This window comes from Myodes glareolus, chromosome 4, assembly GCF_982192425.1.
Source record: "Myodes glareolus chromosome 4, mMyoGla1.1, whole genome shotgun sequence".
Lineage (NCBI taxonomy): Eukaryota > Metazoa > Chordata > Mammalia > Rodentia > Cricetidae > Myodes > Myodes glareolus.
Window position 1 is genome coordinate 83,837,948 of NC_142029.1, and position 70,706 is coordinate 83,908,653.

General features: G+C 47.3%; 3 protein-coding genes and 1 long non-coding RNA gene across 4 annotated transcripts; 2 read left to right on the top strand and 2 right to left on the bottom strand.

The window, feature by feature from the left end:
* The first annotated feature begins 4,898 nt into the window (after window positions 1-4,898).
* On the top strand, window positions 4,899-21,476 carry Chrna5 (cholinergic receptor nicotinic alpha 5 subunit). Its single transcript, XM_048417388.3, has 5 exons — window positions 4,899-5,063; window positions 7,317-7,361; window positions 8,434-8,543; window positions 10,137-10,965; window positions 12,681-21,476. The coding sequence occupies exons 2-5, from the start codon at window positions 7,335-7,337 to the stop codon at window positions 12,840-12,842; spliced, it is 1,128 nt and encodes a 375-aa protein (XP_048273345.1). The 5' UTR covers window positions 4,899-5,063; window positions 7,317-7,334; the 3' UTR covers window positions 12,843-21,476.
* On the bottom strand, window positions 19,260-33,157 carry Chrna3 (cholinergic receptor nicotinic alpha 3 subunit). The gene is made up of 6 exons (XM_048417387.3): window positions 33,027-33,157; window positions 30,975-31,114; window positions 30,826-30,870; window positions 29,646-29,755; window positions 23,227-24,238; window positions 19,260-20,691 (listed from the first exon to the last, which is right to left on the bottom strand). Exons 1-6 carry the CDS (start codon window positions 33,082-33,084, stop codon window positions 20,563-20,565), a joined length of 1,494 nt encoding a protein of 497 aa, XP_048273344.3. The 5' UTR covers window positions 33,085-33,157; the 3' UTR covers window positions 19,260-20,562.
* Window positions 30,950-34,135, top strand: LOC146894495 (uncharacterized). Its single transcript, XR_015001648.2, has 2 exons — window positions 30,950-31,073; window positions 32,385-34,135. It is a non-coding gene; the product is annotated as an uncharacterized LOC146894495 (long non-coding RNA).
* A 1,057-nt stretch (window positions 34,136-35,192) lies between these two features.
* Chrnb4 (cholinergic receptor nicotinic beta 4 subunit) lies at window positions 35,193-56,015 on the bottom strand. Its single transcript, XM_048417437.3, is given in 7 exon segments — window positions 35,193-36,095; window positions 40,759-41,749; window positions 42,568-42,632; window positions 42,634-42,678; window positions 42,783-42,827; window positions 50,485-50,633; window positions 55,594-56,015. Coding segments are annotated over 7 exon segments (1,491 nt in total). The 5' UTR covers window positions 55,649-56,015; the 3' UTR covers window positions 35,193-35,954.
* Between the last annotated feature and the right edge of the window lie 14,691 nt (window positions 56,016-70,706).

Consider the following 70,706-nt stretch of genomic DNA (forward strand, 5'->3'; position numbering starts at 1 on the left):
GTCACAGTTCCTGGGCCTGCTTGGGCTACAGAGTGAGTCTTAAGGCTCAGGCGGAATAATTCACTGAGAGCCTGTCTCAGGAAGCAAGAGGAGGGCTTGGGGCGTGGCTCAGTGGTGGACAGACACTTGCCTAGCAGGTAGAAGGTCTTAGATCAAATCTCTGTACCTGAGGAGTGCCAGCTTGAGGGGAAGGGAAGGTCCAGTATGATGGATTCAGAGTTCTTTCTGTCCATGATTAACTCTTTGGCCAATGAGGTGCCCCTATTCTGTACAGATTAGAAGTTGTAGCATGCAGAGGGCAAAGCCTTGGAGGAATGCCAAGCCTTCCGTGAAGGCTCTCAGCTCTGCAGCTCTGTGTTCTTTCCTCTTCACCATAACAAAATTAAGGAGCTTTAGATAGCCCAGGTTGACCTTGGACTTGCTGTGTAGCCTGTGCAGGACTGGAAGTCTTGATATTCCTACCTTAGCTACCAGTGCATACAGGTGCCACCATCCCTGGTTTTATGCAAAAATTTAAACGTCATTATTCCAATTCTTCCAACTTGACACAGTTGATATTCATGATTAAAACTGACTGTATAAAACCAAAATCTAAATCTTTCAAGGTGTTAGTGATACATGGATGTCCACATCTTGGCTGTCCAGCTCAGTTTTTCTTTTGTTGTTCTTTTAAAGACTCCAGGAGAATTGTCCCATGAAATGTTTATGTTCTTCTCCTAGTCTGCTTAACTCCTTGGTTCCCTGTTCTTTTCCTGGATATGTGATTTCTGAGCAATTAGTACCCTGATAATATTCTTGTTAGCTTTAATGAGTAGAGGTTCATTTAATGGTAGGAAGTAGAGCTGGCTAGAGCAAGAATGCTAGCCTAGGTCGCAGAGGAAGACACTGGCTCAAAATGTAAAACAAAGCAAAAAACCCCCTAAACAACCACCCTCACCCAGGAGACTTGGAGAAAGCTCTGTCATCGTACATTGAGAGTGCCTTGTGCCACAGACACATTTTTTCCTCTGTATATTTGCAAGGTTCTGTTGCCTTGGGCTGCCAGGAAACTATCTTTGTTGGACATCGGTAGGCTTCAGATAGTCTCTGCGGGGGTGGCTTGCTTTAATTGCAGTGTTTTTGTGTGATTGCCTCTGCAGGCCTAGAACTTTCCACTACCGTAGCAATTATTCGTTAGGATAGTATGAGTGGGCTGGTGCAGGCACCTGTACACACACACACAGCCTTCTCAGTAGCCCCTTAGGGTAGGTGCTGCTGTCCTGGACCTGTTTTCCTGGGTGTAGAAACCGAGATGCAAACAGGCTAGGTGATTTGCCTTGAATCACTTCATAAATACTAGGAACCAGAATGGGATCTAGCCTGGACATTTTAAAATTCCAAGTTTTGCTTTTGAGATGGGGTCTGGATGGCCCTTGGACTCAAGTGATCCTCCTGTCTCAGCCTCTTGAGCAGTGGTTCTCAGCCTGTTGGTCTTGACTCCTTTGGGGATCAAATGACCCTTTCACAGGGGTTGCAAATCAGATATTTACATTCATGGGAGTAGCAAAATTACAGTTACAAAGTAGCAACGAAAAAAGTTTTATGAAGAACTGTATTAAAGGGTCACAGCATTGGGAATGTTGAGAATCTCTGCCCTTGAGTACCTGGGACTGTAAGTGCATGCCACAATGCCATTCTCAAATCTTGAACTCTTATCAGCTGGGTTACGTTGCTCTTTATGTTCAAATCTGAGTAGGTAGGGCAGCGTCTCTGATTTTAAGATGAGTCTAGTGAACTTCGGAGGAAATGACAACAGCTCTCATGCCGGTTGTTCCCTAACCAAAGATAACATTAAAATCATTAGAGAAAAAAAGAGGGTTAACATATGGCAGTAAGTGAATACCGGCTCACGCATTCAGCCATGTATTCACTCAGTGAATAGGCTGAACCCTGAAGTGTTACCCAGGGCTAGAGAGAGCAGTGAGCAAAGCGGCGAAGAAGACAGACTTTAATCATATCCACGCAAGATCCACATAGCTACGATAAAGACGAAGGACATGGTGCTAATGCAGTGTGAACTGGAGTAGGAAAGAAGCTTTCAGGAAAACATGTCGCCTGAGGATTGAAGAGTGACTTGGCCAGGGCAGGGAAGGGAGGGCATGTGCCTCGTTGATGGGAACCTGTGTAGCAGGAGCTGATCCTTCAGTACAGTTGGAACCAAGGAGAGCAATGCCAGCAGGGGCCAGGGACAGACCCCTGGAAAACTGAAGAAGTCCATTAGGCCAATGTTTAGCATCGGTCAGTCCATGTCTTGAAAAGATTGCCTGGGTCTCTGCAGAGAACCAAGCCGTGGTGAGCAGGGGAGGAGCTGCAGAGATGGCTCTGTCACAGCTCAGTTGGCTCATGGTTCTCTTCTCTACCTGGACAGAAGCCTCCAGCAGGCAGAGGAACTCCTCAAATGCTGGCGTCTAGCAGCTTTCGCTCCTGGCAGTGTTTGGCAGCAGTAGTCAAGCGGCATCCGCTACTGCTCCATCCTTCAGGCTTCAGAACTCTTGGCCCTTGGCAATGGCTGTGGTGACAGCTCTCAGCTAGGGGCTGACAGACGCTGGCTCTGAAGACCCGAGAGTTCTCTGGACCTCTTCTGCCAAGCAGAGCCTGCAGGTTCTCCTCTCCGACCCCTTACAGCCTGTATTCTTCATTTCAGCTTTCTGTTCTCTTGCTATCTCTGTTTCTGCCTCTCTTTTTTTCTTCCCTGGCTGTTCTTGATCTGTTTGGCTACCCCAGCTTGGCTGCCCCAGTTCGGCCTCTGCTGGGTGCCTGCTTCCAGTGATGCTGTCTGGGATGCTTGTGGAAGCTACGCAGGAAGACAACTTTCAGGAGTCTGTCTTCTTCCACTGTGCAGGACCCAAAGATGGAGCTCAGGTCATTATGCTTGGTGGCATGTGCCTTTACCTCCCAGAAACCCCTCGGCTAAAGTAATGGTGGGAGTTCTCCCCTTCTGGCCAAAGTGGAAATAGTTGCAGGGTGGGCTAGAGTTCACTGAGGCTTATGGAAACAAAAAATCTGACACAAATTGTTTCAAATAGCCTTGAGGTTGCACTCAGCGATCAGCTGCGTCATCCAGCTGCGTTCTGGAGGTATCTGTAGAGTGTTCAGAGCAGTCTGGTTAGCTGTCAGTCCCATTAGCTCTTTCGTTCAAGACATCCAGAGGATCAAGGCAGAATTCAGGAGCTGCTAATTAGGGCCTCAGCTATCCCCATGCCCCAGTGTGTGCTTATTTAATCAGACAATGATAGCAGAGAGGATGCTTACAATATACATTTGAAGACCTTGTCCTTAACTAATAGTGGTAACTGACTTTAACAGCAGTTAATGCCGCTCAGTGCCCCAGGACTTGGGGAGGTCCCTCATTTGGGACAATTAGAGTACAGTTTGATTATTTTTAGATTTACTTACTATATTTTATGTGTATGAGTATTTTGTTTGCATGTATGTATGTGTCCCGTATGCGTGCCTGGTGTCCTGGGTGGTCAGAAGAGGTGTAGGAGCCTCTGGAATTGGAGTTATGGATGGGATTGAGCCACCATGTGAGTTCTGAGAACTGAACTCAGGTCTTCTCCAAGAGTAACAAGTGTTTTTAACAGCTGAGCCATCTCTCCTGACCCTGGAGATCACTTTTAGCGATAGACTTTTTCTAGTCCTGGGGAGGGATTCAGCTAGCTTGTGGTAGGCGGGTGACAACAGAGAAAGCAGGGAATACATGCATTTAGGGGCATGAAGTTGTAGGGGCAAGGCCAACAGCGTGCTTGTGGATTCTGTGTAGCTGTAAGGGAGAAAGTGGTGTCAAGTGTGAGTCGTGGTTTTTAGACGACAGAACCAGACAGGCGACGGAGTCACTCACTGCGATGGGAAAAACTGACAGGGGGAAGATTGTGATTATGGTTCTTGGGAATGATCTCATGGAATTCTCTCTATAAATAGATTGAGCAGAAGCTCCAACACTGCAGCGCCTCCGTAAGACTTAGGGCCTAAAGTAGTTTTGTACAAATATATAGCAATACAAATCTAAATAATTCATTCAGTATTTTATATATAAAATTATGCCAACTAAAGTACATGTCTTTATATTTCCAGTTAATAGATGTATATCTATTTTCTTTTTCTAGGATTTTGATATTGACCCCGTAGCCCTGACAATCGAAAGGCCTTTACTCTTTGTTTTGTCAGTGTGAGGGATTGACCCCGGGACTGATTCCAAGTCTTGCAGTCCACCACAGAAAAACACTCCAAGCCCTTGGTACCTAAATGTTATTAAGTTGCTCTGTATTAAGTACTGAGTGTTTATTTAAAAAATTCAGCATATTTCTATAGTGAGTAATATGATTAACTAAGAATTATATCTGACCCAGAGTATCTCTAATAGTGTTTGTGTTAATATTTTGTTTTGAAAGCCACATCAGGGGACTGGAGAGATTTCTCATTTGTTAAGAGCACATGCTGTTCCTGCAAAAGACCTGAGTTCCAATCCTAGCACCTTCATCAAGCAGCTCACAGCTGCCTATAACTCCAACTCTAGGAGAAATTGGACACCTCTGAACTTTTGGAGCACTTGCGTTCATGGGGGTGCACACATCCTCCCCCCAATTTAAAATAAAAATAAATCTTAAAAATTATCTGGATGAATACAGTGGTAGATGCCTATAATTTCAGTACTTGGGTGATTAGAGGCAGGAGGATCGGGAGTTGAAGGCTATACTTGGTTACATAGGGAATCCAAAGGGAGCCCAGGCTACTTGATATCCTGTTACAAACAAACCTAAAACAATAATACCTTAAATTTTAATTGGATCATTAACAGTGTTGATTTCTTAAAGTATAGGTATTTGGGGGGAGAGCAGCCATCTTACTAATTTCTTCAAACTTGTTATGCAGGATTGCCTGAGCTGTCCTCTGCTGCAAAACACGAAGACCGTTTGTTTAAGGATTTATTTGAAGACTACGAAAGGTGGGTTCGTCCTGTGGAACACCTGAGTGACAAAATAAAGATCAAGTTTGGCCTTGCAATATCTCAGTTGGTGGACGTGGTAAGTCTGCCTGCTCTTACGTAGTCCATTTCACACCGATTTTAGGTAAAGTCAGTTTTTTCCTAGATGCATGTCAGACACCAGAGGTTACCAAGGCGGCCAGACGTAGTCCTTTGCCTGAAGGAGCTGACTAGGGAGCAATGACTAGTGCGCCACAGGTGTAGCGATGCCCTGTTTACACGTTGTTGTGTAGTAAATCGTCTTACCTCATTTGCGAATGCTAGGTCTGTCCTTAATCAAATTCAAAGATATTAAAACATTTTATCGAGTTGAGGCAGGACCAAGCTCCTCCCCACGGCATCAAGGTAGAGCGAGGCATCCCATCACAGGGAATAGGTTCCAAAATGCCAGCTCATGTGCCAGGGATAGATCATGGTTCCACTGCTAGAGGGTCCTCAAATAAACAGACCAAGCTACACAACTGTCACCCACATGCAGAGGGCCCAGTTCCACCCCATGTAGATTCTCCAGCTGTTGGTCCAGTGTCTGTGAGCTCCTACAAGCCCAGGTCTGCTGTCTCTGTGAGTTTTCAACTGGACTCTCAGAGCTTGACCTAGTGCTTGGCTGTGGACTTCTGCATCAGCTTCCGTAAGTTACCGGATGAAGGTTCTATGATGACAATTAGGGTAGTCATCAATCTGATTACAGGAGAAAGTCATTTCAAGCACCCTCTCCACTATTGCTAGGAGTCTTAGTTGGGGTCATCCTCGTGGATTCTGGGAGTTTGCCTAGCACCAGGTTTCTCCCTAACCCCACAATGGCCCTCTCTATCAAGATATTTCTTTCGTTGATCTTCCTCTCTGTCCCTTCCCCAACTCAACCATCCCAAGTCCTCTCTGTTCCACTCTCCCACTCCCAGTTTGCCCAGGAGATCTCATCTATTTCCCCTTCCCAGGGCGATCCATGCATCCCTCTTAGGGTCCTTCTGGTTACCTAGTTTCTCTAGGGCTGTGGATTGTAGCCTAGCTATCCTTTGCTTTACATCTAATATCCACTTATGAGTGAATACGTACCAAGTTTGTGTTTCTGGGTCTGAGTTACCTCACTCAGGATGATTTTTTTTCTAGTTCCATCCAGTTGCCTGAAAATTTCATAATGTCATTTTTTGTAACCACTGAGCAATACTCCATTGTGTAAATATACCACATTTTCTTTATCCATTATTTGGTTGAGGGGCCTCTAGGTTGTTTCCAGGTTCTGGCTATTATGAATAATGCTGCTATGAACATAGTTGAGCAAGTCTTCTTGTGGTAAATAGCGTCTTTGGGGTATATGCCAAGGAGTAGTATTGTGGGGTCTTGAGGTGGGTTGATTCCTGATTTTCTGAAAAACCGCCATACTGATTTCCAAGTTTGTGGTTGTACAAATTTGCACTCCTACTAGCAGTGGAGGAGTGTTCCCCTTACTCCACATCCTCTCCAACATAATCTGTCATCAATGTTCTTAATTTTAGTCATTCTGACAGGTGTAAGATGGTACCTCAGAGCCATTTTGATTTGCATTTCCCCGATGACTGAGGATGCTGAGCAATTCCTTAAATGTCTTTTGGCCATTTGAGTTTCTAATGCTGAGAATTCTCTGTTTAGATCTGTTGCCTATTTTTTTAAATTGAATTATTTGGTATTTCGATGTCTAGTTTCTTGAGTTCTTTATATATCCTGCCTCCATCAGATGTGGGGTTGATGAAGATCTTGTCCCATTCTGTAGGCTGCCATTTTGTCTTACTGACTGTGTCCTTTGCCTTACAGAAGCTCTTCAGTTTCAGGAGGTCCCATTTATTAATTGTTGTCGCAGTGTCTTGCTACTGGGGTTATATTTAAAAAGTAGCCTCCTGTGCCAATGTGTTCAAGGCATATGCCATGCTTTGTTGACTCCAATGGGAGGTCATACCCTTTCTGAGGAGTGGATGGGGGGTTGAAAGTACATTGGGGGGAAGGTTCAGGAAGGAGGAATATGGAGCAGAAAGCCACTCCTTTTGAGATGGGGTCAGCCGTGGAAGACTGCAAGCCGCTACATAAAGTAGGTAGGGTCTTCAGAAAAACTGAGAAAGCCAAAGTGTCTGGAAAAGCATACTTGGGGTTTTGGCTGATATTCAAAGAAGAAATGAAAGGGAAAGAAAGGTACCCTTTTCTGAGTTAGAACTCAGGCTTAGCAGTGATAGTCAGCAGCTGCCACAGTGTACACACTCTTAAGGAATTACTGCTGTGGAACAGAAAGAACCAACCTTTTTTCTTCTTTTTCTTTTTTAAATAGGATGAGAAAAACCAGCTAATGACAACAAACGTCTGGTTGAAACAGGTGTGTATGCCAGTCAAGCAGGTGCCCAGCTAACAGCTTGTCCACTCTTTATTATAGGTCCTATGTGGCCAACAAGGCAAAGTTCATAGAAAGTCTCGGGGCGGGGGGGATGAAGCAAGCCTTATGGGCATCTAGGGGAGAAGAGTGTTCTGGGTAGAGGACCAGCAAGTAAAAGGTCCAGAGGCTGAACTGTATCTAGTAATTGTGGCTAAAGGTGTGTGAGCCATGGGGAGCCCTGTAGAGATGGGGGAAGTCAAAGGAAAAATGAGAAGCCAGTAGAATAGTAGCTTATAGGACCCTGCAAGGATTTGGATTTTTACCTTTTATTTTTTAGTTATTTTTTAAAACGTTTATTTTTATGTATGAGCATTTAGTCTGCATGCATCTAATGTACATGAAATGCCCAAGGAGGCCAGAAGAGGGCATTGCATCACCAGGAACTGGCATTGTAGAGGGGTGTCCGCTGCCATGCGGATGCTGGGAACCGGACCCGATCTACAGAAACTTCAAGTGCTCTTAACCACTGAGCCATCTGCCTAGCCCCGGGATTTGGCTTTTAATTTGAGTGCAACAGGAATGGACAGGAATGCAACTAGTCATTATTATAGTTATTAGCATGCCAACTACACATTATTGGGATTCCCTGTGATAGTTTCATCCATGCATACACCATGTATGTCCCTCCATCCTTATGTAATGACCCTCCTCTTCAAGCACCCCTCCCATTCCCTAGTGGCCCCTCTGTAATGAATTATTTTAATTCTGGACCACCATACGTATGTCTCCAGCTGCTGTTGGATATTTTCCATTGTTTATTCTTTCTCTGTCTCTGATTATTTATGCCTGACAAGTCGAGAACCGTGAATGCATCAGTCCAGGTTCTCGCCTGTGCCTCATCAGGACCACAGCTGGGGTCAGTGCACAGTGGGGCAGGGTGGTAGTATTGAGAAGGTTTTCTGAATTAGGGGCAGAAACGATTCATGTCTAAAGGTTCTTGGTATGACAGAAAGCATAGCTTTAGCTTATTTTAAAAATGATTGATTGAAATGGAGTCGACTTTCTCATTTTAAAGGAATGGATGGATGTAAAATTAAGATGGAATCCTGATGACTATGGCGGAATAAAAATTATACGTGTCCCTTCAGACTCTCTGTGGATCCCGGACATCGTTTTGTTTGACAAGTAAGTTATGTTCTAAATATTTCTTTACATTTCCGAAGGAAAACTTCTGCTACTACCAGGCACTAGTAACCTTTTCCCTCGCATCTGCAAATTGTTTAGCTATGAAATCAAATGACTTGAATTTGTGCTTATTTGTTTCATGGGTGCTATGCATCCTTTGTCTTTTTAGTGTGTTATTTTTGTCATAAAAGTGTTACCTGATTTCTGAGATAAGAAAAAAGGACTTGGCAAACACAGAAAGGAATAAGGATGGGTGGGGAGAGAGGTCATGCTTCTGATTAGCTCACATATACAGGAAACTTTTACGTGCCTGGCAGTGTGTTCACAGCAATTTTAAATGCTGGGTGTGCCAACTGTCTTACATGGACCTATGGTAGTTACACTTTGCTAGGGTCACAAAGCTCTCATGTGGCAGAGTGATGTTTCACCCCAAGACACTGTGATGTCTCCATTTGCTTCCTTATTCAAGTCAGACTTCCATGTTTGGGGGCATTTGATTTTAGTTGTGGTTACAGTTTATGTTCAGCACTGTCTTCTAATATTTTCTAGAGATGCCATCATAATAGCACAATATTGCCATTTTCCCATGGGGAGGAGCTCAGGGTTAATTTTTAACCCGTGCATGGGCAGCCTCTCTAGGAGTGCTTTGAGGATAATTGTCAGTACCAACTGTATTTTCCCCACCCAGGGCCATCTCAGAGTAAGTAGGAGAGCTTGCATTTATACTAAAGCACCTCGCCTATTTGCACAAGGCTTTTTAGAGCAAATGCTATGCAAAAAATGATCTTTTGGAACCTTTTACCTCACGTTCCTCGATATGGGAGGATGAAGAAAGCGTGAAAGGTAGCTCGGGGCGGCTCCCTGTACATCACCTCCCTCTGAGCAGCTGAAAGCACTCTGTCCTGTTTGCACAACGGCCTTGGCATGAGGACAGAAAATGCTGTGCAAAACCAATCTTTTGGAACCTTTTATCTCCGTGTTCCTCAATATGGAAGGATGAAGAAAGCTTGTAATGTAGCACAGGACAGCTCCCTGAGCGTTGGATGCTCTCTGTAATTAAAACATTTTTGTACTAAACATAGATCAATATTGTGAAAAAAAAATCCATGAACCTGAAGCTACACAGCAGGACTGCTGTGAAGAACTTGGGTGCTGGGGCTTCTACCTGCAGCTGTGCCTCTTTAGTACAGGAGGGTCCAGGCAGGCCTTGCCTTGGGCAAGTTCTCTGGTGGAAGAGGAAGTCTGGAGATAAAGAGTCAGGCACTGCCTCTGTGCATGCCCAGTATGGAAACAGCCTGATTCTATTTGTATGTCAAGTGAGGTCTTTTCAACTATAAAAATCTCAGAATTTTAATAAACGTGGATTTGCCCATCTCACAATACAAAGGAGAGAGTAGATTCAGTTCCAGCAGAATTATACATGTCAGGAAGATGTCCAGAAAGCAAGGCCCCATGGGTGGAGCAAGCAATTGGGCACATAGGAATTTCAAACGTATTTCATGCTGTTACCAACAGGTTTCCTTTTATATTGGGCATTTAAAATGTGTGCTTGGGCTGTTTAATTTAGGCACCATTACTGTGTGTTTCTTTTAGTGCAGATGGACGTTTTGAAGGGGCCAGCACCAAAACGATTGTCAAGTACAATGGCACTGTCACCTGGACACAACCAGCAAACTACAAAAGTTCCTGTACTATAGATGTCACGTTTTTCCCCTTCGACCTCCAGAATTGTTCCATGAAATTCGGCTCTTGGACGTATGATGGATCCCAGGTTGATATAATCCTAGAGGACCAAAACGTAGACCGAACCGACTTTTTTGACAATGGAGAATGGGAAATCATGAGTGCCGTGGGGCTCAAAGGGAACAGGACTGACAGCTGCTGCTGGTACCCTTACGTCACCTACTCCTTTGTGATTAAGCGGCTGCCTCTCTTCTATACCTTATTTCTCATTATCCCCTGCATCGGGCTCTCGTTTCTGACCGTGGTCGTCTTCTATCTCCCGTCAAACGAAGGTGAAAAGATCAGCCTGTGCACGTCAGTGCTCGTCGCTCTGACCGTCTTCCTCCTGGTTATCGAAGAGATCATACCCTCGTCGTCCAAAGTCATACCTCTGATTGGGGAGTACTTGGTGTTCACCATGATTTTCGTGACGCTCTCCATCATGGTGACTGTCTTTGCCATCAACATCCACCACCGCTCTTCCTCAACGCACAACGCTATGGCACCTTGGGTCCGTAAGATATTTCTTCACAAGCTCCCCAAACTGCTCTGCATGAGAAGTCACGTCGACAGGTACTTCACTCAGAGGGAAGAAGCCGAGGATGGCCGTGGACCTAAGTCTAGGAACACCTTGGAAGCTGCGCTTGGTTGCATCCGCTACATCACGAGGCATGTCAGGAAGGAGAACGACGTCCGAGAGGTCTGTGGCGGGTATTGAATCTGTTGCCCTGCAAAGCCCTGCAAAATGGGGCATCTGCCCAAATCTCACTTTTCCATTTCACCAGAGCATCTTGAATGAAGAAAGCTTAACAGTGTGCATGTGACAGGATGGTAATTTTTCGCCATAACTTTTGGCTCTGGAATGGGATGATTTACTGATTTAGATTTCTCTTCATTAACTTTGTTTCTGAATTTTGGCATTATAATTTATCAAAAGTTAATTTTCTTTTGAAGAATGAGCCTACTGTAGGCTTTATAAGTATGGTCAAGATACTTTTCTAGAAAAGCATCTTACTGTGACTCATTTACAAGATTAGTAAAGTTTTTCATTAGGAAAATTGAAAGGAGTGAGGTGCATTCCTATAATCCCACCATTCAGGGGCTGTGACAGGAGGATTGAGAAAGTCTTGGGCCACTTAGCAAGTTCAAGGTCAGTCTAGACTACATAGGGAGTAGTCTATTTTTCATAAAAGCAAAATGAAATTTAAAAAACCATAAAACTAGAAAAGGAGTTAGGTGTGCTCATGTGCTATGTTTATACTTCAAGGTTCTCCTGTGAGGCAGTAATAGTATCTAATGTGCTTAAAACAGAATTTGTTTAAAGTCTTAGAGAAAATAAGTTTGGTTGGCTTGTAAAGGTTAATTGATATTTGAAATGCAAATACTGGATGTGTGTTTTATCAATTTATAGTTGTGAACTGCTGGTTTTTTTCAAATTTTCAATGGTCACCATTTTCCTTTTTTCTATTATATAATATCTTTAAAGCTATGCCTATTAATATTTTATAACTGAGTTTACATTTAGTGGTCCCATTAAGATTATGTAAATTCTAATATATTTTTGTTAATCCCTTTTCAGATTTATTTCCTTACTTTATGTGTATGAGTGTTTTTCTGCCTGTATGTATGTGCATCACATGCACGCCTGGTGCCTGAGGAGGTCTGAAGAGGGCTTCAGAGGCCCTAGAACTGGAGTTACAGATGCTTGTGAGCCATTGTATGGGTGCTGGGAACTGAGCCCTGGTCTACAAGAGCAGTAAATGCTCCTAACTGCTGAGCCATCTCACCAGCTCCCAAATTCTAATTCCTAAAGTGTTTTAAATGGAGATTTTCTATCAGGTGTGAGTCATAGATGCAATGAATCTGATAAAATAGCAGTGCAGTCTTTACTACTGTTTCATAGTCTGACGCTCCCAGCTTCCCTTTCCCTGACAGCCTTTGTCCTCTCCCTCCCTCCTTCCCTCTATCCCTCTCTTTCTCCCTTCTTTTCTCCTTACCATCTCTTTCTCTTCCCCCCTTCCTCCTTCCTCTTTGAGTCAACTTTTCGTTATTGTTTGAGATGCGGCCCCGCTTGTTCAGGCTGCTCCTGCTTCAGTCTTCCGAGCAGCTGGTACCACATGCATGTGCCACCCTGCCTAGTTCACTTCTAACAAACTAATGCTTGTTGGTTGTAGTATGTAGTGGTAGTATAATTAAAGCACCATTATAAAGTGGAATGTTAAAAGGTGAGAATATTGGTCAGCTAGTGATTTAGACTGGAATGGGATTTAATAAATTATACTAGTTTATCTCCGAGACCTGGGCACAGGATCACTTATGCTTTGAAGACAGCAAATGATTATCTTCTGGGTTTTTTTTTTAATCTTAAAATGTGTATAAGGTTTGATGTTTGTATTCAATGTTTTTTTTTAACAGGTTGTTGAAGATTGGAAATTCATAGCACAAGTTCTTGACCGGATGTTTCTGTGGACTTTTCTTCTGGTTTCGGTCATTGGGACTCTGGGGCTTTTTGTTCCTGTTATTTATAAATGGGCCAATATCATAGTCCCGGTTCACATCGGAAATACAATTAAGTGAAGCCAAGAAATTACTATGGGTTTAGTGAGCAACCACACATCTCTTAGGGCATGTATACAGTTACGAAAATGTGAAATTATTTTCAATTTGATATAGGCTGTAACAGATTAGCAATTTTTAACCTGGCTTAATATTGTCCATTAGAACTGAAGTAATAACTGCAGGTAGCCACAGAACATTGTCCAGCTGCCCTGGTGAAAGCCTACCAACGTATACTCTGTGAGGAAATTCATCCTTGGAGTGTTGGCAAATACGGTTATAGTTGAAGACCATTAGAACTTTTTCCAAATTTAGTAAAAGCTTATAATTGTGTGGTTTTGAATTTCCAGAATGGGCCTTCTTAAATTATCCAGGCTGGCCCCAAACTCCTGGACTCCAGTGAAGCTTCTGTCTCAGCATCCTGAGTAGCCGGGACTATGGGTGTGTTCTACCACGCCCAGCTTATACATATACTTTAAAATTCTATCTGTCCTGTATTCACAGATGTGTGATATATAATACTTCTATGTGAATTAAGCCAATTACTTGGTTTAATAATGACTTAATGTCTTAGTTAATATTCTATTGCTGTGAAGAGACACTATAACCACAGCAACTTTTTAAAAAAAATATTTATTTATTTTATGTATGGAGTGCTTTATCAGCATGTATGATTTTATGCCAGAAGAGGGCATCAGATCCCACTATAGATGGTTGTAAACCACCATGTGGTTGCTGGGAATTGAACTCAGGACCTCTGGAAGGGCAGCCAGTCCTCTTAACTGCTGTGTCATCTCTCCAGCCCTGCACAACAACTTTTTAATCAAGGAAAACATCTGTTTGTGGCTGGCTTACAGATTTAGAAATTTAATAATTATTGTCATGGTGGGAATCGCGGCAACATGGAGAAGTAGCTCAGAGTTCTATTTCTGGATCAGCAGGCAGCAGGAAGAGAGAATGAGCCACTGGGCCTGGCTGAGCTTCTGAAACCTCGAAGTCCATCCCCAGTCACACACTTCTTCTATAAAGGCCACAGGTCCTAATAGTGCCACTCCCTAGTGAGCAAACGTTTAAATCTATGAGTCTATTGGAACCATTCCTAATCAAACCACCACACTTACTACGAAGCTATTTTTTTCTTTTTTGAGACAGGGTTTCTTTGTGTAACAGGTCTGGCTGTCCTGGAACTTGCTTTGTAGACCAGGCTGGCCTCAAACTCACAGAGATCCGCCTGTATCTGCCTCCTAAATTCTGGGGTTAAAGGCATGCGTCACCACTGCCTGGCTCCTTACCACATTTTTCTTTTTAATAAGTGAAAAAGAGTGATTAGAAACTTCTTAGGTTACTTTATTTCTTAGATGCTCATGTGGAATGGCTCTTGTGTTATCTAAGTTTGTAACTATCTTTCATTGTAAACTTACGACAGGTAACTCCTGCAGACACAGTGACATATTCTTCGTAATGACTTTATACACACAGTGACGACATAGCCTTCGTAATGACTTCATACACACAGTGACATATCCTTTGTAATGACTTCATACACACAGTGACATATTCTTCATAATGACTTCATACACACAGCAACATAGTCTTCGTAATGACTTCATACACACAGTGACGACATAGCCTTCGTAATGACTTCATACACACAGTGACATAGTCGTAATGACTTCATACACACAGTGACATAGTCTTCGTAATGACTTCAGTCCCCCTCCCCCATTCTCTGGTTAATAGCGCTGTTAGTGTGCATGGTTTATCCCTGACCTCAGAACAACAGACTGCCATTACATAGATCCCATATCAAAGGGGGGCAGATATTTGTTTTGATAATTCTTTGGAAGAACCATCTTCCAAGCTTAAAGGTATTCTCAGCTGGATATGGTGTCTCACACCTGTCGTCTCTACTTTCAGGAGGCAGAGGCATGGGAATTGCTGTGAGTTCTAGGTCAGTCTGAGTTGCATTATGAGACCCTGTCTCAAAAGCTAACAAAAATTTCTCTTCTGAGTTGAGGTAAGCACATTGTCATAGCTTATAATGCTTCAATTATCTCTCACCCCAGTGATTATAATCATACAATCTTAGAGCTGGTATTGTTGGTTGTTTTACTCTTTTGGCTTTTTGGGGGGCCCACCACCCAGCTCTAAATAAACCACACACAGAGGCTTATTCTTATAAATGCCCAGCCTCAGCTTGGCTTGTTTGTAGCCAGCTTTTCTTAACTTAAATCACCCATCTACCTTTTGCCTCTGAGTTTTTTCCTTTTCTTACTTCTGTATATCTCACTTTCACTCTTACTCCGTGCCTGGCCCCTTCTTTTCTTACTCCTAGATCTCTCTTGCTCCTTCTTCTCTCCTCCCAGAGTTCTCCTCCAGTTTCTTCTCTCTGCCTGCCAGCCCCGCCTGTCCTTCCTCCTGCCTTGCTATCGGCCATTCAGCGCTTTATTAACCCCTCAGGTGTTTTAGACAGGCAAAGAATCAGCTTCACAGAGTTAAACAAATGCAACATAAAAGAATGCAACGCAGCTGTGCGTCATTAAACAAATGTTCCACAGCATAAACAAATGTAACACATCTTAAAATAATATCCTACAACATGCTGGATGCTTTAGTTATAATCTAGTTTTAGCCTATTACCAGGTATGTCATCAGTCAGGACAGGATACTGTATCATGGATAAAGCAGTTAAACTTCATCCCAAGGGCCCCAACTCACCTACTCCCAAACCCTTGCATCTGATTTCAAACTCTTAGCTGTTAAGTTAGCAAAATCCTCATTTATTGATAATATATTAATTGTTTAGACTCAAATAAGCACTCTCTGGAGGATGGAGCCTGTAGAATTTGCATTTTCTGATAATGTTAGAGTAAGTGAAAGTCTGTACTCTAGATAAATGTCCCTCACAGACTCATCTGTTGAAAGCTTGGACTCTTGGACGTAGGTGATTTTGGGAGGCAGTGGAACCTTTAGGAGTAGGCCCTAGCAGAACAAGGTTGGGTCCCTAGAGGTGTGCCCTTGAGGAGGATTTTGAGACTCTAGCCCTTTCTTTTGCTTCTCAGCCACCACGAGGTAGACGGCTTTGCTCCATTGTCTTTCCCTCAGCATTATATACTGTTTTGCCACTGACTTCAAAGCGGTGGGCCCTCCAACCATGGCCTCTGAAACCAGGAACTACAACAAGTTTTTCTCTTGGTGAAGTTGGTTATCTCAGGCATTTTCCCATAGTAACAGTGAGCTAATAGATTATTAGTTCCCCAAAGTGGAATCTGTGGTGTGACCTTTCTTGGGGAGTCTACTTCTAGTCCCCCTAGATAAAAGGGTAGGAACAGAACAAAGAAACAGTTCAGCCTAAATCCAGCTTGGAGAACCAGTGAGTTCACTGTGGCTACTTATAGGGATATGGGGGAGGGTTTTCTTCCAGGATTGTGGGTGACTTGGGAAGCTACACCATGGAAAGCCCACCCTAGCCTGGGTAACCTGTGCAACTTACAGGACACAGTACCGGGAAGTTTCTTCTTCCCAGGCCATTGTTTCTGTTTTTATAAACTCAGGAATGAACCTTGGGAGTCCGCTAGTCTCTTGTGAGTTTCATGAATCTGCTGAGCTTCCCTCTTCCCTCCAGGAGGGAATGATTCAATTTGGATGAAATTAAAGCCACACAACAGGGTAGCTATTGTGATTGACGGTGTAGCTCTGAAGCCTTTAAAATGGATTTGTAGAAGGAATCTGGAAAAGTCTGAAGAAGCAAGCTAGAGAAAGCCTAGGATGTGTCAGTATGGGTTAACAGGCTCTTCTGTAAGGACCAAGGCCAGACATCCCAGGCTGTGACCTATGCTCTGGCCACCATCTAAAGCCTGAGAGTAAGACCCTGTTTCTGAAGTACCACTTACTCGAGTCATAGGACATGGGAAAATGAAGCTGGTGCTGACTTGGAAGCTTCATCCCTGCTGACTAGCTTTCATGGTACTAGAAGGTGCTAAGCACGCTACAGGGTGAAAAGTCATCATCAATCTTGGCTGGCTGTGAGCCTCATGAGTTACAATAATGAGTGTTTGGCCAGACATACCCTCTGGCACGATAGTACGCGAACATCATAGGAATAGCCAATCCCTTTTGATTGAATTTAAATCCTATTCCCTAAGATAAAACCTACACCTGGCATTATCAGCAGACCAAGAACCACGGCTAGACAGGTCATAGGGAGTTCATAGGCTCTAGGGGAGCACCTATTACTGTTACTCTGCTTAATAATATTAAACTGACCCCTAGCGATTTACCGTTACACCCATAGATGAATGCATCCTCAGCTCTCATCTGAGAAGCCTCCATGCGCAGTAGATGGTGGTTAACATTTGGTCATGGTGTAGGGAATGAGAGGCTGCAGACTGCTCAGGTCCCAGTGGGCCCAAGGCTCAGGGATCACTTCGGAAGAGGGGCTAGGAGTGTGAGATCCAGAGGTAGATGGATCTACCTCTACATCTACATCCAGTAGATGACTACGAGGAACATGGCTTCTGACGGCTAGGACAGCTGCGCCTCTGAGCTCACAGCATTTGTGCTAGCATGCACAAGACCTGTGCAAGCCCCAGACAGATCAGTTCTTACCATGAAGAGGAGTGTTGGGCCTCCCACTCCCGTATGAGCTGCTGTTGGCTGCTGTTAGCTGCTGGTGGGAGAGTCATATTTCTCGAAGAGTGTAGCCCCTGTGAAGTTAACCACACTCCAGTGGGAGGCCACATCTCCAAGACAGGTTGGGCAACACAAATTGGTCTTGATAGATGTATTTATTATTATTAATTTTCAAAAGGACACCAAGTTGAATGGGTTAGGAAGGGAGGGTGGATCTGGGAAGAAGTAGAGGAGGGGTGGGTATAATGAAAATGTGCTTGAAATTCTCCAAGAATGAATAAAAATATATTTAAAAAACAAAGCCAAGTACTTTGCACCAGGATAATAGAATACCTTGAAGGCACCTCAAGAAATGGTCAGACTGCCTCTTCATAGGATACAGACATTTTTCTTAAAGAGACCCCAGACAGCCTCCTTCCACAGGGCCATTTGGCAAATGTTACCCCAAAACGCCTTCCTCATATCCAGACATGCAGATGACTGCAGCTGCAGGTCACGTGGACCCTGTACAGCGTGTGCCGGTGGCAGGCCTTGGCGTCATCCACATCATGCTGGTTTTACAGCCATTCAAAATGCAAGAGTTACGGAGTCAAGATCTCAGAAGTCGGCCTGGGATGCTTAGCACTGTGTAGCGGAGCAGGAGTCTCCATCACCAGCTCTTAAGCTGGCAATGTATTGGAAACAGGAGAGTAAAGCTGAAGCCATAATGGAGACCCCCAGCAAGAGGTGACAGAGCCACCAAGGGACGCCTCATGAGGTGAGTACAGCCAGCCGCGGAGTGCGGATGCGTGGGCTGCAGTCAGCGAGGCAAGACCGCCGAGCCCTTGGGATTTCACACGCTGCCGCTGTCTGCACCAGACGCCTGATGTGCAGATGTAGGGTTTGATGTTTTGCTTGCTTTGAATCTGGCGCTAATCTGATCCTTTCTACACCTGTCTCCTTTGTGGGACAGGAATGTTTACCTTGTGTCTTTGTACCCTGAACATAAATAATCTTGTTACTTTTTACAGCTTCTCAGCTGGGTTTGCCCTGAGTCTCAAAGCATACTTTGGGCACGGGCTTATGAATGGCTCTGAAGCAGTTAAGACTTGGGGAACTCTTTCAGAAACCAATTATGAAATGGACATAGCCTTTAGGGGCAGGGACAGAATGTCACACTCTGAATACGTGCTGAAGGCCAGCGTACTAAAGGCTCGGTCACCAGCCTGTTGGTGCTCGGAGGAGGAGGAGGAGGTAGAACCTTCAGGAGGGTGGGAGTTCAGTTGTTGGAAATGTATCCTTCGTGGAAAGCACAAAGCCCAGCTTCTTCCCCATTCACTTTGCTTCCAGGCTTCCTTTAGGGGATTGTCACTAATGAACTATATCATCTCCACCACGATGTATTGTCTCATCATTAATGGCCAAGTGTCCGTGGACTGAAACCGCGAGCCCAAATAAACTGTTTCCTCTTTTTTTTTTTTTTAAGATAGGGTTTTTCTGTGTAGCCCTATTGTCCTGGAACTCACTCTATAGACCAGGCTGACCTCAAACTCACAGAGATCCACCTACCTCTGCCCCCCCTACTAACTGGGATTAAAGGAGTGCACCACCACCGCCCAGCTGTTTCCACTCTTTAAGTCGATTATCTCCAGCATTTTGTTATTGTGAGGGAATGGTATTAAAATCTGGTTTGAGGTAAATCTCTTGTTAACTACCCTAGTTTGTGTAGATTGATCATCTCTTATATCTCCATTACTGTTAAGATATTTTTAAGCTAACAAATTTTATAGAACTCTTCCTTTTGACTTATTGAAATAAGAGCCGCAGTGAATTGAAAAGGTCAGGTTTTATTTTGCATAGAGAAAAAACACAGCTAGTGAGAATACTCCAGTGGTCTCTGAATTATTGTTCCCAGTTGTGGTTCGGAGTCAGAAGTATTATACGGGAAGCTCAGTTTGTGCAAATCAGTTCCTTAAGCAGAACCAATTCTGATGACATTCTTCTACATTCCGGGCATCCCCACTGCTAAGGTGGGAGATTTGCTATTGGCTCCAGGGCAGAAGCCACAGGGCTGCTACGTCCCCAGCACAACTTGAACCCAAAGCCTTGTGCTAAGTGGTGAGACCCTGCTCTGATGGCTCCTCCTGTGGTCTGGATGGTTCCTTACAGCTCGCATGTGAACTTCCCATGCAATGCTTTCTGGGAGGCTCTTAGGTCTGGGGTCCTGCCCCCATGAGTGGGCTTAGTGCTCTTGTAAAAGACTCCAAAAAGTTCAGCCCTTTCAGCCGCTTGGAGACACTGGAAGGTATGTTTTACGGGGAAAGTTCCTCCTGAGACAGTCTTGCTGGAGCCTTGACCTAAGACTTCTCAGGCTCCTAAACTATGAGAAAAATGTTTGTGTCTAAGCTGTCCAGTTTGTGGGATTTGTGTTGTTTTGAGATAGTATTTTGCTATGCAGCCCTTGCTAGTTGGGAACTCACTATCTAGACCAGGCTGGCCTCAAAACTCAAATCTTACAGAGATCCACCTGCCTCTGTCTCCGCCTCCTGAGTGCTGAGATTAAAGTCATGCAGGGCTCTACAGGATGCTCTCCTAAATTAGCAACTTGAATAGACAAGGGTAGCCTATTAGCAAATGAGCGTGAGAGCGGGTGTGATCCTCAGGGTACAATACTGTGCAGTTTAACAGCAACACAAACACTGAAACGGACGACCAGCCCTTGGGCTTGGAGAGACAGTAAGAAACAGGAATCGGTGTGGGCGCTGCTGAAATAGCCTACAATTTCAAGGAGACTATGGGCTAAAGAAATGAGGAAATCTAGAGAGATACTGAGCTAGTGGGTTTAGTATTTGTGAATGGGAAGATTTTCTATCTAGTTAATTTTCAACCACAAAAAAAGGAGTCCTTTGCCATGTTCTACCAGCAAGACTTGTTAAATGTTCATTTTTCCATAGTAAATAACTAGACATTTTTCTTCTACATTGTTTTTTCTTTTTGTCAAAAATCAAGATGAGTTGAATAACTAACCCTTGAGATAGCAAACCCAAAGCTGGTGACTGGGTAAGGTGTGGTGCTGTGGAGACGGTGCCCCGCATCAGCACCGCGAGCCTCGGGGAACACCAATCACGGTTTATGTGTCATCTCTGGCCATCAAGGGCTGTAGAAATAATCCCGCTGTCCCTAAAATGCACACCAGGATGAAAACCCAGAGAAAGATACGGTCAATCACCATGGCAACATACTTCCAATCATCTTGAATCTGAAAAACAAAAAAACGAAAGAAAACAATATGAAGGAGAAAAAGGTCATTTTCAGTATTAAATCCTGTTATGGTAGAGAAACCATTTGATGTCATAGACGGGGACTCTTATTGATGTGATCCGAGGAAATCTATGGTGATGGTTAATAATGATTGTCAACTTGGCAGGATCCAGAAACCCTGGGAGACAAGCCGCTGAGCATGCTCGTGAAGGATTATCTAAATTAAGCTAGCCTCCAGAGGGGACTATGAGGGACTGTCTAGATGGATAGTGGAAAGGCCCACCTCAACTGTGGGTGGCACCACTCCGTGTGCCCGGGCCCTAGACTGAGTAAAGATGAGAGTCAGTGGAGCTGTGGCATTCATCTCTCTGCTTCCTGACTGTGGGTGCAGCCACAGTGCCTTCTCCACACGATGGACCTTTTCCCCAGGAGCCATAAGTTTGAACAGACATCCTCAGGCTGCTTCTCCCAGGCAGATGGTCACAGCAGTAAAAGAAGTACCGGTGCAGTGAGCAGCCTCTAATGTCGTGTTTGGAGAAACAGGTGTAAAATGTGGGCGTGTTAGCTTTGTTTCAAATAAGAATTTTTTTGTTTGAAGCAAGCAAGGTCTGTCTGGTCTTCATGTCTAAACAGTTTAGGTTGGCCTCAAATTATTGATCATCCTGTCATAGCCTCCTGAGGGCTGCGATTCCAGGTATGTACCACCACTCAGAATGTGTATATGTATATATATGTACATACATGTGTATATATACACCTAAATATATACATATATATCTCTTATTTTTTTTTTTCTGAGTTGAATTCCATGATTAAAGCTTGCGTGCCTCTGTGGGAGGATCTGGAGTCTTTGTTAGAATGGCGACTACACTCCAATATCATCTGACATTGTTTCAAAGTACTCGTTCATGTCTTGTTTGGGACACTAATTTCTGTTTAACATCTGTTCCAAAGTGAAGTAAGCATGGCGGGTGAGTCTGACATTTTTCTTTCTCAGCTCTCCCCTTCAAAATTGCCCACCTGACCAAATGTCATCCTCATTTGTAAGGCCAAACGGGATAAACAGACGTAATTGGCCACCTGACCAAATGTCATCCTCATTTGTAAGGCCAAACGGGATAAACAGACGTAATGGCTGACAATGGAGTAAAAGGCGGGAGAAAGAGCAAGAATAATTGTATATAATGAGCTTCAATTTAGGCTTGACACAGGAAGGAGAATTTATGGTAATTAAACTCCGAGACAATTCGGAAAGCAAAGAAACCGCAACTGAGCTGAGAGAGAGCCCATGATCGTGAAGCAATAATCACATAATGAAGCAGCAGCGTGTAATTTTATAATTCAATTACACGCCCTGAAACAGGGCTGGGAGATGTGGGTTTTATTTCCCCTTTCTGAGCTTGAGTAAATGTGTTCTTTCTGTGGCACCCTGAAAGTCACAGTCATGATAAACTTAGACTCCTCATGCCCTGTTTGACATGTTACTCTGTGGGAATACCCAAGACTTGCTGTAAGCACTTCAAGTCCGCAGCCCGAGTCTTACCCGCCCCTCTGCAGGACACATAATGCCACTCCTGTGACTCGGCGAGACAACAGGTAGGAAACATCTGGAGACAAACTGTTTCTACTCCAGCTCTGCGCCTTTCTAGGAGTAAGGATCTGAGTAAGGGGATGGAGAGAAGGCTCAGCAGTTAAGAGCACTGGCTGCTCCTCCAGAGATCCTGGTTTCAATTCCCAGCACCCACATGGCAGCTAACAACTGTCTGTAACTATAGTTCCAGGGCATCCAGCACTCTCACACAGACATACATGCAGGCAAAACACCATTGTACATAAATAAATAAATAAATCTTAAAAAAAAAAAGAATCTGAGTAAATTTCATCTCAATGTCCTCATCCGAAAAACGGGGATAAAGATAGTGCAACCTCAGGGTTGCTTCTGCAGACTCCGCAGTGAATACTTTTAATATCGATGTTGACTTAAGAAGTGGCCCTTGTCCCTGGATAAATCTGAGACTGGATACAATGATGACACAGGCCTGGAGTCCCCCTACTAGGGGGAGCTGAGACAGTGCAATTGTGAGTTCAAGGTCAGCCTGGACTACAAGTGAGATAACTAACGTACCCAAGGACATCCAACTGGTCTGAACGGGAGCTGCTGACTCAAGAATCTAATTTCTTTATGAAAAATAAATTTCTCAGAAGAATAAATTTTAAAAAAATTTAAATAATTTCTCTCTATATGTGTCCATACACATGTGTGTGGCTCTGTGTGTGTGTGTGTCCCCATGCACATGTGTGCGTGGTTATCTGAGGAGGTCAAAGCAGGGTGTTGGATTACCTGGCGTGAGAGTTATGGGCATTGGGGTACCCCATCTGATATGGGTGCTAGGAACCAAGTTTGTATCCTCCCCAAGAGCAGCAAGTGCTCTTAACAGCTAGGCCATCTCGCCAGCCTCTAAGAGTCTAATTCCCTAACCTCTGTCCCATGCATCGCTGCACAAGGAAGCTGTAATAAAAGCCATATATTTACCTCTTTGGCTACGTTCTGAGCTTTCATATTTTCAGCAATATACTTCACACTTTGGATGGCCTCTTTCATTTCTGGTGACAGAGCAGAGAGGGACAACACGGCGTCCACAGACTCAGAACTGGAGCTTCTCGTGAGATTAGCATTGAAATTTGAGATCTTCACCCTACGGTGGTGGCAGTAGCTGCATGCCCTGTCTTGGCATGGGTAGCCTTCCTTGCAGCTTTTGGAGTCTGCACGGCTGAAGCAGTTCAGGTTTGAGAGCTCAGCACTGTAGAAGGCCCTTGGCTTCTGAGCATCTCCCTCACTGCTGGTTGGCCGCGTCATGAACATGACCCTGGGGAGCAGGTTTAGGAACACGGCCTTGACCCACGTGGGCATCGTGTGGGTAGTCGGAGTCCTGTAGTGCACATTGAGCACGAAGACCGTGATGACGATGGACAAGGTGACAAAAATCATGGTGAAGAGGAGGTATTCCCCCATTAGGGGGATGACCAGCGAGGTGGAAGGGATGGTCTCGGTGATCACCAGGAGGAAGACGGTCAGGGAGAGGAGCACGGAGATGCAGAGCGTCACCTTCTCGCCACAGTCGGAGGGCAGGTAGAAGACGAGCACCGTGAGGAAGGAGATGAGCAGGCAGGGGATGATGAGGTTGATGGTGTAAAACAGCGGCAGGCGGCGGATGTACAGCGAGTAGGTGATGTCTTGGTAGATCTCCTCGCAGCAGTTGTACTTGATCTCATGTTTGTAGCCCGGGGCTTTGATGATGGCCCACTCGCCGCTTTCCCAGTAGTCCTTGAGGTTCATGGAGGAGCCGATGAGGACCAGGTCGACCTTTGCCTTGTCATAGGACCAGGTGCCGAACTTCATGGTGCAATTTTGGTAGTCAAATGGGAAGTAGGTCACATCGATTTTGCATGAGCTCTTAAAGATGGCTGGAGGGATCCAAGTCACTTCTCCCGTGTACTTGAGTAGAGCTTTGGTCTTGTCGCCAACCTGGAAATCCCCATCAGCGCTGTGAAGACACAGTGGGGCACACAACTCACCATCACCACTATATGGCCACTCAGCCTGGCTTCCCACGTGGTTACCAGGACAATGACAAGTAATGACTTGTCAAGCAGTGGGATCTGAGAGCTCAAAGGACCATAAGAGGTCACTGGGTCAATTGTCCCATTCTCCAGGGGAGATACTGAGCCTAGGCTTCCCCCAGCACTCATTGGTTATCCACTCCCCAACCTCTCCTAACCATGACTTGCCACTCTTGTCACCCCCCCACTCCAACTTCTCCCAGTACATCGTCACCACCTCCTGGACCCCCCCATCACACACTATTCCCACACATCGTCACCACCTCTGGGACCCCCACCATCACACACTATTCCCACACATCATCATCACCTCCAGGACCCTCCCATCACACACTCTGCCCACACATTGTCACCACCTCCGGGACCACCCCCATCACACAATATTCCCACTACATCATCACCACCTCCGGGATCTCCCCCCATCACACACCCTTCCCACATATTGTCACCACCTCTGGGACCCCCCTCCCCCCATCACACACTCTATCGCCAGTACATTCCACAGTGTACACTTCCCAGGTGAATGTTTATAGAAACTCCTAAGTACCAAAAATGGGACCCACTGCTGCTCTGAATTTCTGATGAGTGTTATCCTGGAGGTGGGTGTTTCAGCAGCCTTTGGGGATATTAGCAGGCAGGGCCTTGTCAACATCCCTTTCTCAGTCTCCACGGGGTACCTGATAACATGTGTGAAACCCCACAGCAGATGAAGAAATGGCTTCATGGATCAGCCACAGGTGCTGATGCTGTAAAACTAACCCTTGCAAGGAAGCTCACCTCTCCCACCAGGCCCCAGTTCTACCCCTGCCCCCTCTTCCTCCAGTTCTACCCCTGCCCCCTCTTCCTCCAGTTCTACCCCTGCCCCCTCCTCTAGTTCTACTCCTGCCCCTCTTCCTCCAGTTCTACCCCTGCCCCTTCTTCCTCCAGTTCTACTACTGCCCCCCTTCCTCCCAATACTGTTCTCCAATAAAAAAAACACGTTTTCTGATTTCACTGAACACACTTTCGGGCTGGAGAGATGAGTCAGCGGTTAAGAGCACTGCCTGCTCTTCCAAAGATCCTGAGTTCAATTCCCAGCAACCTCATGGTGGCTCACAACCATGGTAATGAGATCTGGTGCCTTCTTCCGGCCTGTAGGCATACACACAGACAGAATACTGAGAATACTGTACACATAATAAATAAATAAATAAACCTCAGCGAACTGGTTGGTCTTCCCTCCCTGTCTGTCTCCACTTACTCCCATGTTTCTGCTCTTTTTCAGCCATATGCACCTCGCTTCTTTATCTCTAGATAACACACTTTTCTGAGGGTCATCCTGTTGATGTCTATAAGCTGAGGTCTTCACAGGAGAATCGGCGACACTCTCAGTTCCCCGCAGAGCTTGTGTTCAGCATTCTATCTCTGTGACCACGGAAGCCGTCTGATATCAAGGTCACTTGGTTCTCACAAGTGTCCCACCCACTGAAGGATTTCTTCCTTTGTGGATAAAGACATACTACTGTAGCTCAGGCTAGACTCAAACTCATGATCCTACTGCCTTAGCCTCCTGAATGCTGGGATTACAAGCATGCACCCCCATTGAAGACTCTTGACCTCTGGAACTAACTCCCTGGGTCTCGTAGCCTGCAATGGTGGGAGGCATCCTTGGGTTTCATGGCCCTTTTGGTTGCCAGGTGAAATCTGAAAGAGAGTCAATCCTAAACCTTTAGGGATGGCCTTGTGTTGCTACTGGAAAGCCAGCGCTCTGGTGGAGATCATTCCTCCCTGCTGGTCTCTGTCCTTCCACTGCACACACAGCTGTTGCACGTGACAACTCAGAGCCTGAGCCCCTACCCATGTCTGCTTCAGCTGGCTGGCTTTCCTTCCTGGGTTTCCACATCCTTAACCTCTGCCGACTCCAGAGGAAAGGAGCGGTAGGAGGGAAGAGAGCTCTCCTCAGCCTCCGGGGGAATCAGACTCAGTACCAGCATCACCACCACCCCCATCCCCAGGGTTCTATGAGAGCTGCACAGAACTTTGAAGACCCTACATAACTCAGGAGCCTCCTGAACAAGGTTACTTGTGCCATCCAGGATCAACAAATGTCAGAGAAGGAAGCGACCTACTTCAAAGTTCAGGGCCAAGTCCAGGTGTTGGCAAACTATGACCACAAACCTGCCTGTGCTGGCTAGCCCATCAGAGAGGAGGGAGCCTCGTTGAGAAAATGTCTCCATAAGATCAGGCTATAAGCAAGCCTTCAGAGTATTTTCTTAGTGATTGATGAGGGAGGGAGGGCCCAGGTCATGGTGGGTGGAGCCACCCCTGGACTGGTAATCCTGGCTTCTCTATGAAAGCAGACTGAGCAAACCCTGGGAAGACATCAAGTAAGTGGCACGTCTCTGTGGCCTCTGCATCAGCTCCTGTCTTCAGGTTCCCACCACGAGTGAGCTCCTGTCCTCACCACTTTTGACGATGAACTGTTACACAGAACTGTGAATGAAATAAACCCTTTCCTCCCCAGGTTGCTTTTAATTATGGTGTTTGATCATAGCAATAGTAGTAACTCTAAGACACTGCCCTTCCATATTTCCACCATTTTTTCCTTTTCTGTTTGTGTGTGTTTGTGTTATGCATAAAGCATATGTCTATTTGTGTGTATGTGGTCACATGTGTGGGGGTGCCCATGTATGCAGTGCATGTAGAAGCCCAAAAGCAATGTCAGGAATTATCCTTGATTGTTCTTTCATCCTTATTCACCAAGGCAGGGTCTCTCAATCAAACCCAGAGCTTACCCAGAGTTGCTCAATCAAACCCAGAGGGATGATAAGGCTGACAATGAGGATGAGGCTGGTCTCCCTGGATTGCCACACCTAACCTGGCATTTCCATGGGTTCTGGTCCTCATGATTGTGGGGCAAGTGCTTTAACACTGGACCATCTTCCCAGCCACCATCCCCACAAATTTCTGCTGGAACAAAGTCATTGCCATTTGTTGTCTCTCGAGTGACTTCTCTGAGCTACAAGGGCAGAGCTGACTACTTGTGACAGAGACTGGATCAGCTCAAACTCTAAAACATTTTAGTACTTGGTCTTTCCCGGGAGCTGGAGGCCTCTGCGCTCGCCCTATCATTTCACCACTGAATAGAACACTGAGATCAAAGGGCAGGATTGGTTTGCTCAAGGTCCAGGAGCATCTGTGGGCAGAGGCTTGGCTATTCAGAGCTTCAGTCCCCAAGGGAGGCATCACCAAAATGTGTATGTACCCGATGGACAAGTCCCAGAGAAAGGCTAGCCCCTGACCCAGCTACACATTCCTGTGGTTGCTGGGGTTCCTGGTCACTTGTCACTGCCATAGAAGCCCCTTGTTGTGTCTGTCCACACCAGAAGGCCTGTTTGCTGTGCAGGTTGGGATCAAACACATCTCTGTCACCAGCAGTCACAGAACATGAAGACCCACGCGGAATCCAAAATCTGGCACAGCTTTGGCCACACGGTGCACTTGTATTTGTTGGCCAAGTGAATGGCCAAAAACTGAATTGAAAATCTCTACTGGTCACATACACAGAGGGAGTTCAAGGAATGGGGAGAGGGGGTGGCAAAAGAGACAGCAGCCGCGAGAGGGGTCTGAACTGCCTTACTGCCTGACTGTGTGAGTCAGTTAAAATGAGAAAAGATGTCAGCATAAAGGACCAGCAAACATCCTCTCACATAAGAGAAGATTAAGTGTGGAAATGGGGCAAGGGTAGGAAAAACCTCACAGCAGCAGAAACTCAGGAAAAACTAAGATTCCTTCAGAAAAATAGGGCACCTCAGATAGCAGGACAAGCCCACTGCCCATGCCTTCATGAAGGTTTCAGTGTCCTGTGAGCATCAGCACGCGAGAGCACAGAACCAGAGAATCATGAGAATTTCAGGCCAGAGGATAGCCACTGACTGAAGGCAGCCCAGGGAGGGGGAAAATGGGCTTCCAGCACCCCAGGAGTTAGTGTTAGAAGAACATAGAAGAAACACCTGCCCATCAAAGACAAGGATCATATGTGGAAGGTATGCTATACACACCCTAGAATCCCAGCACATGGGACACCAAGGCAGGAGAATCATGAGTTTGAAGCCAACCTGGGCTACACGGTGAGACCCTGTCTAAAAAGAAGACCTGATTCAATATTGAAATTTGTATTTGAGAATTTTTTAAAAAATGGCAGAGGGCTGGTAATATGGTTCAACTAGTAAAGATGCCATCAAGTCTAATGGCCTGGGATCTGTTCTCAGACCGCTGACCTACATGGTGGAACCCGGGAACTGACCCTTGGAATTGTCCTCTGACCTCCACATAGGCTCACCCTCTCTCTCTTTTCCTTTTCCTCTCCCTCCCTTCCTCCCTCCCTTCCTTTCTACCTCCCTTCCTCTCTCCCTCCCTCCCTCCCTCCCTTTTTACCTCCTTCCACCCCCAACACAAACAAATAAACATTAAAAAAAAATCAAACTTTACAATGAGAACGCACAGAGGGTTGCAGAGAAATGAGCCAAGTCTGGGGCCGGTTTGTGGGGCTCTCGGAACTCTCAAATATCCCCTCCCCCCAAAACTCTTTCAGAACCACGCAGAAGAAGTTGCCCATGGCAGATACTGGGATGAATTGAGGCAGGTAAAAATCCTTTGCGCAGCCATGCTAAAGAACAAGTCACTTGTAGAGAAGACAATTACACATACTAACTTTAGAAAAGACTCTGAAAAACAAAAAAGAAAATAGTCTAACCTCAGAGCAGCTGCGTGTTTAGCGGCTCCTCAGTGGCTAGCTGGTCGCTAGCTCGGGAACCTAGAACAAATCTATGAGTCTTGCCCAGCTCTTCTCTCCTCCCACGAGTATCCTCTCTTAAAGAGGGTGAGCCAGCCATCTACTCCCATCCCTGCTGCAGAGCTAGTAACTGGTGCCACGTGCAAGGTCCTCCCCTGCCGTCCCAGATCTCCCCACCATACACTGGGCTCTCCCTGGTCCTCCAGCCTTCTACCCCACAGTGCAGCTATCCATGACACGTTCTCCTGCCTCCCTGGACTTTCCCTGCTGCTGTTCCCCTGGTCCAGATCCCATGTGACCCTCAAGGCCCACTTTAATGACATTTCCTCCCAGCAGCTTCCCTTATGACCTTTTCCCTCCTCCAGCCACACTCAGCATCCTGCCGCTCTGTGGCTCACTGGCATCTCTGGTAACCAGTACACAATGGATGCCCAGAGCCTGCAGAGGGAACAGAAAACAGATCCTCTTAGAAAGGCCAAGGAAGGCCGGCCATTGCATGGCTGGAGGACACAGAGCCCAGTCTGCCCGACCAGAGTGTGGGACAGCCAGCTCCTTACTTGTTATAAAGCACAATGTCTGGTTTCCAGATCTTCTCCGCGGGGACACGTATGAACTCCACCCCTTGGTAGTCAGAGGGCTTCCATTTCAGCTTGTAGTCGTTCCAGATCTGGTGGAAGGAAGCGGGGAGATAGAAGGCAGTGGAAGGACCAGCCAGGCTTTCTCCTGACACTGAATCATGGCCATCACAGTGACGGGCTGGCCACCTCTGCTTTGGGTCCCTGAGCCATTTCCCTGCGGCAAAGTATGTTGGACCAAGGGAGCAACTTGGGGCAGACCGCACGGGCTAAGTCTGAAGGTTGCCCCTGCCCTAGGAAGACAGACCTCAAGGCTAGGGGAGTTCAACCCTTGCCAGCCAATCCGGAGCCGTTCATCAGTGCCTTCTCTGAATACGTTCAAGGCTCAGCCTTTGGGACTTCTGAGAGCTCCATACATTAAACTCCTATTCTTTACATACCTTGAGCTCACTCTCCAGGTCAGGCATAGGGGCAGGAGGTGGAGGGAAGAGGGCTATGAGTTCAAGGCCAGTTTAAGCTGTCCAGGAAGTTCCAGGCCATCATACTGGGCTACACTGAGACCCTGTCTCAAATGGGACAAGAGGGGGTTGCTCCGTGAATAAAGTAATGGTTGTGTAAATGTGACAACTGGGCCCCCAGCACCCGCACAACCTTCCCATTTCACAATCCCAGGGGGCGGAGAAGGAATTCCCAGGGTAACCTGGCTCTCTAGACCAGCAGAATCATCCAGCTCCAAGTTCAGCAAGAACCTTGCTTCAATAAGTGATGTGAAGACTAATCAAGGAAGATATTCTTAATCAACCTCCGGCCTCCAAATTCATACACACACATGCGTGCACACCCTGGAACTTTCTATGTAGACCAAGCTGGCTTTGAACTTGCAGAGATCCACATGTCTCTGACATGTAAGTGCTGGAATCAAAGATGTGAGCCACCGCTGCCCAACATGTCCAATTTCGTAGTGGGACTATGGAGAGAATTCTCTCTCCAGGCTGTAGCTTGTCTATCTGTAACGGGAGGAGTCAATCCTTCAGAGCAGTGGGGTGACCCTGACTAGGGTCCTCAGGAGTAGTGTCCAGACGGCAGCCCCTTTTGTTCCCCATCAGCAAATAAAGCGATTACCACCAGGGGGCAGCAGTACACAGAGTCTGCGCGCACGTACTTGCTTCAGCCACAGGTTGGTCTCCATGATCTGGTTTACTTCATCCTAGAAAGTGCGATTGAAGATGACAGGTGAATGATAGAAATAAGGCTGACTCCAGGCAGGCTCCGGAGAACCCCACGGCCACATCTTGTGGCTCCAGCACTTACCACCTTCACCAGCTGAGACATGGACACCTCAAACTGGATGACAACGGGATGGGACACGTTCGCCACAGGCCGAATGATCTCGTTGTAATCTTCGAACAGGTACTGGAACAGGCGGTGTTCAGCTTCTGAGGCACTGGCCACTGAGGGAGGCATTCTTGTCAGTTCCTGGGGAAATGGTTGCTTACCTCTCTCGGCAAAGACATCCTGCCTACAGATTCCCATCTGCCTGGACACTCTGCAAACCCGGGCTTCCAGGCTAATAATGCTTTCCAGTTACAAAGTGGGAAACTGGGGCTCAGGAAGGACAAGAATTCTACCAGGTCCCACACATTCAGGGGCTTAGAAGCCCAGCAAACATGAGAAGCTGTGTAAGCTTAGGCTAGTAACTTAAACTCTCTGAACCTTGTTTTTTTCCTTTGAATTTACCAAAATGAAGAGTATGCATGAATGCACCTCAAAAATGGGGGTAAAGTGCTTGGTATAGGGACCTGTGGCAGGCACTCAAGAACTGTTAGCTTGATGGGACTCTCTTCAGACAGTCACACTTCTGTGCGCGTTACTGCCATTGTCTTAGTGCTCGCTCTCTCTCTCTCTCTCTCTCTCTCTCTCTCTCTCTCTCTCCCTCTCCTCCTCTCTCTTAAATTTAAGCAGACTACCTTTGTTCTTATTTAATTTTTTTATTACATTATGAGAGAGGGGTGCATGTGTGTGGGGTTCAGAGGGCACCCTTTAAAACTCAGCTCTCTCCTTCTTCCATCATGAGGGTCCTGGGAATCAAACTCAGGACATCAGGCAGGGTGGTGAGTGTCTTTACCAGCTGAACCAGATATTTTTTCTTAATAAAACTAACCTTTCTTTACATAAGTCACCCAACTGTGCTTTTAATAATAATAACAACAACAACAGTAATGAAAGAACTATTAGAGGCTCAAACCTTTATTGCTACTCCCAGCAAGGCACCCCTGCAGCTCGGGTAGAAAGATGACTCACCCAACCCATGGACAGGGGCAGGGCCACTTAGGGTCTCCCTAGGCCAGACCTGCTTCCCACTATGTGGGAGAGTTCAGCCCCTCCCTCCATCCTCCAACAATCTGCCCGGGTTTGGTTATGAACGTCTTAGGAGCCAAGGTGCCCACGGTTTTCTGCCAGTGCTGTCTTCACGTCCTCGCTCCAGCTCCTTACCTCGGAGGCTCCTGGACACCTTTTTTGTTCACAAGCCCACCCCAACTAAGTGAGACATCTTGGCTCAAGCTGTCGGCTGCTTCCTACTTACAGTACTGGGGGTCAGTCGAGGGACAGTCTTTTGGGGGAAGTATAACCCGGGTTCCTCAGGCCGTGATTTTGGTGGGCCCCCTCACAGGAGTGCAGACTGTAATGATGCAAGCTCCCCCTACCCCGCTTAAAGTGCAGACCCTACCCGCCTTCAGAGGAAATTGTAACTGCATTTCTGCCTCATCCACCAGTCAGTCACCGAGGGTCTCTGGAAGGACTTCCTGCTAACAGGCTCCCCTAGAGCCTCTGCGACAGCCTGGGAGGAACAATCATGTCGAAGATCTCTAGGCAAAGCGGTCATTGTGCAGAGACCAGAACCAGAGCGTTGGTCCAGCTCCAGCTTCAAACAAGTCTTTAGTCTTCTTTGGCCACAGGTTTTCCCACGGTTCACAAACCAAAGCAAGAGGCAGATATTGGAAGTGGGACTGCGGGTTCCTGCAGCAGGGTGCCGTTCGGGACGTTCGGGACCATGACTCAAACCTCTAACTCCCGCTCAGACCTAGAGGGCCGGCTCTGAGCTCACCACGCGCCTCCGCTCACTGAGAGGCTTGGGAACAAAGGAAGCACCCAAGGGGCTCAGCGAGGTAGGGACGGTGATGCGCGTGCACTGTCAGAAGCGTGGGACCACGCTGAGACCCAAGGCAGGTGGGCGCCTAGACTTCTAAGGGGCTGGTGGCCAAAGCGGTGTGGAAAGCCGGGGCCAGGGTTGCAGCCTCGCACAGGCGAGCCCCCAGCCCACCGCCAGCCTGGGCTCCTGACCCGACCGTTCCCCGCGCGTACCTGACAGTAGCAGCAGCAGCAGCAACGACAGCGGCGACCAGAGCGGCACAGCGTCCATGTCTGGAGACCGCGCGGACCGGGCGGAATCCACTCGGGTGCTGACCGCCGACGCCCAGCTGTGCGGGCGCGGGGACCGCAGGGCTCTTCCCGGCTTCGGGTCGCCGAACTCCCGTGCACCTGAGACCCCGGAACGCACGAAGCCCGGGCAGCTAAACACTGCACTGCGAGCTGCCGAGGGGCGGGGAGGCCGAGGCGAGAGTTGCACCCGCCGAGGTGGGAGGGGCGTCGGGTCCCAGCCTCGCCCTGAGCTGCCCTGGAGTCTAGAAACCGCTAGGCAAAGGACCAGACTGGAGCAGGCACTGTCACCGTGGCAGGACAAAAGGACCAAATCTCTGGCCAGGGCTTCCTGGGCACGAGCAGCTCCGAGGACGGCTGGGGGACCACCACAAGGCCAGGTCTAGCACAACTCAAAAGGAGACTGTGGAAGTTGATGTTTTTAAAGTAACTATTTTCAGTATGATACTGGTGTGTATAATACATGCATACAGCATATAGTTAAGGGGAAATAGATGGACTGGAGTCAAAACAATATTGGCGATGAGTTATCATGGCCGGGTGATGACATATGGGAGGTCTTATATTTTTCTCTTTATTTAGACTATGCTAGGAATGCTCCTTGATAAAACCTAGAACAATGCTGGAGGTTCCAGCTCAGCAGGAGAGGACTTGCCTAGCAAAAGCCCAGGTTTTGATCCCCCGTATAGCAAATAAATACTTTTATAAGAAAGTGAAGCATAGAGAGAAAGTATCTGGCTTTCCACCTGACCCTTGTAAACCCTCCTTTGTCTCACTGCCACCTGCTAGCCTGGGTGTCCCAGAAATAGGCAGTGACAAGGTAGGTGCCCTGGGGTCCGTTGGCCTCTCTGGCCCCCCCACCAGGGATGGCTTGGAACACAGAGACTTCCTTGATGGTTATTAGGGACCTTGTTAGTGTGAAAGAGAGATGATGAACATACTAAAGCTCACGGAACTGTCCGCTGAAAATGAGTGGATTTTATGGTGTGTAAATTATACTTCAATAAAAGTGCTTTTTAAAAGATTTTTATTTACTCTGTGTGTGTGTGTGTTTGCGCATGCTCATACGTGGGTGCGTGAACACATGGAAGCCGAAGGACAACTTTGTGGAGTCTGTTCTCTCCTTCCATCTTTACATGTCTTCCAGGGATGAAATTCAGGTACCCTCATTCACTGAGCTGTCTTACTGGCCCCAGGAAGTTCTTTTTAAATATGCAGCAGAAAGAAGCTCGTCTCTGAAGGTTACACCCGGTAGGTCTCTATTCAAACAGTAAGCTAGAAGGGTCTGAACTAGAGCGATGGAGGGAAGGTACGGGGTGCCAGGGCTAAGTGTGCAGGGCATGACACGCTACAGAACAGAAGCAGAACGTGAGTGAGACCCCTTTCCTTTGCCCTAGTGGCAGCGGTGGTTATGCAAATATATACTTCGTTAAAATTGAAAGGATTATACACAAAGAAGTCAGCTTTATGATAATTCTGAAAACAAAACTCCTTAAAATATTCTTCTTCGGGGATAGTCAGGAGCACTGACTGGCCTTCCAGAGGATCCAGGTTTGATTCCCAGCACCTATATGGTGGCTCATGTCTGTAAGTCCAGTTCCAGGGATTCCAGAGTTGCTTTCTGCCTCCCAGGGGCACCAGGCATGTGCATGGTTCACACAAATACATGAAGACAAAACATCTTTAAAATTTTAACAATCGTCTCCTTAATTCCAGAAATATCTTGCTTGCGTGTCAACAATGGAGATCGGTGTGTGTGACAGAGACAGGCCTGAACCAACCGTGTGTGTGTGTATGTGTGTGTGTGAGAGAGAGAGAGTGAGCGAGCGAGAGAGAGACAGGGGCAGAGGCAGGCCTGAACCAACCATATGTGTATGACAAAGACAGACCTGAACCACATGACAGAGACAGACCTGAACTAACCGTGAGTGAGTGTGTGTGTGTGACAGAGACAGGCCTGAACCAACCATGATGTAAAGGCAGAAAGCAACCAGAGTGATGTCCAGAGAAGGACACGCTTTCTAGAGGTGGAGACCAAGGACAGCTACTCAGAAGAAGCACATGAGTTTGGAGGAAAACAGGAGCCATCCATTCATTCAACAAATATTTATTTTTTCACCTTCTGTGTGCAGAGCGCTGTCTCAAGCCCTTGTTTTGTGGAGCACACACTCCCATGGGCAAGATATAGGTGACTGGTATGCCACCAACTAAGAGCTGTAGGTACCAATGGGGGACATTCAAACAGGCTGTAAGTTTAATGCCGTCATAGGAGACACTACTTCGGAATGTACGACTAGGGAAGGCTTCTACAAGACATGACAATGGAGCAGAGGATTATGGGAGCAGAGCCCTGACTAGAACAGCCATGTGAAAACCTTGGGCAGTAAGCGTGTGAGGATTTGGGCAGGAACCACAGCAGATATAGAGATTCTGACCTGGGGATCTGGAAGCATGAGGAGATGGAGGAAGAGCCAGGAATCTATTGGGCAGCTGGGGGTGGAGGGAGATGGATGGAAAGGCAGGCTGGCGTGTGATGGCTTGGTACATGGCACAGCAGATGCTGCTCGGATGACTGACTCCAGGGCCAGACACAGGGAAGGAAGGAGGCCAGGCTGAACGTCCACAGCCTAACCCACTCCTTTGGGAACTTACTCAAAGGCATCTGAGGGGACAGTGCAAGCTAGCCATCCTTGTCCTTCTCACGGCTGTGGCTGGTTTCATGGGGCTGACTGCCAGTGGTCACGTTTTTACTTAGGGCCTCAATAGCTGGGACCCAGAGGAAGCAGTGAACTGCCCACTTGGCTTCTCACATCATCTTACTGTAACCCAGGGGCCCTTGGCACGCTGGGGAGCCTAGGTGCCCTTGGAAGGTGCGTGGGTCTGAAAGAGGGGAGGAAGGAAGAGCCCCACCGTGCCCAGGATACACACAAACACAAACACCCACAGGAACAGGCGGTCGACGACCATCGCTACGAATTTCCAGTCCTCGATGACCTGCAGACAGACCGGGGGGGACACTGGTTACAGGTGTCAAGCACAAAGCACTACTTCCTCCCTCTGAATCACACCTTCTTCACCTGTTGGCTAGGACCCCACAGGCGATACAGGGCTTGGAATCATGCATAGGCGTGGCAGGATCTGAGTCCAAGGCTGGCCTCCATCAGGCAACTTTGGTGCTTTTCCTGGTGTTCTTCAACCCCACTCTACCTGACCAGGGTTGGAGGACGACATAGCGGAACCACAGAACTTGGGCTGGACAGTTGTTTCTCAGTCTCCTTAGAGTCCCCTTGTACACCGCAACCCTGATGCTGCTCAAGACCTCACAGAAAGGGTGCAATATTTGCACACAGTTCAGGCATCCTAATTAGATTTTGGACAACTTGATCCAAGCTAGAGTCCTCTGGGAAGAGGGAATCTCAACTGAAAAAAAAAAAAATGCCTCTATCTTACTAGTTTGCAGGCAAGTCTGCAGGGCATTTTCTTGGTTAATTATTGATGTGGGAGGGTCCAGCCCACTGTGGGTGTGGCCACTCCTGGGCAGGTGGTCCTGGGTCACAGAAGAAAGCAGACTGAGTTAGTCACGAGGAACAAGCGAGTGGACAGGATTTCTTTTCTCTATGGCTTTGCTTCAGTTCTCACCTGGACTTACAATCTTGGTTTCCCTCAGTGAACTATGACTCAGGATATGTAAGCCAAATTTTCTACACCAGGTTGCTTTTGGTGATGGAGTTCATCACAGCAATATAAACCTAAGACATCAAGAAATCCTCCCCTGTATTTCCAATGCCTATATAGGCCTATATAGGCCATGTGAATGCCTAACGTAATGTAAATGCTATGTAAGTAGTCCGTGTCCTGTATTTGGGGGACTTGACAAGGAGGGGAGTACACATGTTGGTGCAGACACATTTTCTACCCATTATTTTACCCACTGTCAGAGGAATCCATGGATGAAGAAACAGAGACCTAAAGACATCACACACGGGGATTTCAAAGCCAAATCTGGTCATGGGTAAAGGAGGTTGCGGTTCAGGGAATCACTAGATTCCTCTTCTTGTTTTTACCCCAAACTGTCTATCTTGGCTGGCTCTGGAGAGAGGGAGATGAGGGCCCACCTGCCTGACAAGAGCTTGCAGAACACCTGGGAACCCCACAGTTTAATGAGTTCCACTCATTTCCAGCAGCGCCTGCTGTTTCCTGTGATCAAGTCTCCGCCTCCTCTGGCCTCATCATCTGACTCTCTGGCATTCCCACCCTCTCGCTCTGCACACCCTTCGTCTGCTCAGACCCAGCCGTGGGGTGTGACACCAGCAGAAACCTGGCTGGCTTCCACCCAAAGGCACCACCATAGATGTGCCTGCCTCCTCGGTGCTCTGAGAGACCCTCGGAGAGTGGTCATGTGACCAGCATCCTGCCCTCCCTCCTCCATTCCAGCCTGAGAGTGTTCAGGAAAGACTCAGGAGTTAGAAACCCCAGGCAGCAACGGGCAAGCTGACGTCAGTGACCCAATTTGCCAGGGCTTCATCAATGTTGTGTGTTATACTCCAGGATAATCCTAAATCAGATCAAACTCCACTCCCTCAAACACGAATTGTTCCTGTTCCTAAGGTCGGGAAGGCAAGCGGCCGCTCCGCACTGTGTTATTAGTGTTGGAGAATTCATTTTGACAGCCTTAGCAACAAGCATGCTCCCATCTTTCCTGTTTTGTGCTACTTACAGTGACCAGTTAGTCATTATGGAGAGCAGAAGTGCTGGGGATGAGAAACCATTCCTGGGATGGCTTAGAGTGGGCCTGCCGTGTGAGGAAAAACAGATCTCTAACTACACACGAGGAAATCCCTTAGTCAGCAAGCTCTTCACATGCTCAGGGCAGGGCAAGACCCTCAGAGGGGGCCCAGAGTTTCAGGATGGCAGCTGTGTGACCAGACAAGTCAGAGGATTATTCTCTGCCTCAGTTTCCCATTAGTGAAATATGGGCTCTAGTAAAAGCTACTTCCCAGGATTCCTGGGGGAGTTAGGATTGTCTGCCCACTCCTACCAGAGCACCTGATACGTTTGACGCCACAGGTACACAACACAAGTGTTTATAATTCCACCGAGTTCTGTCTGACTCCTTCCCTCTTGGGGCTCCTTATTAACTGACGAGGCCTACCAGTGCCAAGTGGGTGGTAAGGTCCTCAGGAAAAAGAGCTCAGGGTGGGGGCTGCTAGCTCAGTCAGGAGTGCAAGATGTGCACAGGACCCCACAGGAGTTTGAAAGGTGGCTTCTATCGCTTTCTCCAGAAATCCTGACTCAGTCGAAAGTGTAATTCTAGCACTTGAAAGACAGGAGCAGGAAGATCAAGACCAAGGTCAGTCCGGGGGATGTGGCTTAGTGATGGTTGTTTGTCTGGCATGCACAAAGCCTTGGATTTGATCACCAGTACCAGAATCAAAGTTAGGTGGGGGTGCATGCCTAAAATCCTGGCACTGGGGATGCACAGGCAGGAGGAGTAGTATTAACTTCACAGTTATCCTCAGCTACATAGTGAGTTTGAGACCAGGCTGGGGTCCATCAAAGACTGTCTCAAAAACAAACAACAAAACCCAACCAACCAACCTAACCAGCAAACAAAAAGCCCATTAGCACTTTGTGTGCTTTTGACTGAAGTGGTAGAGGACACAGAAGCAGGTGAGAATTGATGATTCAGTATGAATCTTGATGCACACAAGAAGGAATGCGATGCACAGCACAGCTCGGAGCGAATAGGTGTTGACAACGAGGCTGGCTCTAAGGGTAAAGAGTTAGTATTTTTTTTCAAAGTTCAAGGTCACCTTTAGCTACAGGAGTTCAAGTCCAGCCTAGGCTACACAGAGATGGGGGAGGGGAATGAAAGAAAGAAAGAAAGAAAGAAAGAAAGAAAGAAAGAAAGAAAGAAAGAAAGATTAGCATTATTAATTACATGTGTGCTTCTGACTGCAATGGGCCCAGGAGGCCTCAGAGATCTGGTTAAAATTCCAAGTTGGAGGCCGGCTAGGAATTTTGGTGTCTAACACGTTCTAGGTGAGGCTGCTGCAGGACTGGGAGCTCCTCTCTGAGCAGCAGGCCAGTGACCCACAGGTCCACTATTCCTTTTCTTAGCCATTCTCTGCTTTCCTCGCAGTGTGACTCTGGACTGGGCAGCTGTGCGCTACAGTTGGTGCTAACTAACTGAACACCAGAGTTCTCTCCTGAGAGTCTAGTTGGTGGGAAGGGATTGCAGAAGGGCAAGAAGGAAGGAATCCTCTTCTGTTCCTGCAGCTGCCAGTGGGGAGACACAACGTTGCAACATAAAATGCTGTTTGAGGGATCTGAGAGGATTTGCCTTGAAATGGGAACATTCTCAGGCTTATGATGCACACTTTTTCAGGTAGAGAAATGCATAGGAAGGTCTAGCCATGACGGTCTCCGTGTAGCTTTTTATTATAAAATCTCCCTTTTACATTATTCTAGTTAGTTTTCATTGCCACCTTGATACAGCCTTGAATTACCCGAGAAGGGAGTCTCAGCTGAGGGATTGGCCTGATCAGAGAGAATTTGGGGCATGTCCATGGAGACTGTCTTGACTGTTAACTGATATAGAAGGACCCAGTCCACTGTGGGCAGCACCATTCCCTGTACAGGTGGCCTGGGCTGTATAAGGAAGCTAGCTTAGCATGAATCTGTGAGTGAGTCAGCAAACAGCCTTCCTTCAAGATTTTCTGTTATTCTTCTTGGTGAGCCAGGGGTAATTCTGTTGGAAGAGCAAGCAGGCCTGGCTTCAGGTTCCTACCTTGAGCTCCTGTGGCTTGTAAATAGAAGCCACATAAATTCCTTTCTTTCTGAAGCTGCTGCTGATTGTGGTGTTTGTCACAGCAACAGAATGAAACTAAAACACACGTGCCCTTGGCTCAGAGGAGTCAGTTGAGATGCACAGACATCAGAACTCAAGGTGTCCTGTGAAGGAGAACTTAACCTCACTTAGAAAATCTGTAATTCTTATCGCCCTACATAAGAATGCATTAGCCTGGTAGCAGTAACACTTTAACTGATGTTTCTATGCTCCTGAAAGGTATAGATCCTCACAGGGCTTCTTTGCAACTCTGAAAAGGTAGGAGCAGATGCCCCATGCAACCCAACTCAAGCTGTGCTCTCTTAGGATGGCTGAACCACCTTCACACCCACTGAGAACCCTCATCTCCAGGGCATGCAGCTTTTCTCTGCTCCACCTCAGGGCTCCCTCTACCACAAAGGGGGCTTGCTCTGGCAACTGGGCATGACTGGAAGATAGGGTAGATCACATTCCAGGGCTCCTGACAACTGGAGGGGGTGGGAGCTGGGGGATAAAGACTCCAGCCTCCATCCAGATGATTCTGAGACTAGTTGTCTGGGTCCTTGGGGGGTCTCTATGCTGTACCCACTGCAGCAGGCTCACTGATATCCTTCCCTTTGGTTTGCTTTCTCTACACCCTCAGTGTTCTTCCTAGGGTTACATCACAAGTAAGCTACCCGTACTTAAACCCCATCTCGGACTTGGCTTTGAGAGAACCCAGGCACAACACAGAAAGATCGGTGTTTCTTCCTCACCCAAGAAGCCATAATTAAACGTTTCCCTTTGGAATGGCTTACTCGGGTGGTAGGGGAAGGGCTGGTGACTTACGCTCTGATCTTGGTCATCACTCTTCAGATGCTGGGCGATGAAGTTGACGCCCTCTAAAGCTTCCTGTAGGTCCTGCCGGAACCTCCCCGAGGACCTCAGGCGGGCATCCCTGGGGTTGCCTGCTGTGTGGGAGCCGACGGCAGACTTGGGAGCGGCAAGGACGGGGTTCACAAAGTACATGGAATGCCCATAGACGTTGGATGGGCTGGTGGGGCCTAAGGCAGAGGTAGTGGCAGCATCAGCTGAGGTCAGGTGCAACTGGCTGGGATGAGGGGCCCCAGCTGGGTTAACTTTGAGACCCGGGCGCTTCATGAAGAGGAAGGTGGGCAGCTTGTGCAGGAAGCAGTCCTTGACCCAGGCAGCCATGGTGTGAGTGCTGGGGGAGCGGTGGTGAACGTTGAGGACACAGACAGTGGTGACGATGGAAAAGGTGACCAGCACCATGGTAAACAAGAGGTACTTGCCAATGAGCGGGACGTCAAGGGAGGTGGGAGGCACAATCTTGGAGATCAGCAGCAAGAAGAACGTGAGGGCTAGCAGCACGGAGATGCAGAGCGTCATCTTCTCCCCGCAGTCCGAGGGCAGGTAGAAGACCAGGATGGCCAGCGAGGTGATGAGCACGCAGGGGATGATGAGGTTGATGGTGTAGAAGAGCGGCTTGCGCTTGATGATGAAGTCATAGGTCACATCCACGTAGCTGGGGTCCTGCGGGTTCACTGTCCTTCGCCCCGGGAGGGCCACGATGTCCCACTCGCCACTGGGGGTAAAGTCATCCATGACGGCCGTGGGCGATTTAAGGACCATGTCGATCTCTGTGTGGTCGTAGGTCCAGGAGCGGAACTTGAGAGTGCAGTTCTGCTGGTCAAAGGGAAAGTGCTTCACCTCAATCTTGCAGGCGCTCTTGTAGATGGCAGGGGGCAGCCACTGGATGCTGCCATTGGAACGCACGATGACGTTGGCGTAGAAAGACACCTCGTAGGTCCCATCAGCACTGGGGTGGGGCAGGGCATAGAGGAGAACGTCACCAAATCTATAGAAGAAGACTGGCTTGTTCTCAATAGCCCCCAAGAGTCCTTTGGGATTATCTGCCTTCCTCACTGAAACAGGTCTGCTTTTCTCAGCAACTCCCTACCATGAGGCACCAAAGGCCTCTCACGGAATTAGCTCAGTTAAAGCCTCATGAGAGTCCAAGAAAGCAACATTTCTATTGTGTTCCTCATTTTATAGCTCGGAAAGCAAGGCTTGGGGAAGCTGGAGGACGTTATCGAGCTCCTTAGACTAATAAGCAGCAGAGATGAGTTATGAACCTTCTTCATCTTGCTTGAGCCTTGGTTGTCTATTCTTTCTCTCTCACACTTGCTGTCTTTGCCCAGGTTGATTTCAAACTCCTGGGTCCCTCATCCTCCTGCCTCAGCCTCTCAAATAACTGCCACCACACTAATGTGCCAGCGGTATCGACACATGACAAGTCAATGTTGCAGCCCCCAACTCTGACAAAGCCACCCAGTCACAAAAAGACAAAACAGCTAGGCAGGAACAGTAAGGGCACTAGCCCGAGGGTCTGAAGGCTGGCCCACTCCCTGCTGTCCTGAGCAGGACAAGGCCTGTCTCCTCTCTGGGCTTCCTTACCCACCCTCCCACTCAGAAGTCTCTGTCTCCATCGACTCTAGTCCTCTAGCTCCATGGCCTAGAAGTCTGAGTGGAGTGTAGACGAGGAAGAATGGAGTTAAACTCAGGTATGGCTGGCCCTGAGAGCTGGCTGGCTGCTCTGGCCTGACCCTCACTAACTTTAATCACCCCATCACTCACTTGTTATACAAGACGATGTCAGGCAACCAGACACGCTTTGCAGGGATCCTCAGAATGTTCACCCCCTTCATAATAGGAGCTGTTCCAGGCCAGGCGGTAGTCAGTCCATTCCTGAGAACACAGACAAGGCCACGTCACCTGTAGGTCCGCTCTGTCACCAAAGAGCAGCCCCAGAGGAAACATCACCTAGGCTGGGGACCCTCCAAGGCGCTTACCTGCTTCAGCCAGATGTTGGTGGTCATGATTTGTTCTCGTTCATTCTGGGGAGGGAAATGAGGGTATCAGTTCATGTGGAAAGAGAGGCCCCCCACAAATGGACAATGCTTTACCTCAAAACGCTTCTGAGCCCCTGACCTGTGTGACCAGCTGTCACTTAAATAGCTCTCAGGTAACGCATTAGTGACTTTTTGCATTGCTGCAACCACACGCTGACAAGAAGCCCAGGGGAAGAGGAGCTGATTTTAGCAGTTTCCTGGTGAGGGTGGCGTGGTGGCTGGGGCTCCGGACTTCATGTGGAGCTGGTGTCTGGCATACTGTAGGGGCAGGTGGAAAGAAGGGACAGACGAGCTAGAACTGGGGATAGGCGTCGCTCCACAAGCCTGCTCAGGACAACCTATCTCCTCACCTCCTCAAGGCTTCATGACCTCTCAGTGTAGCCACCTGGGGACCGAGTATTTAAAGACATGAGCCCATGTGGGACAGTCTATATCAAGGCAGGCTCCTGGCCATTTTAGGGTGCAATGGTGCACTTGATACAACTTCAAAAGGCTACATAGTCTTAGGGTTTCAACACTGTAAAAGCCTGAGGTCTTTTCTAAGGTTCCAGATATTCTCTAAACTATGAGTCCCTGTAAAATCAAAAGATAAGTTACTTCCAACACAGAATGGCATGAATATTCCCATCCAAAAAGCAAGAGATGGGCGCATAGCAAGGACAGACAGGACCAAAGGGGCTGGAGAGGAGGGTCAATGGTTCGGAGCCCTGGCTGATCTTTCAGAGGACCTGAGTAAGATCTCCAGCACCTACAAGATGACCTACAACCATCTGTAGCTCTAGTCCCAGGGGCTCCACGCCCTCTTCTGGCCTCTACATATACGGCAAGCATTTGATGCAGGTACAAACATTCAGGCAAAATGCCCATATGCATAAAATAAAAATAAAGCTTTAAAGATTGGACCAAAGCAAGACTGAAACATTACAGGGAAAACCCAAAATCTTGTAGTTCCATGTCCAGCATTCGGGAGCTCTTATTGTCATCTGGGTTCCAAAGGTGGAAGACAGCCCCGTCCCTCCAGCTCTGTGGCTCCGATCTACCCTACTCACTGGCCTGCAGTTTTCCTTGGTGAGTGTTCTGTGTTTTCTCCGTCTCCGAAATCCTAGGGCCTCCACTGAAATTTAATCTTTACCTTCGCAGCTTCACGCAGGTGTCTCAGGGACCCTGACAGAGAGTTCAATCGTGCCATGCACTGCCTGCCTCAGCAGCTTTCTGAAACCTTGAGAAAGGTTTCATAACCCTGCTACGCTCACATCTTCCATTCCTGACAAACCAAGACCAAGCTGCCAGCTTAAGAAGGTCCCCTTCCAACATAGCTGCTCTCAACTCTGTCCTTTTATGGCTGGCTCCAAGAAGACACTCTCCTGGATGGTGAGTTTTGAGCAGGAAAGCCCTGCAGAGGCATTTTTAGTTGGTGCTCTCTCTTTTCAAATGAACTTGCTGGGGCCTTCAGTGGGCGGAGTCTCGCTCCCAAGTATGTTTTTCAGATCTTCTTGGCTTGAATTTTCATTATAAAGCCCATTAAACACAGTAAACAATAACCCTGCCACGACAGGAAAGCTATACTACCTTCATATTTCCTCTGCCAAGCAACTTAGTTCATAACTTTTTAATGTAGCTAAATTCAAATAGTTGGGACATGGGCAAAACAGACCAGATTCTTTTCCCCCCAGAATATAGCACAAATGGCCTGTAGTCTAGCTCCCAATTGATCTTTGTTCCCTTCTGATGTCTCATGAGCCTAGTTTTTCCTGTCAGCGCTCTCTCTCTCTCTCTCTCTCTCCCTCTCCCTCTCCCTCCCTCTCCCTCTCCCTCTCCCTCTCCCTCTCTCTCTCTCTCTCTCTCTCTCTCTCTCTCTCTCTCTCTCCCTTCTTCCCTCCATCGCTCCCTCCACCCCCTCTCCTCTGGTCTCACCCAAATGATCTACTAACCTCCGGTTACAGCATGCTAAGGCTTCTCTGATTCTGTAGCTATGCATACTGCCCCCCAATTCCCTGTGTAACTCAGTTCCAAGGGCTTATGAACAACCTGGTCAGGTTTATCTCAGCAATAAGCCAGCTTCCCAGTTCCAATTTTCTGTATTAGGTATTTTGTTCATCACTGACACCAAATGCGTGACAAGTGGCTAAGTGGGGAGAACAGTTTCATGGCAAGGGAGGCAGAGCAGCTGGGGCTTTGGTTCTCCTGTGGAAACTGTGGCTAGTTCTGGACATGGTGGTAATGGATGATAGGTATTCACACCCACAGTAGGAGCCAGGCTAACATCTATAAACAACCCACCTCAGTGGCCCACTTCCGCCAGGCAGGCCTTACTGTTTAAATGTCCCACAAATTCTCAAATGAGTGTCACTAGCTAGAGACCAAGTGTTCTTATACATGACCATTTCACATTCCAACCATATTAGATAATTCAAAGATATTTCACACCCAGCACATCAAAGACAAAGCTCATGACCCACCTCTCCCCCACCCCCGGAAGTTCTGGTACACCATTTCCTGGTCTATCAAACCTTTCAGGTGTATTTCCTACAACTCAAAATTGTCCCCTTCTCTCCGTCTCCATTGTTGCTATTATCTGTTGCTTGGACAACTGCTGTAGCTCCCCAGCTGGTATTCTTGTAGTCCCTTGAATCTCAGCTCCTTAGACCAGGATTCTGTGTCTGGGAAATCTACTATTTCTCAAGCTCCTACCCAGAGTAAAAGCCGAAGTCCTACCCAGGGCCTGTGATACACCTGCCTCTGCATTTGCAGCCCTACGGTGGCCTTGCTTGTTTCTTCACCTCTGACTTGGCACACACTCTCTCCCTTCACTGGAGACTCATGCAGCTTTGACTTAGCTTTTTCCAAGTCTCAGAAATGTCACCTTATCAGAGAAACCTCCAGCCTTTCTACATAAACTATCACCCCGCCTCTCCTCACCAGGCACACCCTGCACTGTCTTCACAACACTTCTGCCTGGATACCATCCGTCATCCTGTGTTCTAGCCCTACCTCCCACTAGGATCCAAGGACTCTAAGGAGACAACAAAAGCTGTGAGCAACAGGGATATGTGGGATACCTGGTAAATAGCTCTGGATGAATAAATTAATTCTATTATCACAATATGGTCCAGTACCGTCTATCCCTCACCTGGACCACTGAACAATCTAATTGATCTAAATCTATTCTGCATCACACACACACGCACACACACACTCCCCCATTTACTTTCTCCTGCAGCAAGAATGAGTTTGCTCAAGTTCCTATTTCCCCTTCAATCTTACCTCTATTCAGGTCACTTTTCTTCTCCAGGGTTACATGAGTAACTCCCCCAGCCTCATTTTACTGCCCTGGACTCCCTTACTCTGTGCCCCAGCCCTCTTGGCCTTCCTTAGTTCTTTGACTCCATCTTGTGCTCTCTGTAAATGTTTCCCTGCTTCCTCTTTGATAACTAACTTCCGGTGTTCTGATTCCAGCATGGTACTCACTTCCTCAAGCAATTCAACTAGGTAACTGCATCAGGACAAAGGTTGGTACACGATGTGATATTTTTCACACATATGTGTGTTTGCTCTACAAAACTATCCAGCTTCCTTCCAGCCCTCTTTGCTGTCACACTAGGGTGTGGCCCTCATCTACAAGTTCGAGATGACCAGTGGGATTCCAGTCACCCTGCCCACGGTCCAGGCTGTCGTGAGGGAGGAGGAGGAAGAAAAGATGTGTATTTGCTGTCTCATTTTGATAAGTTTTTTTTTTCAGCGAGTTTTAAAGTTCTTATATGTTTTGAGTTCTAAAAATCACCTTTGGTTCCTCTTAAAAATTCCTAGCTCTCTCAAGAAATTTCCCATTATCATTCCTTGAACATATTAATGACAGCTATTTTCATTTTAAGAAATCTTTTTGCTGGATGGTGGTGGTGCACACCTTTAATCCCAGCACTCGAGAGACAGAGGCAGGCAGATCTCTGTGAGTTTGAGGCCAGCCTGGTCTACAAGAGCTAGTTCCAGGACAGGCTCCAAAGCAACACAGAAAAACCCTGTCTCTAAAAACAAAACAAAAAATCCAAAACAAAAGAAAAAGAAAAACTCTGTCTCAAAAAACAAAAAAAGTCCTTTTTATTTTAAATTATGGCAAAATACACTTAGCATAAAACTTAAATGTTTAAACGTTTTTTACATTCATCTATTTGTATGTATGCTCATACATGTACATGCCATGACATGAGAGTGGAGGTCAGAGGACAACTTGCTGAGGATCTGAACTGAGGTCCTCATGTTTGTGTGGCTGACTGCACCATCTCCCCATTCCCTGTGCCTACAAGGTGTCACCTGCTCACACCTACCTCCCGAGGCTCTACAGCAGGAGGCAAAGGGGATCACCCTAATCTAGTCCAGCTGAGCCAGTTTGAAAGGAACACTGTCTCTTATGAGGGCTGAGCTTCTGTTGTTTCTGTTGCTCATTTTCAGTACTAGGGTGACCCTGCTGGGAGCCCCGTCAGGGTCCCAAGTCCTTGATCAGATCCAGACCACCATCCCGCATCCTTTCAGCCCTGGGATGACCCAGGCACCAGCCCAGTTCCCCAGCTCCTCAGCTGCCACTTGCTGTTCTAGGTCTTAGCTTCTCAGCCAGACACTGTTGGCCAGTCATCAAGGGTGGGGGAAAGTCCCATAGACTGCCATGGTAGTCTTCTGGAGCCGAGCCACTCAAGTCCTGGCTAGGCCTCCGATTACCTTAAAGCAGATCCCTTCCGGCCCTCCAGCACTTTGTCCAGCCCTTTTAATTTTCTCCAGAAGAGCTAATCTCTCAGCATCTCTACCATCAATGAAAGCTGGAAACCTTAATTTATCTTTTTAAAATATTTTTAAGCAAGGCATGCTAGTGCATATCTATAACCCTAGCATCCGGGGAGCCGAGGCAGGAGGCTCTTGAGTTAAAGACCAGACAGGGCTGCATAGAGAGAGCTTTTCCCTGAACAAGACACTGTTTTCTGTGGAGTCATGGTTTCCACGGTGAACGCACTGATATCAGGGTACTTCCTGACCAGTTTTCACAAATGCAAAAATTGTTTTGTTTTTGTGTGTGCCTGCATGGGTGCACACATGTGCAAGTGTATACGCAGGCTTCATAACAGAAGTCGTCTCTACTTAGTGGGGCAGGGTCTCTCGCTGAACCTGGAACTCACTGATTCTAGCTATTCTACATAGCCCACTTGCCCTGGGGACCCTCTCTCTCTCTCTGCTTCCCAAGGTAGACATTGTGTCTGCTTAGCTTTTAAGTGGGCTCTGGCGATCCAATTTCTGGTCCTCAAAGAACTGGCTCCCCAGCCTCTTACCTCATTTCAAGATATGAGATTTTTCTATCTTCCAGAAATTTCTCTTATGTATTTGCCTTGCCCCTTACATTTCTCTCTAGAGTCTGCTGCATGTGACAGAATATTAGTAGAGGACCCTGGCTGTCACTCCACAAAAGGAAGCATGGGGACAGCCTGCTTGCCCCTCCAGCACAAACCCCTTGTCTAGTCCCTAGATAGTCCATCTTTAAACTCCCTCCTCACAACCAAATACCTCCCAAAAATCCAGAAAGGAGCCCTCCCTCCTACAGCCAAGCACCTCCTTTAGACATGGCTTTTGGGACTATGACAGCCCACATGGGTGCTTGCAGAAGTGAAGCTGAGGGCTGTGCTCTCTCCTGTTTCTGGAAGCCTCTATCACTCCACAGGGCCCACAGCTCAGATCTGGCAGGGGCAGCCTGAGCCTAACAGTGTGACCAGAACTGCCTGCCTGTCTGCTCTTGCCAGAGCAGGCAGCTGCCTTGCCTGATTAAGCACAAGGCCTTTCTCTGCAGGTCAGGGATGTTCAGACAGTAGTGTTGGCTTGGCCTGGCCAGAAGCCCTCACTGCTTTCAGCTTCCTATGGTAGGGAAAGGGTGTATGCGCCTTCCCCATTCTGGGGTTAGGCTTCCTCCTAAGGGATAGAGGCAGCTACCAATTTGGGCAAAGCCTTCTTAAGCACTACGGATGGTAGAATCTGAGCATGTAGGACTCATGGGCTACAGGGAGAGGGGGGAGGGAAGATGGTACTACCCAGAGGAGGCCCATCTCTTCAGTTAGCTCCTGATGGCTGGACACAGCACCTATGTGCTCACTTCCTCAGACTTGCTTCTAGGGGCAAGGGTTCTAACCCTTGGGACTTGGGAAGGTTCCTTCAGACAACCCTACTCTAAGACAGCTGTGGGGAGCAGGGGAGGAAATTCCGATCTCTTTCACCTTCCTCAGCATCCTCTCTTGCTTCACCCCAGCTTTTGACACCTGGAAGGCTGTCACCCTCTCTACTACACCTGTAGCACTTCCTGGGCTTGTCCGGATCCTCATCCACAGTTCTCAGCCCCACCCCTGAACCTCTGTACCCAACACTTCTCCTGGCCTTGTTCCTATTTCCCCCACTAAATTAGCCATATGGGAGGTTATCCCTAGCAAGCTTGGAGTCAATGAGTGTTGGAGACCTGGTGAGCAGAGTCCATGATGGGCCCACAGGATGCCTACCTAGTAGTTCTCCCTGACCCTTTCCTCTTTGACAACTACACAGCATGGACCTTCTCCAGCCTCCTTGCCACATACTGACAGATCTAAACCAGCTTACGTAATTCTATTTCTCTGGCCAATAATTGGTTAGGCTTGGATGTGAGTTACCAACCCTGGCCAATGAGACGTGTCTATCAAGAGGGCAGGACTCTGAGAAAGTTTTGTTGTTGCTGTTGTCCCAAAGAGATCCGGAAGATTTCCCATAGCTATTGGCATCACTGCAATACCCCAGATTCCTGACATCACTGAATTATTGAGTTAGCCAACACCGCAAGCATCGGTCTGCTCCTGGTTAGGGGATAGTGATAGACAACCTTTCTGCTGTAGCCACTCTCAGCTGGCTGTCCTCTTACTGCATGACAAGACGTTTTTCATTGCTATTGAGAGTGTGGGTTTTCAAATCCAACCATGAGTCAGAGGTGCACAGACAGGGCAGGGCATCCCAGGCAAGAAGAACAGCATGTGGATAGACGATACATTTTTGGTTGAAAGGATCCTAACCTGGAAGGCTGCTCAGCACGTTCATGGTTTAGGTAAATTGTTTAGCACATAGATATGAGGGAAAGGCCTGATTGTCTGAAAAGTAGTGTTGAGTGTTTGTTTACAACAGGCTGTGCCAGGGAGGAGGAATGGCGAGATGGGCATGGGGTGGAGCTGGATAGCAAGACACACAGTTGGTACTGATGGCTGGTAATCATTAAATGGATATTTCAAAATAGCAATAGAGGGAATCTGGGATATGCCCAACACAAAGAAATTACAAATGTCTGAAGTTCCATGTATGCCAATGACCCTGGACATGGTTCTTACATATATGAATGCAGTGTCCCACTGTATCCCATGAAAGAAAATTACTCTGTGTCGATCAAATATGTACACTAATATATGTTTTCAGAAATAGTAGAGGAAAAGATTAGCGGTCTGGGATGTTACCCATCTGGCAAGGTCAGAAGTAGCATTTTAATCATCTAATTCCCAGTCCCGTACCCTGGTTCACTGCTTTCCCCAAGGCCCCGAGGGCCATCAGAAACAAGCCCTGTGTCCTCTGCTAAGCTTCAAGCCACAGTGGCCCAGGCACCTACCACACTGATGAGCTGGGACAATAATAGCTCCAGCTGGACGGAGATGAGCTGAGAGGCGCTGGTGGCTGGGCGGATCAGGTTGTTGTAGCGGGTTTTGTTCAGGAGGTCATCCATCAGCTTCTCCTCTGCATTGGCCAGGCGGCAGTCCCCTGGGAAATCATACAGTCAGACCTGCCGGGCCCTGGTCTAGAGGAACCCTACTGCAGCTGTGAAGAGGCGGGGGCTGTGAGAAGCAGAGAGCAGGAGCCCTCAGGACTGTGGTGAGGGAGTAGGTGCCAGCAGGCCTGCCTGGGTCATTCTTTCCTCTGGGCCAGACCACTTCCTCCAGCTCTTCCTGGAAGTGAACGGTGTTCCATGCTCCAGACACCCAGGCCCAAGCTCAGGCATCTGTTTCTTCCTGTCTTCTCTCCCTCTCCCTCTCCCCACAGGGCCGCAAAGCCCTATATTTTCTACTCCCCAACTCTCCCTGTTTGCCCTCCTGTTTCCCCTCTTGGCTGCCTTCCTTTACCTCTCCTGCCCTGGATTGTCCCGGAAGTCTCCCTGTTCTTCCTATATCACCTGCCCTAGCTTGCCTCTACATAGCCAGGTAGTCTCCCTGCAGAACACTGGGAGGGGGTTCTGCCCCACCCACAGCCTCTCTGAGCTAAAGGTGGTTAAATCAAGAATGCTCTGGCTTGGCCTGAGGCCTTTGTCCTTAGCAATGGCTTCTTTTTACTCGCCTTATATTTTCCCCCTCACTTTTCTACCTTCACTGACCCCAGACTCTGTCTCTGGCCATTCAACTGCCAGCCTCTTCCGCATCTCATTTCTGGGTCTTTGAGCACACTCCTTCTTCTGCCAGGACTTCCCAGCCCAACAACACCCAAAGGCCTGAGTGGAGTCTGTACCAGGTGCTGTGCTGTGTGCGGAGGATAACCTAACTGCAAACCCCAGGGGCCGTTCCCGGCCCCCAAGGGAGGCATGTGGGCAGCTTGTACTGAGGACATGTCCTGAAATGCGGGCTTGTCTGAAGACTGGGCGCGTGGTAGCATTTTCCCAGAGGAGGATAAAAAGCCAAACTCGGGCTGGAAAAGATGGGCCTGTCAGTAAGTTGAGAGGAGTTGACACACAAGCAAGAGGACCCAAGTTTGAATCCCCAAACCCACACAAAATAGCCTTGGCTGGCGAGGGGGTGGGGAACAGAACTAGGCAAATCCCTGAATCTTACTGGCTGGCCAGTCTAGTCCAAACTAGTGAGCTTAGGTGGTGCGGGAGAATTGTCTGTATTCTGTCAATCATGTTTTAAATAAAATGCTGATTGGCCAGGCAGGAGGTATAGGCGGGAAAACCAGACAGGAAGCTCTCTCGCCACTCCTGCGCAGATCACTGAAGCAGCAAGATGTGAGCTGCCCCACTGAAAAAGGTACTGAGCCACATGGCTAACATAGATCAGAAAAATGGGTTAATCAGGATTTGAGAGTTAGCCAGTAAGAAGCCTGACCTAACGGACCAGTCAGCTTTATAGAGATCTCAGTGTGATTTTTCTCTGGGACTAAATAGCTGGGGGACAGGGCGGAACAGAAAAACCCCCAAACAAACAGGCCCCCATCATGTTACACTTAGGGTTCAGCGAGAGAACCTGTCTCAAAGAAATAAAGGTAGGGAGTGCTCAAGAAAGACACCAATATACATCTGCAACACTACACACACACACACACACACACACACGAAAAAGAAAATAAGAAAGAAAACAGGGTGGGTCTAGGGGAGCTTGTTTTGGATCTGAACTTTGACTTATAGAACACAAGGTCTCTTTGAGACACCAAATGGAGTGGCCCAGCTGGCAGCTGTTTTCTGGTAAGACAGAGTTCTTGGCTCTAAGCCACATTCAGGACCAGCTCCAGCACAGAGCTGGAGCCCCAGGCAGCCGTCATCCCTCGGAGCACTCACACCCCATGCCGTCTTCCCTGTGCATCCTCGATTGCTTGCCAAGTGGTATCTGGGTCTTTGTTTCATCTGCCCCTCATGTGTTTGGGAGGGAAGGTGAAATGTAAGGACTTTCATTTCCAACATACTTTCCAACATACACATGGTTGTGTGCTATGGTATCTTTAAGGACACCATGTCAGAAAGAGTGGGGGATGGGAACTGGATGAGCAGGACAAGAGATGGGTGGAAGGAGGAAACACTGTTGGGGCAGGAGAGCAGGCAGAAAGCTAAAAGAGGAGGAGGCAGCTACAGAGGTGGGGATGGGGGTACTGGTGAGGGGCTGCCTGTCTCACCAAGCCCAGGAGTCTGATTATATTTCCCCTAAAGAGCCTTCACATCTTCCCAAAATCGCCCCTCTTTGGACGGAGCCAGAGTAGTTAGAACATGAATCACTCCAGTCTAGCAAATGTGAGGTGGACTTCTGGGTGGGGGCTGGGCTAGCCACATGTTTACGTGAGCAGCCGCTGCCCTGCCTGCTCCATGCACTTTCCAGTTCATTGCCTATCTAGAACAGATGCAATATTTAGTGCCTTGAGAAAGATGCTCCCGGCACACCTGCTGCCTGCTGCCCCTCCCCCAGGCTGAGTTGGGGGTCGGGTGGGAGGGTTGTCCAGCGGATGTCTGGACTAGAGGCTGAGCTTGGCTCCTCACATCTTGAATTCCCTCTCTACAGGCCACCAGCTTAAATACCCTTGGGGCCAATTTATACAGGAGATACCTGGTCCCTCTTACAGTCTTTGGGTTATTTAGGATGACCTCTCATTTCATAGAGAGGAATCTGACTTATCTAGATCTACCTGGCATTCTCTGGCAGCACTGGGGTAGGCTCTGCAATTCCCAGCCTCCAGTCCTGCAATGTCAGGGGAGGTTGGATCCATCTCTGCTGCCCCAGAAGGCTGGGGCAACTGGACCAAAGGTTCCAGGTTGCTCGGCGGGTAATGGGGGGGGGGGGCTTATGCATGATCTCTGAGCCCACCTGGGGTACTTAGCTTCGTCACCTTCAATTCGTTCTCTTTAGTATTCATCTGACTCACAGACTCTTCCCATCTCATAGACCAGCTATGGACTCCATTGGTTCTCAATCTCTGAGCCATGACCCCTTTAGAGGTCACATATCAGATATCCTCCATATCAGATATTTACATAACATATCATTTACATAATTGATTTATAACAATAGAAAATTACAGTTATGGAGTAGTAGCAGCAAAAATAATTTTATGTTTGGGGGTCACCATAACATGAGAAACTGCATTAAAAGATCTCAACATCAGGAAGATTGAGAACCACTGGCCTAGACCGCTTAGGACTCCTAGCAAGTCAGACAATGCCATCCATGTCCAGGGAATTCTTTAACACAGAGGCCCTCCCTGACCCCTGTCAACTTGCCCCAGAGGGAGGCTGCCCTGCTAAGGTTATCATGGGTGCATGTTTGTTAGTATGTCTGTGGATACACGGAGGGGTGGAATGGCTTATAAGCAGGGCTGGTACAACCGGAATGCATCCCTTTGTTTCACCTACAAAGTGGAGGGGTGCCCCAATAGGACACTTTTAGGAGTTGCCTTCTTTTCCTAATGCTCACCAGAGTCTGTCAGATAAAAGATAGGGAACGGGCCTGCTCACCCCCAGCCTCTGAGGAACTGGCAGGGCTTTCAGTAGGGCTTTCATTGGAGCAAATTCTTAAATGGTTAAGCAGAGAAGCCACCACTAGAGGTCATCATGATACAAGGATGCTGGTAAAAAGTGGCCCCATTGGCCTTTGCCCAGGGTCTTGCTTTTGTAGATTTTCCTTGGCAGGAGGGCTTAAGGATCTGATAGAGACTGTAGTGGATCCTTAAGGGGTTAAGGATCCGATAGAGACTGTAGTGGAATTGTAAACATTTGTGGTGTGTCCAGTCTGAGAATGCAAATCCAATCAAGAAGTGGAAAGCTATTTACTGTCTGGGGATGTCACGGTTAATAGACTCTCATTGGCAAGTGCGCATCTGAAAGGCAGGGCTCCTCAGGTGAAGGTATGTGCTTTTAAAGGGAAGCATCTTAGAAAGGCCAAACGCTTTCTTAGAAGAGATTTGCCATAGACTATCAGTGCTTCTCCCATCACAGGTAGGAATCACCCAGCTACACAAAAGCAGAGTCCCAAGCCCTATTTATAGAGATTCAGATCCCTCACGCTCAGGGCCAGGAGTCCATACAGGAAGATGCAGACACCCTAGTGGGATCGCACTTCAGAAATACTGCAAATGTTTGCCAGATGACAGGCAAGGCAGATTGTTGCCGTGGAACAGATACGGAAATTGAGAGGGGGTAATGGAATAAGGGCACCCAGCAGGGACCCAAAGCCATAATACACACTGTGCCAATTGTTAAGAACAGGAAATCTTGAATGGCTCACTATTCCCAGTTCTAGCACCTTCTGGAGGTGGTTTCTGTGGACAGAAGATGCAGCCTTGGTCCTCGGGGTTCCGTGGGGCTCAGAAGATAAGTTGGTTCAGACACAGGTGTGTGTGTGTGTGTGTGTGTGTGTGTGTGTGTGTGAGGTGGGAGACAAAGAAGCTACACAGTACCTTGGAATTTAGGTAGGGCAACTGAGTCTGGAAGAAACGACTCTCACGATGTCTGAGCTGAACCTGGGGATGAGGGCTGCGCAGGTCTGTCTTCCAATGTCTATGATAGGTTTGTGAAGTGCAGACCCAAGTTCACTAACCTGCCTTCAGCTAAGCAGGGTTAGGGAACCAGAGGAGGCAGTGCCTGCCATATATGTGATTTCCCAAAGTGCAAAAATACTTTCCACGTATGGGATGGTGGTGTTGGGATGAACTCTCTTGCCAAACAGCAGGTTTATTCCCACACATTTATAGTTTGGCAAGTTTGTCACTTCACTGGAGAGGAAGAGATCCTCTGCGGGCCTGGTGGGGATCTCTTAGCGCCGGAACAGAGCTGAACTGCCTAGCCTGAAGACACTCACCATCGATAGTGACCTGCAGTGCAGAGGAAGGTGGTGGGGACCCCAAACCTCACCTGGCCACCACCCAGGCCTGCCTGCAACCCCACAGGGCTTGCCCCGCCCACGCTCCAGCCGGTCGGGCCACTCCTCCCACACCACGACCCTTGTCCCTCCCTCCTTCCCCGAAAAGAACTCACCACGCCACCGAAGCAGGGCGAACAGAAAGACGAGGAGCAGGGGTGTGCCCCTCATGGCCGACCCGGTGGCTGCAGGTCACCCTGCACTGGAGCTGCGAATGAGCGACTGTCCTGGTCGGCAGTATGTCTGACAGGCAGCACTAGGACCCAGGGGAGCCCGTGCGCGCCCGCCAGGGAAGCAGCTGTGGGTCCCGCCCATTCAGGGCACTGAACCCAAGTTAAGGGAAGACCTGGGACTGGGTGTGTCCTTTGGGACCTGTGGCTAAGGATGTTGGTCCTGAAACTTTCCCATACTCAGGAGTCGGGCAGTGTGTGGCATTCAGGAAGGTGGACCAGCTCTTGTCTCCTTGGAGACTGGGAGTTACGGGTTGAGGGAAGGTCAGAGTGGGCTGGCTGCATCCCCTCACCGGCTTAGACTGGGCATACCAGAAGCAACTTGAGTGACTGCAAAAAAGCAATCTCTCCCCTTCTAGGTGGTCCACAGGTAAGTTTCAGAATCTAGAGTTACAGGACAAAACAAAACAGGCGTCAGTGCCACAGGGACACCCTCCCCCCCCCCCCCCACGCACACACCACCACCACCACCCTCTCAGGCAGGAGGCTTGCTAAAGCCAAGGCTGGCTCCCCCAGCCCCCAACCTCCTCTCTAGAGGCTGCCAGCAGCTTCAGGGACAGAGTGAGCAGAGCAGGGCTTGGAGGAGAGAATACCAAAAGAAGACAGAGGTCCAGGCACCTTCACCAGTGGCTTCTAGCTATAACCTAACGTGTTGGCCCAGGTTTTTTTTTAAAAACAAAAGCCAACGAACAAGCAAAACGAAGTTGATGAAATGAACTGCCTTCCCTCTTAGGGATGGTCGGGAGGATTTAGGTCTGAGTGACTGGTCTGCTCTTTAAACGGCAGCAGCAATAGGTCAGAGTCATAAAGTGAATCCTGAGACCTAACTGGGCTCATGATCTTCCAGAACCAAACCCAGGAAAGATGCAGAGGGCTGACACCTGTGACCTGGGCACTTTGGAAGCTAAGAGCAACAGTAGGGACTTCCCATGAAGGGGAACTAGCAGACTCTTCGTTGAAGCCAGAGTGCACCCCAGTCCTTGAGGGGATGCTGGGAGGGGTGGAAAGCCTGCTTGCTGTTAGCTGTCCACAGCCTTGGCTGTCTAGAGTATGTATTATCTTTGATGTGCCATAGCAAGGGGGGGTAGAAGAGGAGAGAGAGCATATGGGGAGTCTGGAAAAAGACAAAGGACCAAAGGGATGGAAAAGGAGACAAAAGAGAGTACTTGATCAATGTGACCAAAGCATAACATACATACATTACATATATATGACAATATCATAGTGAACACTCTTTTTCTGGAGTGGGGCAGGTTTTCACTATGTAATCAAGGCTGTTCTGGAACTTGGCCTCAAACTCAGAGATCCCCTTGACTCTGCCTTCTGAGTGCTGGGATTAAAGACATGTGCCACTATACCCAGCAGCTCAAACTTATTCTAAAAAATAATTAATATATACCAACACAAAAAGTTTAAAAGGCACAAGATGTAAACTTTCTTAAAAAGTGAAGCCCTCTAGTCAAGAAACATCCATTTTACTGCCACGGGGTTTCTTACATATGCGATTAGATTGCTGGCTTTCAATTTATTAATTAATAAACTGTAAAAAACCCAACTTGGAATGATTTTTTAAACGACACAGTGAAATAAGCTCTTTGTGTGGTACTTGTAGTTTTTCTATAAATCTCAGATGTATAAAACATCAGAATATGCCCACAAACAAAGAGCTACAAGCAAATTAAGCAATCAGACAGACAATAAACTAAGAATGGGTGAATTCACTCTAGGCAAAATATTTCTACAGAAGCCTGACCAAGAGTTGATCCTCCTGCGTGGTACATGCAGACATATGTGTGCAGTTACATGCACATGCTACCATTCGTCAATATGGAGGCCAGAGGAAGCCTTCAGGTCCTGCTCTATAACTCTCCATTGTGTTCCTTTGAGGCAGGGTCTCTCTGTACTTGGAGCTGCCTGGAGGTCAGCAAGTGCCACAGGGCTGAGGCTACAGGACCGTGGAACCACGCCCAGATGTTTACATGGTGCTGAAGATTCAAACCCAGGTCCTCATGCTTGCGCAGCAAGTGCTCCTACGCATGGAGCCATTTCCTCAGACCCAGATTTTTTGTTTTTTAAATAAGAGAAAAGGAGGTAGAAGTATCCAGCTACCTTCCAGGAGGTGGCATAACCTTGGTGCTGAGCTGGAACAAGGACCTATAAGAAAAGTGCACTGTAGGCCAGTCTGTCTGATGGGTCTCTGACCTCCCGAGTCTGATAACTGTTTTTTTTTTTACTACATACTAATCCCCTATGTGACCTTGAAGAGGTGACTGCCTTCTCTCTACCTTCATTCCTTCATATTTAAGCAGAGGAACTAGCCTCCCAGCAGGCCTTCGAAGGATGAAAGGAAATAAGTCATGGAAAGTACCTTAATGCTGCTTAATAGGCCCGGAACACATAAAACTTAATAAATGTTAGCTGTTACTGTCTATTATGACCATAGATTCTAAAATTCTAAATAAGATAATACCAAGTCAGGCACAGCAGTGCACAGAGGGAAGAGAAAGGTTCATGGGAATGTGGGCTTTCTCCCTAGAATACAGGGGTGAGTTCAGTCAGGTAATTCTTAATGTAATGTGTAACCTTAACAAATTATTCATCTGATGCAACCCTTATACACTGCTTCCTTAACTCAATAAACCTGGAGTATTATAAATGAAAAAACTTTACAAGCAATTTCCATTCGAGTCAGATTTCGACAAGGCTGTCTTCCATCACTGTTTTTATTTAGCCCTGCGCTGGAGGTCTTAGGCAATGTGTTAAGTTAAAGTCAATGAAATTGCCAATTTTTTTTAAGGTCACAAGCTCCCCAAATCAGCAATTTATATGTTCTAACCTATAATGGAAGCAGATAAAGGCAATAAATTTTAAGAATCGGAGAGGAAAAAAACTACTCGTATTTGCAGACAATGTGATTGCTCTATAGAAGATCCAAGAGATAAATTATCAAACAGATAAATTATTAGGACTAGTGAGAGAGCTAGGAAGGTTGCTGTGTTCAAGATCAACTTAAAAATGATTCGTATCCCACAGGCGTCTGGAGAAATGGCTCAGTAGTTAAGAGCACTTGCTGCTTTTACAGAGGACCAGAGTTTGGTTCCCAGCACCCACACCAGGTGTCTCATCTCTGCCTGTACCTCCAACTCACTGGTTCCCACACATATGTGCATAGACACACATTCAGACACACAAATAATAAAATCTTTAAAGAGTTATTTGTATTCCTGTATACCTGTAATAATATTAGAAAATGTGGTGGAAGGCTGGGGATGCAGCTTCATTGGTAGAGCACTTGACTAACGTGCGTGAATTCATGGGTTTGATCCCAATGATGCATAAACTTGGCTTGGTGGTGTATATCTGTAATACTAACACTGGGGAGGTGGAGGCAGGAGGATCAGAAGTTAAAGGTTATCCTTGTGTACATAGAGGCCGCTCAGGATGCATGAGGCCCTGTCTCCAAAGCAGAACAAAAAGACTAGAAAATGTGACAGGAAATAGGTTCTATTTATAGTAACAATGAAATCCTTAGAATATATTGAGAAAAATTATGCCTGACCTTTCATAACCAATATTGCTATGGCCTGAATATGCTTCTCAATTTCATGTCCTGAAACTTAATCACCAGTGTGAGAATTTAGATATGAGCCTTTTAGAAGGGATGAAGTTGTGAGGGCAGATTCCTCATAGATGGGGCGAGGGCTTTATGAAGTGCTTGGGGTGGGGCTGAGTCTGTCTATTCCACCTTTGACCCCTCCAGAGAATGCCACCTTCTAGATACAGTCTTTGAAGCAGAGACTGACTCTCACCTGACATCAAACTTGCTGAGACATTGATCCTGGAACTTTGTGTTCTCTAGAGCGTTGAGAAAATAAATTGTTTATAAATTATCCAGTCTTGGGCATTTTACTACAGTTGTATAAATGAATTAAGGCAAACCTAAGAATTACACAGGGAATGACAAATAAAAATTTATACTATACACATTCTGAATAGGAAGATTCCGTATTATGATTGTATCACTTCTCACCAAAATTAATCTACAAAATCAATTAAATTTCTGCACAAATCCCCATAGGATTTTTCATGGTAGATGACAGACTAATCATAAAACCCATGAGAAATAAAATGGGCTAGAATACAAACAAACAAATGGGCCTTTGCTGAGCTGAGAGGTGGGGCGCTGACCTCCCTCCATGTGCAAAGCCTGAGCTCTGTCTCCAGCACAGCACAGCAAAACAAAACAGAACTTTGCTTGGTAAGGCAAGAACCTTACAGATTCTAGGTTAGCCTTTCTGTAAGGCCAGGGTGCCAGCCTGCTTGGCTCTTGGTAAGTGACGCCCTCCTGGCTCAGGAGGGTTGCTTGTATCCTCACATGTTGGAAAGCAAGGACAGAGAGCCATCAGACTGTTTTACATCTTGTCTCATGAGGCTCTAATCCCACCACAGCGGCTCCACTCTTGTACCCTAGCCACCGCCAGAGGCCCTGCTTCCTTATACCATCCCTTGGGGCTGGGGGTTTAACGTATGAACTTTGTTCATCCCTAGCACAGCACAAACTGGGCATGATGGAGTCTTCTGTGCTAGGGATGGGCCCTAGGGCTTCGTGCAAGCTAGGCAAGCATCTACTGCGCTAAATCCCTAGCCTCTGAAAGAAAGTTCTTAAACAAAAGCAAACATCAAAAAGGACACACTCAAAAGAAAAATGTTAGATTCTACTTGTTTTAAACCTTGACATCTATAGCTGTTGAAACTTCTGCTCAATCTGCTCAATAAAATATTCTCATGCCCATGGCACACCCTTTCCACCCACCTCACACAGTATGCACATTGTTATGTATGTGTAGTGGTAACCAAGAGAAGTGACATCACCGGCCCTCATTAAGCATTGGGATATCTGCACAGTGGAGAGAGCCCTTGAGCGGGGCTGGCAAACCCCCACCTATCTGCTCCACCTATCTGTTTCTGTGCAACCTAGAAGGTAATTAAGTAGCCTATGTAATTAAGTAGCTGGACAAATGAAAAGCCAGCAACAAGATAGTGTAACAGAGGCCATCTTGACCTGCCAAACCATTTTACAGGCTGACTTTCCACACAGAGGTTTGCTGGTCCTTAATCTAGAGTCACAGGTAACACACAGGGACGGTCTTTCTAAGAGACAGGGACAGGTGGAGGAGATGGCTCAGCTGGAAAAGTCCCAGCACTCATGTATAAAGTGTGGTGGTCCATACTCACAATCCCAGCACTGGGACGGCAGAAACAGGAGCAGCCCTGGGATTTGTTGGCTGGTCAGCCTAGTCTAATTGATGAGCCTCAGACACCAATGATGGGCCTGTCTCCAAAGCAAGGTAGAATGGCATACAAGATTGACCTCTGCATATATGCACTGGTATGTGCATACATACACATGTGAACCTGCACATATTTAAAGAAAACAGGAAAAAGCATAAATGATGTACCAATTCCAAGGCATTATTTACACATATGGACATGCACATATGAGTTGGCATGTTAAAACATCCTTCAGGATACCCATGTAAATAACAGGACTATATGCAATTGCTCGAGATTCATCAGGAAGTGGGTGAGCCAAAGGAGAGGTTCTAGTTCTGTCTGAAATGTTTGGCTTCATAAAACAAGACCTGAGGCAAACATGTAAATGTTGGTAGCACTGGCTGCTGGGACCCAGGTGTTGGTTATGTAATTTCTACAGATTTATATGTATTTGAAATATTTTGTGATAGTTAAAACACTTTTCTAGTGTGATGGTGCTCAGGAGGTGGACTGGCTGCCTCCCTCTCCCAGCTTTGTGCCCGGTGGCCTGGCTGGCCTGGCCTGACCCTAGCTGTGGGCTGTGCAGTTGTCCATAACCAGAGAGGCAGGTTGATGGCCTGACCTAGGGCTCTGCTCATGGTGGCATGCTTTTTTGTTTTGGTTTGGTTTTTTTTGCAGTTGCCTGAGTGTGGGAGCAGCCAGCGGCTTGCCAGCTGAGGCCCTGGCTGCAGGGTGCTGGCTGAAGATACAGACTGGCAGCTGGTCTAGGGTCTGCCAGTGTCCAGCAGCAGGTAAGGGCCCGATGCCTCAAGCCGCACATTAAAATGCTGGGTGTTACGGTCTTCAACAGGTCATCCAGCTCTGTTTCAAGCCCCAGGGCATTGGGCAGCTCATGTCCTGAGCTCTGTCTTTAAACCATGGCAACAGGGACTGAGCAGACGCCAGCCTTAAAGGGCCTGGCTTTTTGTCTTCATTCTGCACGGCCTTTGCCTGCCTTCCCATCAGAGCTGATGCCCCTGGAGGGGCCCCAGAGAGGAAGAACTGGCCGAAAGAGGACCATGTGTGGGATTCATGAGGCAGAGAGGAAAGATGGTCACCACTGTCTGCCATGGCTTTAGCATGATAGAGCCACATACCAACGGGTGCCAGCTTAGTCTCATTCTCTGCCCTGTATCTGGCTGCTCCCTCCAGTTGCTGACCCTTATCACTGAGCAGCTTTATTTTCTCCTGGGTGTGTTCTTACACCCCACCCTCGTTCCTCCCTGTCGGCCATGAAGTGAACAGCTTCCCGCTACCACGGTATTCCATCTAAGCTCAGGCCTTAAGAAGGGGTTCAACAAACCTCGATGTGAAGCCTCTGAAAATGTAAACCAGAGTGAATCTTTCTTGGGGTTGCCTTTCTTGGGTGTTTATTACAGCAATGAAACATTTAATCAATGCACCCCAGATGAGGGACCCTGTGAGGCACAGTTGTTCAGCGACCTGGGTACTCAAGCATGGTCCAGAGCTCAGTGACTTGGCGTGTTCAGGTTTCTAAGACTGACTCTTCCTAGCCCCCCATGTTCTCCCTCCCCACACCTCTACTTCCCATCCCTCCACAGTGTGTAAAGTCTGCTTCCCACGGTAGGTCCTTTAGTGCATAACTCACGCAGTTTTACTGCTGCCTGGTGAACACTAGTGAATTCCCTAAGGCGGGAGAAGAGGCAAGGCTGTGCTGGGCCCTGAGCGTCAACTGAGAGTGAAAGTGTATGCTTACCTCAGGTGGCCTTCCCCTGCTTCCTGCCTCAGCACCACAGGGTCAGCTGAGAGTGAAAGTGTATGCTTACCTCAGGTGGCCTTCCCCTGCTTCCTGCCTCAGCACCACAGGGGTACTTGTTTTGTCCTGATTCTTGGTAGAATTATCCTGTGGTATTTACTTATTTGTGCATGCACACACACACACACACACACACACACACACACACACACACACACACACTCCACAGTGGGTAACTCGCTAGAGTCCGCTCTCTCCCTCCACCATGTGAGTCCTGGGGATTGATCTCAGGTCAACAGGTTTGGCACCCGGCTCCTTTACTCACTGAGCCATCTCACTGGTCCCGAATGGCTAACTTGTTAAATGAGTTAAGCTTATTCTCAGGTTTATCTTCAGGTCACGTAAATCTTTCACCTTTAAGAAGAGTTAAGTCTGCCCACGGCTCAGCTGCGACTCTCCACGGTTAAGGCAGGGCCTTTGATTTTCATCTCTTAGTGGCACCAGGGTTTGGCTGGTGCTACCTGCTGCTTACAAAAGCCGAGGCAAGAACCAAATATTAAAACCACACTTTGTTCAGAGAGCCCGCAGTCTGAGGAGACAGAGGGAGGAGTGGGTGAGGACAATTGTGTTCAGTCCTTCCAGAGCTCAGGTCTGCCTTTGAGACTGTGGGTGTCTATGACTCTTCTTTTTCACCCCTCTTCCCCAATTCTATGCATTCTGGGTAGGTCTTGACGTGTTGAGTCTAGTTCCTCCTGGTGTTAACCTTGAACTCCTCCAGGGACCTCAGGGCTAGGAGGAGATTAACTCAAAACAAGCAAACCATTGCTAGTGTGTAAGCACTAAGCTAGTAATCACACGTTTCTTTCGGTAATGCAGGAGACAGTGTGACTTGGTAATACAGACTGTGAAAGTGTCCCCGTCTGCCATCTGTCTCCTTCTAGGGCAGGTGCACAGGAAGCCATAGTGTTCAGGGCACTACTAGGGGCTAGAGACTGTCACCGGCTCTCTCCATAGCTCGACAAGATGTTAATGTCCTCATTTCATACAAGGTAGGAAGAGGAGGGCAAGCTGACGTTTGAACCCACACTGCTGAATGTCAAGTCCCCTGGGTCCCTTCAACTCCTTCCGTGCCCACATCGGTTGGTTCCATGACCTTCATTCCCTGGCCCTGCCTCTCTCCTCTCCTTCTGTTCTCCCACTTGTTTCCTCTATGTGTACCCTCCTTTCTCCTGCCTAGCTCAGTCACAGAGAGGTTCATCAGCGTGTGGAGACACTGCAGCTGACCAGAGTCACAGCGTTGATGGCAGCCACAGGCTTTCTCAAACTGCCAGCTCCCAAATCATGACATGGAGACTTATTATTAGTTATGAATGTTCGATCTTATCTTATGCTTGTTCCACTAGCTCTTATAACTTTATTTTAACCTGTTTCTTTTCATCTATATTTTGCCTCCGGGCTTCTTACCTTTCCTTCACTCTGTGTGTCCTACTCCATATCTGTCTGGCGGCTGCCTGCTTGGCTAACAGCAGGCATTTCCCCTTTTCTCCCTCCTCTGTTCTCTCTCTTTTCCTCCTATTCTCTCTTCCTTCCAGCACCACCTATCCCTCTACTGCCTAACTATTGGCCATTCAGCTTTTTATTAGACCAATCAGGTGCCTCAGGCAGGCAAGGTGAAACAGCAACACATCTTTACATAATTAAACAAATGCAGCAGAAACAAAAGGAACACACCTTTTCATCATTAAACAAATTCAGCGTAACCACATGTAACACATCTTTACATAATTAAACAAATACAGAATAAACAAATGTAACACATTTTTACATCATTAAACAAAGGCAGCTCAAGCGAGTATAACACATCTTTGCCTAGCTGAAGTAATAATATTCCAGAACATACTACAGCTGGACACAGCTCCCTGACTGAGTCCTTAGAACACTTGTCAGGGCTGAGTTGTACACAGGACCCCAGGAGTGCAGCCTCCTAACCTAAAGGAATCAAAACAAAGAGCAGGGGGTGCCCACCCTAGTGGCTGCCTCCTTCCATGCATTTCCAACCCCCTAGCATTGCAGTTAGTGCCAGCCTGCTGCTAGCGTGATGCCGTGCTTGGTCTTAGAGAACCCTCCCTGTCACAGTGGTAGGAAAGGCAGTTTTCTCCATGCGCCCTCCCATCTGTAGGTGGACAGACCCAGCCTGGTTCCTCACCCAGACAGCTGCTAGACAGCGTGGGTGAAGCATGTGCTAGACTGGCCCCTTGGCGGGGACTCAGAGGGGGTGACAGAACAGGGCAGGAGCTGCTGCAGGGTAAAGTGCAAGAACTCTAGCTTGATCAACGTGGGTTCGAATCCCAGGGTGTCTTTTGTTGAATGATGTAAAGAAGTAGCCAAAGCCACATACATGCTTTTAATCCCAGCGCTCAGGAGGCAGAGGCAAGTGGATGTCTGTGAGTTCAAGGCCAGCCAGGGATACGTGGGACCCTGTCAAGTGAGTGTTACATCCAGGTTCTCCCTGACTGGTGGTCCTTTGTTTGGGGACCTGATTTTCAGTGGCCAAGAGCTGGCCCAGGACAGGACTCACAGAGAAAAGCTTTTATATCTTTTATAGTTTTGGCTATTTCTCTTTTTCTTGATATTACTTTGTGGAACTTAGCTACAACCACCTCGAGGAGCAAGGAGCGAGAGGACTGTTCAGGCTCCTTGCCATGCTCAGTCAATATGCAGTGAATAAATTTGTTAGTGACCAGTTCCTCCTGGTTCTCCACTGGTATAAAATCCCAATGCCATGGGAAAACATTGTGTTGTAACACCTCAGAAGATGGGGCTTCCTACCTAACACTACAGTGGGCATGGTTTCTCCGGGCATTTGGTGGCCCTCACCTTTGCCTTTCCCGCAAGACTACAGTGGACTGGGTGTAGCTCCATCAAGGGGTCCGTGCCTATTGTACCTCCACTTGAACCCTGGTGTCGAAGTGACCACAGCTGTTTCTGCAGAAAACAAGCAGGTTCCAACTGAATCTGGAATCTGATGAAAACATTTCTTTGCCAGCTGTGCCCTGACTCTAGGGGTTCTGTTCCTGAGGCCAGGAGCCTCCAGAGGAGGGGACCTAAGGTGGGGCTTGGTCTCTGAGCAGTTAGAAGCAGCCAACCCAGGAACCTTGCATTCTGGCATCTTCCCTCCCCCTTCAGAGGAGTGGCCAGACGGGAACCAGCTTTCTAATTTCTTTTTTTTAAAATATGTATTTATTTATTTATTATGCATACAATATTCTGTTTGTGTGTATGTCTGCAGGCCAGAAGAGGGCACCAGACCTCATTACAGATGGTGTGAGCCACCATGTGGTTGGCAGGGAATTGAACTCAGAACCTTTGGAAGAGTAAGCAATGCTCTTAACCACTGAGCCATCTCTCCAGCCACCCCAGTTTTCTAATTTCTAGCAAGTTCCTAGGTCACAGAGTGGGAGGGAGGCCGAGATGACAGGAAGTGACTGGGTCACAACACAGGGGGGCTGTGCTGCCTGCCATGTGGGAGCAGTCACACATCCTTTCTCCATCTCTTTCTTAGCGGGCCCTCATCTCTCTCTTCCACACTGACTGGTTGTCTTCAGTAACCTTCAACCCTGCTCCCCATGCAACAGGGCACAGGAAGAGTCAGGGCCCCATGCTCTAGTCCCTTGAAGGCAGGGCACACAATAAAGACTCTAGACTGTAGTGGATCAAGTTCTCTCTCTCTCCCTCCCCTTTCCTTCCCTCCCTTAATTCTCTACGTTTTGCTGCAGAGGAGACAGCTGCTCAGGAGCATGCCCCTGCCCCAGTGTGGTGTAGGAGTTAATAGGACAGAGGAGCCCCTCTTCCTAATGGGACTTTCAAGGCTTGTTGATTGCAGGGCTAGGCCCTGGGTACTTTGCTTTGCCACTCCCTCATCCACACCATGCTCTGGTGTACTGACGACAGGAGATACAACCATATATTCAGTGAGTCTAAACTATCTTTAAGTATGTAAACTTTCATCAGGATCTCAAAAGAACTGGAAGAGAGTAGAATTTATTTATTTATTTATTAGAACTGTGTAGAAGGGCTGTGGAGACAGTTTAGTCATTAGAGCTCTTGCTAGACAGGCATTAGGGCTGAGTTCAAAGCCCAGCACCCAGGGCAGCATGAGCTTCTGATTCCGGCACTGGAGAGATGGAGCCAGGAGAATCCCTGATCTTGCTGACCAGACAGGCTAGCCAAAGGGTGGGTCAAATCCAGGTTCGGTGAGCATGCTAGTTAGTCTTTATTGTAAACTGGACATGACCTAGAGTTATCTGGGAAGAAGGAACCTATATCAAAGTGTTGTGAAATAATTAGTTGAAGATGTTTGTGCTGTGAAATACTTGTTTAATGATGCAAAGATGTGTTGTATTCTTTTATGTTGCATTTGTTTAGCTCTGTAAAGTTGTGTTGCTTTGCCTGTCTGATTGGCGTAATAAAGAGCTGAATGGCCAATAGGCAGGAGGGGGATAGGCAGGGCTGCCAGGCAGAAAGAATAAATAGGAAAAATCTAGGCTTGAGAAGAAAAGCAAGGAGCGAGAAAAAGAAAAGGAGAGGAAGATGCCAGGAGCCAGATACTCAGCCACACAACCAGCCATGGAGTAAGAAAGAAAGATATATAGAATAAAGAAAGGTTAAAAAAAAAAAAACCCAGTGGCAAAATGTAGTTAAAGAAAAATGGGATAATTTAAGTTAGACAAGCTGGCTAGAAACAAGCCAATCTAAGACTGGACATTTATAAGAAAGAATAAGTCTCCATGTATTTATTTGGGAGTTGGGTGGCAGGCCCCCATAGAGTAAAAAAGTCAGCTACATAAAAGAGTTGTCTAGACAAGATTAGCCTGTCACCCAGTCTAATACTGGTGGTACGTCCCTGGGTAGGAGGAGCTGAGCAGGACAAGAAGGCTAGCTGAGCAGGAGCCAGAGAGGGCCAGTAGACAGCATTCCCCGGCAGTTCCCACTTCTAGGTTCCTGCCCTGGCTTCCCTCAGTGATATGGTAGGTTGTAGGATGACATAAATTCTTTCTCCCCCAGGTCGCTTTTGTTCATGGTGTTTATCAACAGCAACAGGACACTGGAACAGTGAGAGACCCTGCTTCAAAATACAGGGTGGAGAACAATAGAGTGCAAAATTCACCAACCCACAGCCTACACACACACACACACACACACACACACACACACACACACACAGAGAGAGAGAGAGAGAGAGAGAGAGAGAGAGAGAGAGAGAGAGATGGGGTGGGGAACAGGGTCTGGCATGATGGTTCAGCTGGAAAAGTTACTTTCTATGCGGTCCAAACATGATACCAAGGATCCGCATGGCTCAGAGACAGAACTGAGTCCTCTGGACCTCCACTCGAGTGGGCTGCGGCATGCACATGTCATCCCCACCACCGCAAAATAAATATAAAAAACGTAAGAAAATAAAAGTTTTTAAATGGGTAAAAACTAAATAAATATGAAAAAAATCAGGATTTGATTTTTCTCCAACCCACCTATTAACATAAACTTGAAATGGGAAAAAAGAACTAAATGTGGAAAATGATACTAAAAAGATAATAGAATAAAAAAGCCGGCTGAGGGAGGGAGATCAGCCTGGGCTATATATAGCAAGGATCCTGACTCAAGGAACTAAAAACAATCTAACAGACAAAAAAAGATTTAGGTAGCATTTTATAAAATCACTTTCAAATTCCAGTTTAGCAAGGAGATCAGAAATTCTATAGGAAAGTTTGAAAATGTGACTAGAAATGCTTTTGTATGTGAAAAATATCATATGCAATAGGCCTGTAGTAAATTGGGAGAATTCAACAATATTGAACACAGGGTGATGTGGGATTTTCTTCTGTATATGTGTTGCTTTTATTGGTTAATGAATAAAGTTGTTTCAGCCAATGGCTTAGTAGAGTAAAGCCAGGCAGGAAATCTGAACAGAGAGAGAGAGAGAGAGAATAGGCAGAAAAAAGGACACAGACTCTGGAACCTTACTGGTAGGCTACATCATCGTGGTGATACATTGGTTAATAGAAATGGGCTAATTTAAGATATAAGAGCTATCCAGGAATATGCCTAAGCTATTAGCCAAACAGCACTGTAATTAATATAGCTTTTGTGTGATTATCTGGGTCTGGGTGGCCAGAAACAAAAGAGCAATCTCTGGTTACAATAGGGTTCAAAATATCACAAATCAATAGGAAAAGGACATTAGGAGCCAGGTAGTGGTGACACATGCCTTTAATCCTAACAATTGGGAGGCAGAGACAAGCAGATTTCTGTGAGTTCGAGGCCAGCCTGGTCTACAAGAGCTAGTTCCAATACAGGCTCCAAAGCTACAGAGAAAACCTGCCTCAAAAAACAAACAAAACAAAACAAAACAAAAAGACATTAGGACAGAGCATAGAGCATGGATGTGTGGCCTAACAGCAATATGTACAAATGATCAGAAAGTATACAAACCATTTGTAACTGCATTAGTGACTTTTAAAAATGCAGTCAGAGTCATGAGATATGCATTTATATCTGCCAAGCTGCCAGAGCCCAAAAAGACAATGCAAGAAGGACATTAGAGGAGGGAAGAATTTGAATAAGGGACACACACCCTGCTGGCACTTTGCCACTGATGTATGTGCGGTCAAAGCCCTAAAACCTTCCATCTGCTGGTACCAGAACTCTCATTTCTAAAACTTGTTCCTACAGAGGTGACCAGGCGTACGGAAAGCAAGGAGCTACCATCACAGTGGCACTGCCCAGATGTGTAGTCACAGCCCCAGTCACCTCTCCTCCAGCTCTCCCAAGGTCACTTCTGCCCTGAATCTCATGGCGCCCCCTAGTGTGCCAGTGGTAGGAAAGCTCTTAGGCTTTCTAGTCTCCTGAAACCAGAATGGGGTGGCTGCTAGGATTTCATCTGTGCTTTGTTCTCTGGTGTGTAGAAGGAATAGAAAACACTTCCTGTTTCCATGAGGAGATACTTTGGTTTCTATTTTTTAAATAATGTCTCATGAAATTGCCCAGGCTGGCTTCAAACTTGCTGTCCTTCAACTTCCCCCGTGTGGAAATTGCTTTGCTTTGGTTTCTAAAACCTGGCTTCTTACTTTAGGGATGATAGTAAGGGAGCAAAGGGAAAGGGGGGAAAAGAGTCATTGTGTAACAAGTTATTGTTTGTTGCAAGGTTAAAAAAGTTCTGGAGATGATGATGTTAGAGCACGGTAAGCATCGAATCATACATCATAAAGTGGGGGGGATGTGCGTGCGTGCGTGTGTGCCTGCGTGCGTGCATGTGTTTATATGGCCCAGGCTGGTTTGTGTGTGTGTGTTCATGTATGTTTCTGTGTGTGTTTATACATGCGCGTGCGCGTGTGCGTGTGTGTGTGCACACGAGTGTGTGCGCACGTGTGTATGTTGCCAGACGTGTGTATGTTGCCAAATCTCCTGAGCCCAATATCCTCCTGCTACATCCTCCCAAGAGTATAGGACTGTGTCACCACATGCAAAGGACATGCATGGGACGGCAGGATGCTCCTCTAGTGTGTATAATATCTGATATTTTCCTGAGATTGCCCAAGAGCAAAAATTGCCTTTCTTTTTCTTTTTCCTCTTTTGAATTTTCTCTGAGGACATTAGCTCTTTCCCCGTTGTGCTGAAAGTGTTTTTCAAATGACTGTGGCTACCAAAGGTCTCTTTTGCATTTAAGGTTATATATGTAACTTGTAGAGCAAACACAAGAGGAAACAGAGTCGTGGGGACCCTCCAGGCTACAGTGAGGAGTATGTACTTCATGAGAGCGTCACACCAGCGGCTCCCCTCTCACTAGGCAGGAAATGTGTTCTCTTTATAGAGGGCCCTGAATTTCTCCCTTAGAGTAGGACCCTCTGCAGCCATGACCTGAAGGAAGGGACATGAGCTCTCCTCATCTAGATCTTCATTTTCTCTGCCTCTG

What these genes read in the sequence shown, in the direction of transcription:
- Chrna5 (XM_048417388.3), top strand. Translation starts at nt 7,335, where the DNA reads ATGACAACAAACGTCTGGTTGAAACAG. An exon ending in CAAACGTCTGGTTGAAACAG is followed by an intron (nt 7,362 to 8,433) that starts GTGTGTATGCCA and finishes CTCATTTTAAAG; the next exon opens with GAATGGATGGATGTAAAATT. An exon ending in AGGAGAACGACGTCCGAGAG is followed by an intron (nt 10,966 to 12,680) that starts GTCTGTGGCGGG and finishes TTTTTTTAACAG; the next exon opens with GTTGTTGAAGATTGGAAATT.
- Chrna3 (XM_048417387.3), bottom strand. Translation starts at nt 33,084, where the DNA reads ATGGACGCTGTGCCGCTCTGGTCGCCGCTGTCGTTGCTGCTGCTGCTG. An exon ending in GCTGCTGCTGCTACTGTCAG is followed by an intron (nt 31,115 to 33,026) that starts GTACGCGCGGGG and finishes TGCCTCCCTCAG; the next exon opens with TGGCCAGTGCCTCAGAAGCT. An exon ending in CTCAGAACGTAGCCAAAGAG is followed by an intron (nt 20,692 to 23,226) that starts GTAAATATATGG and finishes TTTGTTTTTCAG; the next exon opens with ATTCAAGATGATTGGAAGTA.